Below are 60,948 nucleotides of genomic sequence, written 5' to 3'. Positions count from 1 at the left end.
ATCCAGGTTGGATATTCTAATGCTTTTAGTTCTGCTGCATTCTGACATGAACTGCTTCTTCTTATGACAGCGCTTCATCTTTTTACTCTGGTTGTGCACACAGTGGATTTTACACTGACAACACTGGGATATGTTAAACAGCATTTTTCCAAGTGACAGATTTAAGGAAATTAATTAGCAGGAGAAAGCTTCTTGCAATAGTGAGAAGAACAAGCTCCGCGGCTGGAAATAGAAAGGTAACTGTGGACATCAATGAGACAATTCCTGCTACAGCCTAAAATAACTGGACTTTATTCCATGATTTTCTCAATCCGGAGTCGATTTTGATGTTTTCATCGGATGTGCAATTTGATTTAATTGCTCAAGAGGAATAAACGCCACAATTTATTCAATCTATCAATGAACCTATTATTCTAAAATACGCTTTAACAATGGACAAATCGTGATTCTGATTATAATTCAACTGGAACATTTCTAAAACCTCTATTCATATCTACTTATCATAGTGGACTTGTTAATCGGAATTTTCCTTTTTGAATAAATCATTGAGCTTATTTTTTTTATTTGATCGAAATGGTCTGTTCATCTTTTCAGTCGTGCGTACCAGGTTATATGAGCTGCGCCGATTTACATGGGTAAATCACTGTTCTGAAACCATTCAGTATGTTTTCACGTTGCTGTCCTCCCCAATATCTCGCGCTCTGCAGCAGGCTGGAGGATTCGATTTAGTGCAATGAAGTGCAATGAAGTAAAAATACTTTGAACTTGAATATTGATTAAAACAAATCTGTTTAAATCTTAAATCTATTCCCCGGACAACTTTTTGATTGAAATGAACAAATTGGAACATTTTGCCTGTTATCTCTAACGTGAAGGCGTGCGCGTTATTTGTTTATATACAAGATCCTAATTACGGAAAAGGAAGAAAGAACATCAACAGGTACAATGCAAAACAGAGAAATGGATTTGATACAATGTCTTTTGGTCGTCCTTTTATGTTGGACTGGGGCTGAGGCTGTGATCAATTTGAAATATTGGATAAACGAGGAGCAGAAACCAGGTTCAGTCATTGGAAATGTGACAAAGGACGCACAACTGCAAGGATTTCAGATTGCACCTCAACCTCCGTACTTGCGTGTGATCTCCAATTCGGAGCCGCGATGGGTGGAACTCAGTCCGGCTGGAATCCTTACGACCCAACAAAAAATCGACAGGGATGTAGTTTGCCGACAAAACCCCAAGTGCATTATCTCTCTGGAAGTGATGTCGAAGTCGAACTCGATGGAAATCTGTGTCATAAAAGTTGAAATTAAGGATTTGAATGACAATGCACCTAGATTTCCAACAAACCACATTGACATCGAGATTTCAGAGAATGCCTCTCCAGATACAAGGTTTCCCCTAGAGGGGGCAAGCGATCCGGACTCTGGCATCTTCGGTGTGCAATCATATTCCATCACCCCGAATGAGCTTTTCGACTTGGATGTAAAGACTAGAGGGGATGGGTCCAAGATTGCTGAGCTTGTGGTGCTAAAATATTTAGACAGGGAGACGCAGTCTCACTACACATATCAAATCAGTGCGGAAGATGGGGGAGACCCTCCTAAAATTGGCGCTGTTCAGTTAAACATCAGAGTAATAGATTCGAATGACAACAATCCCGTTTTTGATGAGTCTGTCTATACTGTTAATGTGATGGAGAATTCTCCCATCAATACAGTAGTTATAGACTTAAACGCAACGGATCCCGACGAGGGCACTAATGGCGAGGTTGTGTACTCATTCAACAGTTACGTCACAGACAAAACGAAGGATGCGTTCAAAATTGATCCCAGAACCGGCGTTATCACCGTAAATGGTGTCCTGGACTATGAATCCATGCACATATATGAGATTGACGTTCAGGCCAAAGATTTAGGTCCCAATTCAATACCAGCGCATTGCAAAGTCACAGTGAACGTCATGGACTCTAATGATAATCCACCTGTCATTAGCTTATTGTCGGTGAACACTGAGATGGTGGAAGTAAGTGAAAACGCACCTCGTGGATACGTGATAGCTTTGGTGAGGGTTTCAGACAAGGACTCGGGCGCCAACGGCAAAGTGCAGTGTAGGCTTCAGGGCAACGTACCTTTTAGGCTGCAAGAATACGAGAGCTTCTCAACTATACTTGTTGAAGGTAGACTGGACAGAGAGCAAAGAGACACGTACAATCTCACAATTCAAGCAGAGGATAGCGGTATTCCACCTTTACGAGCCACAAAGTCTTTTGTCGTTAGAGTAACTGATGAAAACGACAACCCCCCTCATTTCCTAAAACCCCACTACCAAGAAATGGTCCTGGAGAACAACCTGCCTGGTTCATGTTTGCTGGCAGTATCAGCTGTAGATCCGGACCTGGGCATGAACGGAACCGTGTCGTACACAATAGTTCCAAGTGAAATAAAACACATGGACGTTAACACCTATGTCAGCATTAATCCATCAGGTCGTATCTATTCCATGAGATCTTTTGACCATGAATACACAAGGACATTTGATTTCAAAGTGTTGGCCAGAGACAATGGGAATCCATCTTTATCAAGTAATGCAACAGTGCGTATTGTTGTACTGGATGTCAATGATAATACACCTATTATGACAACCCCCCCTCTGGTAAATGGCACAGCCGAAGTGTCCATTCCAAGAAACGCTGGAGTAGGTTACATGGTGACACAAGTTAAAGCCGACGACTACGACGAGGGAGAAAATGGAAGGCTAACATATTCCATCTCAGAAGGAGACAGGGCTTTCTTTGAAATCGACCAGGTGAATGGCGAAGTTAGATCAACGAGAATGTTCGGGGAGAACGCAAAATCCACCTACGAGATCACAGTTGTGGCACGAGACCATGGGAAGCCTTCGCTATCAGCATCAGCATACATTGTGGTCTACCTGTCACCAGACTTGAACGCACAGGAGTCTATCGGACCTGTAAACCTGTCTCTGATCTTCATCATTGCCTTGGGTTCAATTGCTGCTATCCTGTTTGTCACCATGATCTTTGTTGCTGTAAAGTGCAAAAGGGATAACAAGGAAATCCGAACATACAACTGCAGGTACTGACAACATTATATATAATTTCTTATTTAATGTCAAATCTTTCCTTCTATACATTACAACATCATTCCACCTAATGGTGTTTGCTGTGTGTGTGTGTGTGTGTGTGTCTGTGTGTGCCTAGGATGGTATTAGTGTGATGGTTTAATGGTTCCACGGTAGAAGGCCTAATGCACGACAATATACGCCCAAAAGTAAATTGGCTTTAAGGACTGTAGGCACAACATAAAGACATGTAAGACATGCAACGGGGTTCATAGAAACATACAGCTGTTTATTTAGGCTATTATGAAAAAAATTATATCAGAGAGGTTATGAAGAAGAACAATTCAAAAGATAGATTTTAGTGTTTGGGTGTGAATGTGACTTTGGTGATCTAACCAAATTGAAATTGTATCAGTGGTGCCTTGGCTTATTGATTTACATAGTCAATCTCTCCTGGTAAACAATTGGTTCATAAATATGGGAGTGGAATTGCCAGGTTCAATTTGTGGGTGTGTCGCAGGCCAATTAATAACCCACTTGTCCTAATCAATCATAAACGTTACCCACAAATATTGTGCCACCCACCATCGCCCAAGCTCCTTTTCATAAAATTAATGATGATTTGATTCTTGATAAAGCAGATAGATGTAAGATCATTTACCAAATCACTTAACTGTAACATTTCGTTTCTCTCGTAAGATAATGAAGCTAATTACGACAAGCAGCTCATTATCTTTGAATAATTCAAAGTGATCCGCTTTTGACCTCTAACTCATGAACCGTTGGGCTGATGACAAGCCTGGCCAAGGACATTATTTGCTTGATCTTTCATATTGAAAAGGCAGTTTTCTTCATAAATCTGTAGCATCAGCTCCCACTCTGATTTCCCTGTGCTACATTACCTCTTCAAATTTACATATAGATTGCATTTGTGAATTTAACCTGGAGCCATTATCATATTTTCTTCTGAATGTAATTTTGTTGATGTGAAGTTGATTTAGGCCAATCATGCAAAGACTAGGATTTCCCCAAGCTTGTAAAAGCATGGGAAGTGGGCCATATTTTACAAAGAATATTATAGGCCAAATGGAATGCAATATTAATCTAGATAAATCTTAAATCTTAAATATCTTAAAGTCATACATGTCCAAGATTACTTTGTTGGTCAGAGCTTATCTGAAAAAAACAATACAACGTCTGTATTTCCACAGGTGTTTAGGCCCAACGTTATATGTGACACGGCACCTTTAAGGCATCCTTCTGGCTTTATCATAAAGAGACGTCATCTTGCGAGTAGACCACATGGGAGTTTGGCTTGGTGGCATTAAAAGTAAAACAGAAAATTCACAATTTTCAAAATCAGCAATTTATTCTGTATCCCACATACCCATCTCTTTGAAAGTCCTATGTGGGAATGAGTTTTCCGTCTGGCTCTTAATCAGTATTGATGTGCTGTTCTTCTGAATAGCTACAGTACCGCGAATCTGAGCTGTGTTTTATCTGCACTTCATTGCCTGTCCTCTGTCAGTCGGAAGATGTTTCCAGACAGGTTTTCAATTTGGGCCAGGACCAGTGTGGACAATGACAGTCACTTTTTTTTTTTTTTTTTTCTTACAACCTCCCTTTTCTCCCATTCTGAATCTAGGGAGAAAAACAGCTTTCAGATGGCCTGGAAAAGATTACAGTCCAGTGCTGTTTTCATACATTTTCTTTGATAATAAGAAGACATACAATGACAAAACCGTGTTAGTGTGTTCTACATATACAGGACGTCAACGTTTCTTTGTAAAACATTTTTTTTAGAACCTGTTTTTTTTGCACTTACAATATAAAGGTCTAATATATCTTCCCACTCAGGCTAAATATAGTCTTTCTAAAGGGGTTTCTATGCAAATGTTTGAACATGTTAAAAACCCAGTAGACTAGACCATGGTCAGATGGGATTCATGGCTTGAGAGCACAAGCTGCTTAATATACAGCTTCCATTTATACATTTGCAAAATGAAGAATGGACATTGGCATATTTCGATAAAGAATCTCTGGCTTTCTCATTTTTGCTGATTAGCGTCCAAATGCTTTTCTCAAGTTAGCACCAGGCACAGATAATTTCTAAATGAATCTGAATCTACAACTCTCCTGCACTCCATATTGCCAGTGGGGCTTGGTAATGAAAAAAGGGAATTAGTGTGGGCTGCGCTTTGACTGCATATTCTGGTGGTGCTCTTTGATATCATGTGTTCTTGTGTGTGCGCGCTTCTGTGGTTTTGGCATGTTTGCATTGTGTGTGATTGTTTGTGACATGGTGACTTGCAAAGCATGCAAATGCAAACAAATGAGCTTGGACGGCTCCATTGGTGGCCGGGAGAGGAAGAGCAGCAGAGTGTGAACTTCCTCTCTTGGACACGGCCAATGAGCGCACGTCTGGCATCTCGGCGGTCAGTGCCCTGGCATGGCGGGCATGGCGGACCCTGGCTGAATGGGTGGGCGAGAGGGGAAGGTAGAACACTGCTTTATTGAGTCTGTTCAGTTTCTTCTACCTGCGCAGGGTGGCGGAGTACTCCTACGGCAACCAGAAGAAGTCCAGCAAGAAGAAGAAGCTGAGCAAGAACGACATCCGTCTGGTGCCGCGCGACGTGGAGGAGACGGACAAGATGAACGTGGTGAGTTGCTCGTCTCTCACCTCCTCGCTCAACTACTTCGACTACCACCAGCAGAGCCTGCCGCTGGGCTGCAGGCGCTCCGAGAGCACCTTCCTCAACGTGGAGAACCAGAACTCGCGCAATGCCGCCCCCAACCACGGCTATCAGCACGCCTTCACCGGCCAGGGCCCCCAGCAACCCGACCTCATCATCAACGGCATGCCACTGCCAGAGGTGAGACCCTCTCCGCTCAACTCCGATCTGCTGTGTCCATCTACAACCTGCGCTGCCACTGCCTGGCAAAGGGGGGGGGGGGTCATCCTGAGAGTGACAACAAGTATTTGGGGGGGGGGGGGAGTTGGTGGGGGAGGGGGGAGCAAAGGAGGATCCTTGGGGACATGGGGAGGCAGGTACTGGAAGGGCATAGCTGACTTTCTGGAGTCCGGTTTCGTGATTGGGTGCAGAAGGTCAATTATCAAAGTAGTGAGTATGCCATTTTTTTGTTTATCTGTTGTACCTGATCCGAGGTGATGGGAGAAATGTCCTCATACATATTAAATCACAGGGTTTGACATTTTTGGTGCCAGTTACAAGGTCGAACATTATGGAGCGTTTCAGATAATACTAGGCCAGGTATCAACAGAGTAACGGTTCATTTTCTATTCATTTGAAGCCAGGCCTATTTGAAGTGCCATGTGTGGCCTGGTATAGGGCCATGAGAGAGGATTCCATCCAGACATTTCAAGGGACAGGCGACACAGGGACTGACCTGTGACTGAGCGAGCTGTGCCAAGCTGAATTTGGAGGCCTGACAAAATGGATTATTTGGCTTCCCCTACCTCACTTGTTTTTTGTGTGCTGAGCTATTGCAAAAGAACAGGAGTCTGAACACCTGCCAGATGCATTGACCCAGCTAATCAGCTCCACCACATGTCATTTCAGGTGCTAGCAGAAAGAATAATCATTGTTTAAATGCTCTGTCTACCAGAGGACCGGTCGGCTTAACGTCGTGTTCAGAGCAAGGCAGAGGTTGCTGTGTGTAACTCTGTACAACTATGTCACACTATATTGAGCCCCCATGCATACTGTTTATCATATTGACGTTCAGTGCATGGATGGAGATGGCAAAGGTCTCACCCGAAAGACTATTCAAGCTGACAGTGTAAACCTACCAGCTGATCTTTAGTTTATAGATCTGGGGCTCTATGAACTGGTCTGTTGAAGTCCTTGGACAGCTTCTCTCCCTGACCCACTTCTGCTGTCTGCCTAGTCCCACAGGGCGAGGGTTTTCACAGCCATGCTTATTCCTGAAGACAGCTGCAAACAAAGCCTCTCCACATACATGCATGCACACAACCGCGTACACACACACACACACACACACACACCCACACACACACACACACACACATATAATTGATGATTCCAATCTCCAGTTGACAGTCACTGTGAGAAGTAAAGGAAAAAAAAATCCAAAAACAAAACAAAAAACATGGGAATGGTATTGATCTATTGATTGGCTGATCCAGGGAGATCTGGGCACCTATAGATCCCGAGAGGTCGATAAGACCCACTTACAGCCATGCTGATTTACAGACACTGTCTGGATTAGATGGGAGAGAGAGAGAGGTAAAGAGAGACAAAGAGGGAGGTAGGGAAAAAAATAGAAAAATTATTGAAGGGTGCACTGAGTTCATGCACTGAGAATTTTTTTTCATGTACCTGAAGGTAAACATGCAGGTCACGACCCTCACTATAAGGGAAACAGAGGGAAGAATGGAGAATCCAGCTGCACAGAGGAATTGCCTAGTGTTGTAGGAGCTGTAGCAACGGCCTGTGTCTGAAGTTTAAGCATCCAATAAAAGCACCTGTGCTGCAGGATTAGAGAGCCTTTATTTGTTTCGCTTAATGAAAAAGAGGAGAGGGAGACAAACAGCACAGCGGACTGATTTTGATGATTTCATATGCAAAGCTTGGAGGTGTCTGATAGGGCTGTATTAGAGCAGTGTGCTAGATAGAGAAGGATGAAGAGAGGGAGGGGGGGGAGGGAGAGAAGGAGGAGGAGAGGGAGAGAGTCTTAATGCCAGGTGTCTGGGCCCCACCACGTTTTCTCATTTTCTCAGAGCCGCTTGATTGGCCTGATAAAGGCAGCGGCTACTTAACATGCAAGCTCCATCGCACTCTGCGTTCCACATGACGTTGACAAACATCTCTTTGACCACAGGCCGTGCATATTTTTTTCTGGATCGAAAAAAAGTGCTGAAGGCCGTTCAATTGGACCGAGGGAAAGAGAGCAAGTGAGGTAGACAATAAGAGAGGCAGAAATGGAGAGTTTTATACCGGGAGTGTTTGTGTGTGTGCATCCACCCGTCCCCAAGCAAAGGAAGGCAAGCTCAAGATAGCCTTTTTTATGACATTTACAAAAAGCTAGTAGCTCCATTGTAAGACACTGCTGTTGAATAAGATGTTGTCATTGTAATGTTTTTGCCATTTATGTGCAGGACAAACAAATGCCTCTGCTGTGAAATGACAGATAATAGCTTTGTCACGGTGAGCAAGCCAGGACTTGAAAACCACTTGACTCCACAAGTCTATCCATCTCCCAGAAGGTCTGCTTAGAACACACCGGCTGCTGCACTATTGTGATTAGAGATGCTGCTCTGCCCCCCCCCCCCCCCCCCCCCCCAAATACTTGTTGTCACTCTCAGGATGACCTTGCAATCATCTGTGATTTAGCCTTCCTACTTGTTTTTTTTCTGCCATAATCTCCATATTTGTTCACAAGCAAAACCGTGATTGCAGGCTTCGTCTCATGGAGACGGAAGTTTTATGGAGACCAGTTGACTTTGAGCTTAGAGGTCTGCAGTGTGAGAAGGCTAAGAATACCGAGATGACCCTGTAGTTCCATTATTGCATCACACCACACACACACCAGAGCTACACACCAGGCGCGCCAGAAACCAAGCAGATACCCAACTTGCTTTGTAGCGGGTGAGAGCAAAATACACATTACAGTAGAGAAACAGCAGACTGGAGCAGAGTTGCTCATGACAACACTGACATGTGTCCCAAAGGGTACAATAGCAGTGTGTACAGTATCCCCCTCCTGAGACAACTCAACACTATAACAGGTTTCCCTCAGAACACTGTCCGTTGTTCTGCAAAGCTTCCACAGAGAACTGTTTTGTTGACCTGCTTGTGTTGGGCAGGAGGAACATAGTTGACTGGAGAATAGAACAGTTTTACATGGCTTAATTATGGTAGATCAGTTGGTGGGAGAAGACAATTATACAGTAAAGGAATGGCCTCTGGCTAGCTTGTGTTTTTGAATTGGTAATGTGTACTGTGTCTCTCTGCACCTGTGACATCAGATAATGAACGTAGCAAGATAATACGTTTTATGGATATTGATTCCTTTGACATTAGCCTTGTGGGGAAAAAGATATTGCAGATTTATTTTATCGAGTTTAATTATGGTGCTAAATGAAACGGAAAAAGGGAGGTGTTCTTTGCACTCCTCATGTTAAGTATTACATCTCTTTGAGGTGGGAAGTCTACAAAAGAGCCTTATTCCTCAGCCCTCTCCAATTTTGACAAGTTCAGTTCGATGTTAATTGAAGTAATCCTCTCCCAGATGCATTCATTCTGCTACCTAAAAGATGGCAACAGAAATGCAACTGTAAGCATATGGTTGCATGCCATGCAGTTGCCTTCCTGGGTTTTGTACAAAGTAGAGAAGGCACTCAGAGCTTGGCTTTGTTAATGAATCTCAGTCTGACTGAATTTCCAGCACCGCCCGAGTGACTCGAGGAACTCCACAAACAAAAACAAAGGTGGCCACAGCAATATGCTAATTGTGCTGTTTTCCCAGTTAGTGGTTCAGACATTTTAATGTTGCTTGGTTGGAAACCGACAGGGAGCGGTCCCAGCTTGCCTGCAAATCCCCCGCTATCACTTCACATCAGGACAATATGCAGCAAATGCATTCAATTGTGTCATATTGAGCATGCAAAATAGATGTCATGCTGTCGCCACGTACTACACATCTGCTTGGCCTGCCAATCACTTTTCTTCTCTCCCTTTCGCTTTTAAAAATAGTATGTATCTATATTTGGCATGGCCCTGAAACATTGACATTTTAATGAAGAGAATCCAATCTGAGTCTTAAATACATGCACATGAAGTTAAAGTGTTTTCTGTTTTCAGCTATTTGTTCTCAGATCTGGTACTTTTGATGTTTTGTCTCACCAATTTGGGTTGTAATTTCTCGAAGCAGTCATTATTGTTTTGAGCTAGTGTTCTTCACATCCCGTGACCCATTGGCTTTCATGAGAGTGATGGATCTGGTTGAGTGGTATTATACAAACTCAAGTAGCTTCGGTAGCCTGTGATCTTGATGTCTTTTGTTGTGTTCTGACAATCTAAGCCCTTCGTTTCCCCATCACATTTTAGTTTTCCAGAGTCTGTCTTCTTTAATCTGGTCGCTTTCCTTTTAAGCCACTGAGATATTTGGCACATGTGATGAGCACTATGTGGAGAATGAGATTTTTGACTCCCATTTAAACAGACAGCCTTTTTGTATTTCTCTAAATTTCATCAGACTAATCCAATTAATCACCCTAAATCCCAGACAAGATAAAGTAAAGGTCACAGCATGCCGTCTCAAACGTCAAGGCTTTCTGCAAAGACTCCATTGAGCTCAGGAGAGTGCTATTCAAACACTTTCAGTAAGAGGTGTCCTCTCCCTATCATGACAAGGAAGAGAAGAGTTGTTTGGGGAAGAGGGGGAAACCCAGATCTCTCACACATAGAGGCTGCTGATTCGTGGAGGCCTGAACGTTTTATCTGCTGAAAGAGTTGCGGGTGTACTACACTGGCTTTAATGTGTTCTCTTCTGAGTTTAGTGAGAGAGCTGCATCTTATCTTCGACCCTTTCCGATGCACGCTGATTGAGTCCTGGCAGAGGAGCCTGGGAATTATCAAGAAAGGTTGTGTTTGTATGCCAGAGACTTTAAAGCGTGCTGAGCCTCAAGTGTTTCTTTTTTGTCAAAACAAATAAAGTGTCAGTCACGCTGACAGATGAGGAACACAGTGACATTCATGCACACAGTGGCGTTGTTATGGTGTGTAGTTTTACCGTCGCTCTCATGATGAACCACTGTGAGGGAGGGGCCACTGTCTGATATACTGACGTTGTCCTATTCGACGTGTCTACACAGGGTTTACAAGGAATGGCAGCCATGCCCTTGGTTGGGTTTATATAGCCTTGACCTGCCATCACTGGGCGTTCTTTTCTATGTGGGGGAGGTACTGTAAATATGTCAAACCAACCTGAGGCAGCCAACCAGGACTCTTGAAGCCTCTGGACTGTTGCCCTCTTGTTGAGATCAGAGCGTGCAGGCAACAGCTGAGGTGTCAAATCAGACATGAGTGACAGGGCCTGACATACACATGTCACTGTAGTCCCGGCCTAACCATATCTGATGAAAGAGGGCTATGCACGTCAGGAAGAGAGAAAGAGGGAAAGAGACCATTCATTTTCTACAAGTAATTCAGCATGTTCTCTTATTGCTCTACCTCCTAAACAACATTTTCGGTTCAGAGTCAGTACCTCCACAAAGATGTGCATTTCAGTTGATGAAGTGTAAATAGCTACTCACCCAAAAATGTTGCATGCACATGCTGTGCCCTAAAGCTATGGGAGTCCAAATAGCAAACATCAGATGGTTGCAGAGTTTAGAATATCAGCACTTCCTTGCTTTGATTTGATTGAATCGTGATAGTGAAGTTTTTGAAATTCAAGCAAATAAATTGCTTTAGTATATTTAAAGGTTGTTCTCATACCAAAAGAACAATACAATTGCTATAATTACTTTCCTACAGTGTCTTGTTCAACATGTGATCTTTAGTGGTATGATCTTAATCAGATTTTTGCCCAAAATACCCCAAATTAAAAGAAAATCAGATGATACACATATTATTTCCCACATCCTTAGCTGTGTTCCACACCAGAGAAACACAGTAATTTGAGTTTGTCATGATTAGAGGAGAATGTAACACAACCTAATAAATCCCAGGCAATTTCAATATATTTCCTCAACAAATAGTAATCATAATCTAGCATCATGTTGAACGCATCCAGTGTCCATCTTGGACATGTGAGTTTCTAATGGTGTTGGGCCTGTCCTGGCATTTTCAACACAAACAAGGAGAGTAGAGGCCACCAGAATAAATGGAATGAAGGAAATTGACATGGTGATGTTTATCGCCAGGGAAGGAGAACATCATTATGCACCTTGTTAAGCCCTTCTAGCAACGTTGGTTTGGACATAATTACCCATTTAAATGAGTTTCCTGCAGCACTGTTTTTATTTCTCAAATTAAACCCTATGACACAAATATGCCACACTCCATTTTCCTTCACTGCCGGTCTTGGGCTATCTCGAGTATCTCCTTAGGCAGGTCTCAGGGCAGCATGTTGAGGAAACATACCTTTGAGCTATTAAATGTCTAGTATCCGTCTGTACTTTAACTCAGTATATACTGCTGCAGTCAGTATTCTAAAGATGGCCCTGGATGGATCATAACTATCAAAAATGACATTCCTGTTGAAATCCTTTAAATGAATGAACACGGTAGACAAGCTTTGCCCCACTGTAAGAGCATGAATGCATCTTAATCTCATTTTAATCTTTCGTAAGATCTAAAATGTTGTGCATTTGGCTCATGAGAATTCCCGCGGCTGTCTGTTGCTTGGTATGATGGAAATCCACCGTACTGGTTTAGCCCAATCCCGTCTCATTTAAGAGAAGCACAGGATCAAGTGCTTTGTAAAGCATTTCACAGTTTTGTATACACAATTCATGTGTAGGATTTCTTTGTTGGGAGAGGAAACAAGATGGCAGGCCTAATAAAGGTGAACAGGTCTGGTTGAAGCCCAAATGGAAGTGAAAGCTGCAGGAGAGGGAGAAAATAACTTCATTAAATGATTTTTGTCTCTCCTAAGCTCATCTCTCATTAACACAGATTTGGCTGCTAGCGTTTAAAAACGCCTGCAGTTAAATTAATAGGAGACAAAAGGTCGGCCTACATTCTTAAACATGAGCCGCGCCTCTTGTTATTGCCTGGAGGAAAGGTTACTGTATATTCGGACTGTAGGACACATTCAGAATATGTTATTCTATAGTATACACTCAGTCCAAGATACAGACTTTTTTTCCCCGTATATACCTGTATTTTAGAATAATAATCAAGTTTAATCGGTAGTAAGTAAGTAAGTGTACACAACCAAGGATTTTACTATGGTGGGCATACAGTAAACATATACAAGTATAAGGTGTTGTTTACCATTCAGAGCTGTTTCATCATGGGACTGAAGATAGTAGACTCCCCTCCAGTATGTTTGCGCCCCTCGGCCGAATACTATCAAGTGACAAGGGACTTTTAGGCTCTTTAGGGAAATTAAGATAATTCTTTTCATATCCAATGTGTGAGGAACAACCAAACCAAGCTATTTCCAATCGTGAGAAAGAGCATGAAAAAAAAGTAATTATGACTTAATATAATGACCATCATTATTTGAGTGCACAAAAATTCATTTTGTCGAAATGTGTAGAGTGGAAAGGTATTAATTAAAATTCATGGATAACGATATAACTTGTATATATTTTTGCACAGTCCTCTGTTGCCTTGCCAGTTAAGAAATATTTATATACTCTCACTACTCTTTCTAAGGGGGGTTCTCAATAATAACCTCAATAATAGATGGTGATACTGTGTTGTTAGAGTGATTGAGAAGTGGGGGAGAGATACAGTGGAATGTCACAATGCTCATTGTGAGAAGCAGGGTCATTGTGAGAAGCAGGGTCATTGTGAGAAGCAGGGTCATTGTGAGAAGCAGGGTCAGTGGAAAGATGGTCTTTCCAGGCACCTAACTCCAACACTAGGGAAGAGTGACCTTTCCAAGTGTCCTGCTTTTTGCCTAAAACAAGAGGAAGTAGAAGGATGTTAGTTAGCATCTTCACTATCAGATTAAATGTCAACTTCTGCATAATTGGTGGAAAGAACTGCAGAGAAAGATTGGAGAAATATAAATGTCCTATTTAGCCACTGCAGTGCAGAGGTATATGTCACTGTAGCCATGCAATTTCAGTCATGTTTGATCACACGTTATTGCCACTTTACCTGCCTTCAATATAGGAACAAGAAATGTGCATCATTTAATTTGGGAATAATATAATAATCCAGTTATCTATTTAATTCTATACAGGGACAATACATATTTTTGAGATTAGTGTATTATAGTGGTGTAACTGACTTTTTGTTTCTGTCTTTTGAGGAATGCAGAACATATTTAATTTCATTTATTTGCGTAGCATACAATACACTGTAGCTGTATGATGACAGCGGAGCCGGTTTGTAGCCTAGCTACAGCGATAGCTGCAGGCTCAGAGGCAGGCAGGCTAAGGCTAAAGAAACAGCAGGCTAGCGTAATTGCGCATTGTTCATCCACAGAACAGGAGGCAATGCATGTAATGAGTTGTAGCACTCTCTCCCGACCTGCCTAATGGGTTATGACTAGCCATAGGCCTCTCAGAGGGGCCCCCGTCCCCCTCGGAGTCTCTGCCCGCGCCATCAATACCACGACCATCGTCTCAGACCTCATCTGTCTTTCTCATCTTACTTTTTTCTCTTCCCTTAACCTCTGTCGTTCTCTCTCTCCCTCTCGGTGTCTCTCTCTCTCTCCCTCCTCCACCCTTTCTTTTTGTCACTCTGTCTAAGGAGATGGTGGGGAGCCTTAATGTGTCACATTGTTACAATGCCTGGTTCTCTTTCTTATTCATGATGTCGAGGCTCTGAGCAGTGATTCTGATGCACAATGCTATAGTACGTATTCAGAATATCCCACTGGCTGTGCAGGATTGTTTGATGGGATACTACAGCGTTAGCGAGCGAAACACACTGACAAATGCACGTTTCCGTGGGGAAATGCTGATGTTACGAGTAAGGGATTTGTTTTTAGAAATCGGTTTACTTTTTTCTTCTTCAATGTCTGTTTAGCATTTTGATTATCTAGTTCTGAAAGCAATTCAAGTGGGCCTTGTTTTGCTCCGAATTGTTTTCCTTGGATTAGGGCTTTGGAGAGAGGCCCCTATGACATATTGTTTACGCCCATACAGTATCTTGTTTACTGGGAGACAGGGAAACTGTTTCCTGGGTTGAGTTATATCAGGTCAAGTTAGAAAGACAAGAATGTGTGCCTCTGAATAGATTAAATACACACTTTCAACTGAGCAGGGCAGCTGAAAGGGGCAATAATGATAATGGCTATGGTTGTCTAGCTCTGGAATTCATAACTACATCGCTTTTATCACCTCGCTCATGTCGTCAGACAGCAACGCTCCGCATCCCAGCCAGTGTCGGTGCAACACAATAGGATGTCAGTCTTTGGGTTTCCTGTCACGTACACCGTTTGACATCCCGCTGCACAAGTGACCGAGTTAATGAATGAAAGCGCTCTGGCTCCGACGTGCTTAGCTGTTGCGAGCGCAGTGGGTTTCAACAAGAGCCCTCAACTTCCCTTGCTCCCCTCTGCCCCACCAGCTGTTCTTAGACTGGCCTTAGAGGGAGCTAGAGTGCAAGGGAGAGCGCCCCTAGTGGTGCCATGGGAGACTACAGCTTGTTTCTGTACTGTAATGATGGGGGTTTAATGTCCCTCCAGGGAGCATGGTGGCAGGGTCACCATGGAGTTGTGCTCGCTCGCTCTGATCCTACCCAAGTGCTGAGGGATCATTATATTAAACCGGGCTGACAGGGCTGTTAATAGTACACACACATACACACACCCACACCCAAGCGCACACACCCACGCAGTCGCACAGATGCACATGTACACGCACACACACACAGTCTGGAATATTTCGAAGGAAGGTTAATGTTTTACTCAAACACCCAAACTTCATCCTAATTAAAACAATGTCACTTTCTCACATATATCATGTGAATGTAGTTTTTTTGAGAGCATCACTGGTGCTATCCAGGGATGTTAATATAGCTTCATGTTGCATGAGTAATGTTATTGCACTGTTGGGGTACTTTGTCCTTTGTCCTTTGTCTAGGAATGGGAATGGAGATGGTTGCACTGGGATCGATTTGAACCCTCCATTGCACACTCCATACTGTTTGTAATTTCCTTTAAAAAAATAAAACCCCCCAAAAATATTCCTAGAACATCTTGAATCTAGTTTCAGTGGTGTTTAGTGGCCCCTTGCCTACAATAGCCCTTAAAAAACCATTGCCTGACCAGTGTGTTTGCTTGTGAGCTTTTCTTTCTGTTATTCCTAACAGAAAAGAGTCTATTCCTAAAGAAAACCAGACACAACACTATTGGGGGAAGGGCTACAGAGGGGAGTGACTTTTCATTTACTTGCTCCTCGGTAATGATTATTGTAGCCACTAAGCCCCAGATTTGGCCTTGTTTTGCTGTGAGTAGTAGCAACGACAACAGGGACAGGACAGCCTCGCCCTGGCTGACAGTGTTGTTTGGAGCTAAGCTGGGAGGCTAGTGGTGCCAGGTGAAGAGAATGGAAGACAATGGCTGGGCAGTCACAGGAGAGCAGCTGGGCATGGGCAGAGAAAAGGAACAGGGGGGGATTTGGATGGGCAGGGACCGGGCTTGGCGGGTGTGGTACCTGAGGGTTTTGGGTTGTCAACGGAGCGGGATTTTTTTAATTTATCAGAGCCCACTCAAATTGGTCTGTTTTGGTGGGACACGCCAAGCCTAGTGACTAGGGTCAGAGCCAGCCTGCATGAGCAACTGCAGAAAGATGACTTTTGGTTTAATTTGGAGGACCAGCCATAATCCAGACTAAGTCTCTTAAAGCTGTAGTCCCCCCCCCCCCCCCCCGGAGGATTATGGGAGCGTCTTTAAAAGGATAAGGGGCTGCTTATCAGTGCCTCCCTCAACACTTCTTAGCAAACATGGGGGTGGAGGGCTCCCAGTCACCCAGTACTGACGCGTATTTATGTGTTTGTGCCACGGAGATTGCTGATCAAACAAGTGAGATCAATGAAAATCCCAATTGACCATTCTAAACCTCTAAAGTCATGAAGGCAAATGGATTATAACAACCTCCAACGTACCCCACTAACTGTGGACTGTATGTAAATCTGGACTAAATATAGGACCATAAGGGGATGTCCAGCTGTTCTTTATAAGCTGAATGCTTCTAGCCTTTATAATCACCTTCACATGCATACCGAGTAACTCCATTTGACACTATTGCCCCAGCACTTATTAAAGGAAACCGTGCATTTAAACCCAAATGGGAATGCATAAATGCTTCAATGTCAGAGGCATGAGGATCAAAGCCAAGGTCTGAAATTAGCACATTTCCTCAAGTTTATCTTGTTAATAAATGCACAGCCTCCACAAAAATACACCCACTGTTTTGTTTTGCAAACAATTATCTTAGTCCTTTCAGGAAATGTATTGATATGAAAAAAAAGATATATATTATTTTATTTTGTCAGAATGAGAACTTGGAAGATTGGCTTGAAACACTTCTTCTATTTTAAAGTGCCAATGCAAATGGAGGTGTGTTTTTTTAGCTGATTTACATTTACATTTAGTCATTTACAATGACTAAAGGCAACCTTCGGATTACTAGCCCGATTCCCTCACCACTCAGCCACCTGACATCCCAGATTAATAAACACTTGTTTCTTGAACTACCATGCTGTGATGTAGCTAACACACGGCACATGCCAAAATCAGTAAATAGAAAACGTGTTTAGATGAGATGTTCAGAGATAAGAGGAGAGTGAAGGGGGACACCAATTTAAACTTGTTTGTCTCACTAGTGCTAATGAAGTATTGTTTTGGAGGCCTGACTGGCTGTCAGAGTTGCAAAGGGAATAGGCACCAATATACCACTAGCCATCGTACGTGTTGCTTGAGATGCTATATTTGAGTGCGAAGCTGCTTTGTATCTCATTGGTGTGTGGAGAGGGCGCAGTGAGGCTGCCCTGCAGGGATCATCCTGAGGATCCTTGGTGAGAGATTTTGGAGTCCAGGGAGAGGGGTGTAGAGCAGAGGGAGGAGATGGAAATAGAAGTGCTTCTGAGTCTGCATACTTGTTTACCTGGTGACACCATTTCAGCCTTAGCTCATTAACCCTGCACCTGGGCTGGGAAGCTCCATCTCTCTCCATGTCTCTCTTTTTCTACTGATGTTAAGTCAAGGTGATACTAAAACACAACACAAACAGTACAGGGCATAGGACAGCTGGAAGGTAGAATGCAAGTCTATTTCACCTATTTCTATTTCAAGTATTCACCACTTTTCTCCAGCTCCTTAGCTTGAAGCCTTTCAACTGAAATCTTTTATTAGATGTTGGAACACAGGCAACATGATAAAGTAAAAGGTCGGTCTCAGCGATCCCCAGATGCCAGGTCCCTTGCTCTCACAACATCTTCTCTCCCCTATCTCTATGCAGACAAGCCTACAAATTGTTTGGCTTGACCTTTGCTACAGTAGCACTAATTATTACCATCAAATAGGCCCTGGAAACCACACTGCTAATTATATTGGATTTATTTGAAGGGACGGCCATGCCATTTCTCTCTGGCCTGTCAGCGCTGCTGTCAATGTGGGTGATCGAAGCCCAGACTAGGTTCATTTGGGTAATTAAGTAATAGCAATTTGTGTTACAATAATTGCACTGCTGTAATATCAACAAGGAGCATTACCATCAGTTCATATGGACCTAAATTAGCCCCCCTCATGCAAACAGTACCCTATGCAAATGATTGGCCCTAGACTGTCGAATAAAGAGTGATCAAGAGCCAGAAATGTTGTGTAACACGTGTAGTGACCCTATTACCCTGCTGTTTTTAGTTTCCACCTCCAACACCATGCATTGGTGTTTTAGAAAGGAAGTTAAAAGGAGCATTTTCAAAGATTTCTGATTGCCCATTAAAGTAGGACCTGCGACCTCAGGTGTCACATCTTTTGTATTACATAAAGAGCAGGGACGATAGGAAGCGATATTTCTCAAAGCTCCAACATGAATGAGCAGGGGCAGAGGGAGCGGGCTTTTGGCTGGCGTGCTACTCATGTAATGAGCCTAAGAGGGGCCCAATTATTCCAGTTGCGATCAAAAAGAGCCCAAGATTACTTCTCTTCCCCTTTTTTCTTTGACATTTCCCACAGTAACATCTTTTGAGGGGGATAAAGAACAGAAGCGGAGAAAAGAGAAGCTGCCAGTGAACAGTATTTTGCAAGTGCTCGAGAGTCTTTGAACAGTTGCATGGTGTTAGCGGCCATAGCCATGGTAGTACAGCGTTCCCTTGTTTGACGTTGTTTAGATCTTCTTGAAACAAAACCCCCTCTCCCTGTCCACGGTAGATGATCTCCTTTAGCGGGCCTGTCACCTGGCCAGGACAGAGTAGAGGCCTTCCAGTGACTGCCACCTTTAGCTGTGGTAGAGCGATGGCTGCACACAATAAGCAAATTATTCAGGGTTATGGAAAATCGCAGGAAGGCAGAGATATAGTTCTTTACTGGCGCTCATTTCCGAGATTGCTCCTTTCCTTCCACAACTTAACAGTGGAAGTCGACTTCCAGGCTGCACAAAGAAAAGAAGAAGTTATTCTATTGTGTGCAGATTTCGCACGCTTTTCATTTCATTAATTCCCCAGATTACAAGTAAAACGCATATTATATGTCTCTGGGTAAATAAAAGGATCGCTCTGCCGTAGGATATCAAACTACATCAGCCTGCGAGGAATTAGATTGGCTGTTAATCACAAAGCCATGAATATGGAAAAATGAATAACATTATTCACTGCTGCGCTGAGACAAAGACTAACTCCCCCAATCTACATCAAAACAGATAAACATCCACCCCTAAGATACGTTCTCCACTGATAACCATGCTGTGTATGTCGAAGACTCCCTCCTTCTCTCAGTTGCTTTCAGACAGCTCAGATAAGCAACAACAATTACGACATGTTGTTTACGGCAGCATAACAAACGGATTTCAGGTCTTCATTTCAAATCAAATCAAATCAAATTTATTTGTATAGCCCTTTTTACACGCAAGCATGTCACAGAGGGCTTCACATATGCCCATAGAACTGCCCCTCAACCAACCTAAACCTCAAGAAGTCAAGGTGAGGAGAGGGGTTTCGTCGGGTGTCTTATTCATTTCAAAGCGACTGCAGGGACTTCATTATGTCTAGGCAGAGCAGTCAGACAGCAGCAGGCATGAGTGAAGACAGTACAGGACGTGTTGAGGCCGCGGTGGGCTGTGTCCTCTGTCCCCTTTGGAACCAGCAGCGGTGGGAGAGAGGGGGTCAAGGGGAGGCCTGCCGTCTGTTGTTGTTTTCAACGGCCCTGGATTTCCTGTCTGTCCTTCCTCATGTCCCTCTCTCTCTCTCTCTCTCTCTCTCTCTCTCTCTCTCTCTCTCTCTCTCTCTCTCTCTCTCTCTCTCTCTCTCTCTCTCTCTCTCTCTCTCTCTCTCTCTCTCTCTCTCTCTCTCTCTCTCTCTCTCTCTCTCTCTCTCTCTCCCTCTCTGAGTCAAAAAAACTGTTTTCCCCCCAAAGACGGCCCTAATATAAATTAAATTAAATGAAGTCGGAGCTAATCCCTGTGTGTTTCAGCTGCTGGAATCCCCCTGCCCGCCCCCCCCCTCCCCCCTCCCCCGGTGTACCAGCGGGTCAAGCCCGCCGCATCTGGCCCCCTCTTTGCCGGGCACGCTCTCAAGCTGCTTCTCTTCTGCTCTCTGACGGAGTCGACAGCAGGCCCCACTCTGCCCGACTCCCCCACTGAGACTGCTGCATGTGTGTGTGTGTGTCCACCTCCCTGCAAGCCCATTGTACGGCTTGTAGATTGTTTAATTGTGCATTTACAGTATAAACAGACCAGCACCGTGGTCTTCTTGTCATGTTGTCACTATTAACAGCCATCATTGTCACGCTTACGTCTGTAAACACTGCAAGTGCTGAAACAACACAAATGTGTTTATCACATGAGATAACTAGACAGTGTGCAACTAATAATAATGCTGAAGAGGCTGGCTGACCGGTAGAGATGATATTTGGTGTGTTATGCCCTGTTGGTTGTCTGTTGTGGCCCTGCCCCCCCCCCCCCACACACACACACACACACACACACACACTCCACCCCATCCTGCAGATGTGACGTGCTCGGAGCTAATGCGCTCTCGTCAATCCCGCTGCTGACAGATGCCTAGAAAGGCCATCCTGAAAATGAGCACCAGATGTGCATCACATGTAACCACCGGCAAACAGGATCAACAAGCTAACTAGCGCTCCATTACTGGATCCCTGATTGGAGTAGCCTTGTTGTGGTTGGAGACCAGGATTTATGCCCATCTGGCCTAAGCTCTTATGTCTGATGACCCTCACAGCATCACACCCTACACATCTACCACTGCTCTGAGGCCTGCCTCTTATCCACCAGACAGAGGTCTGGTAACTGGTTTAATGCAGACATTGTGTGCAGATATTGTGTGTGTGTACCTGTGTGTTTGTGCTTTGGGTCTTAGAACTAGCACACGTGCCCTAGCAGGGTTCCATCAGCCCTCTGGCCAGACCGAGCTCAGTGTAAACATCGTTTGTTTGAGTGAGTGGCCTGGTTTGCAGGATTAATGAGTACTGATGAAGTTCCACCTGTATTCAGGGTGCTGCCTTCCTGTTTGCCTGAGTGTCTCGGCCTGGTCTGGAGGCGGTGACTCATGCCTTTACCGAGTGTCAGATTAAGGCATGTCAATAACGAGACCGACTCAATCCATCTCAGAGTGAGTGCATCCGCTCACAGAGCCTCCCAGTCTGTAATGAGCTGCCGCAAATCTCCATCCAACAAAAATGTCTGGAAAGATGCCTTGTCATGGTGATGGAGCTGGGAGAGAGAGAAAGAGAGAGAGAGAGCGCACGAGAGGGAGAAAGAAAGAGATGGGAAGATGGAGAGGGGGCGGCTGCGGTAGAAAGCTTGTCTGCCGCCCGCCAGCCATTTGGGGAAAACACAGGCCAAAGGTACCATCTCATGACTCCACTACTCCATATTGTGTCACACAGTTGAAATACACCCACAACTAGGCAGGAAGTCCTGAATTTACAGCTTACTAGTAAACAAACTTGGACTCAAGCAAGTGTTGTGTCCTGTCAGTATCTTTTTTTCAAGAACAATAATGTGCAAACCACTAAGGTCAATTTACTTCAACAACAGACTGACTGAGTTGTTCTCTGTAACTGAAATGAATGAATTACACTGTACACACAGAGTAGCAGTAGACGTATACTTGATTTCTGAGACTTAAGACTGTGGAAGAGATGCTTTAATTTGTTCCATGCAAGGTTTTGCTTTACTGACGGGGAACATTCAACAAATATTTGGGAACTATTAGATTAAATAACAGTGGCCCCTCCTCTGTTGAACAGTGTTTAAAAGATATGCCAAAATTGAGAACATTCAAAAAGTGCTTCCTGTTAATTCACTTGGAAGGCTAAAATGGCTGCTACAATAACAGTTCCTGTTTGTCATGCTTATTGCCTGAAGGACTGAAAGCCTAGCAAATCTGTGTGGATTAAATACTCCGTATTTCTTTTGACAAAGCCTGTGCAGAGATGTGCTACCCACATTTCTCAGGTGACGCCAAGCGGACGCTGCCGGAGTTTAGGAGGAAGGGTGTGAAAAGTTTTCATCCTGACATCCAAATTAAGGAAAACCCCCCGGGACTCGCCGGAGGGGAAGTTTCTACTATTGGAGTTTGATTAGGTTCTGCAAGCTTAAAGAAAAGTAAGCCGATTTATCCTTTGGAAAAAGCTATGTGATAGCCAAGTTTTTTCTCTCTCTCTCTCTCCCTCCCACTTTAAGTACTGTATGTAAAACGCTAAATCTTAATCTCATTGATTTATTTTCTCTTTTCAAAAAGACAGGGTTGATAAAAGTAAGCTTTGACACACACATGCACGCACACAGGCTTGAAACCACAGGTGTCAGATGTAACCACCTCCCCATCCTGACGTCCATGGTTTGAAGCTGTTGAGAGTGAGACATGATGGCTCCCTATTCTCAGTAGAAACATTGCCTGTGTCTAATTTCCATGTTGCCACAAAGGCAAAACGGACAACAACACAGGTGCTACTTTGCTGCTCTCATGACTGGCACGTAGCAACAGGGGTTCAGTGGGGTGGAACAGCGATTCCCTCGTACGACAACAGGCAACGCTAAAACCCAGCCTTGGCCGAATGCGCTGGAATGCAGACGTCTGCAAGGGGGGTGGGGGTGCGGGGGGTTGGGGTGGGGGGGGGGGGGCGCTATTATTTAAAATCTTTTCATCATCCTGAAAGAGAGGAAAATAGCTTTGACGTTGAAGACCTCATGAATAATGAATGCTGTTGCTATTAATGTATGTATAATTAATCACATCTCCTCTGACTGCACTCAAATGGAGTCTATAGGGCTGAGTGTGAGGAAGCCTGTCCCAGGCTATTGAGTAAGTTACAGGATAAAACACAAGGGCATGATCTGCTTCCCTATCTCTGGCTAACACAAAGGCAGAGCAGGGAAATAACTCAAAATACCCCAGCCTTTTTCCCCTCAGTTTATTAGAGCAGCCGGTGATTGTTTTCCACAGAATGGGTAAATATTTGTTTTGTTTCACACGGGAAAGAAGTGAGATGAAGAGAGAGAGAGAGTGTGAGAGAGAGAGAGAGAGAGAGAGAGAGAGAGAGAGAGAGAGAGAAAGAGAGAGAGAGAGAAAGAGAGAGAAGGGAGAGGGAGGATGAGGCTGAGGCAGGAGGTGGTGTTCTGTTGACGTACGTATCTGTTTCATTGTGTTTCCTCCTGTCTTGCCATCCGTCTAAACAATGCAAGGGCTTCACACGTGGTCAAGGCCATTCTCATGATAGTCTCGGATTTATATTCATCACTGTCTCTTTCCCATTTAAAATACAGTAGTATCTGCAGACAAACAAAGCAATGTAAAATGCTCAATCCAGTGCAGCTTTAAAAAGCCATTACAACATTTTCTCTCAGAAATCACTCATGTTCATAATAAGATTGATTCCCAATTGGGCAAATTGAGTTTGGGCTGAATTGACAAGTGATAAAGTGAAATGATGCAGAGAACGTGACAGGTTATTTGTCTTGTGCCCCCTTGTCACGATTGATTGCCTATAATTTGAGTTTGCAGGGGAGCCAGTTGATATTAAATGGTAACAACTCCTCGTATTCATCATCATGGCTCCTTTTAGCAAGCAGAAATAGAAAATGTAATCTCATCCACAAGCATGGGTGTGCCCGGGGCGCTCCTTCACCCTGTTTATCGCTGATCCCCCCCAGAGGGACCCTGCCTTTTCCAAGGGAAGAGACAAATCTATAATCTAGCAGATGGCAGAGGATCTATGGGAAATTCTATAACGGGGGAGGCGAAGTGGGGGGGGTTGGTGGAGGGTTTGGCAACCCAACAGAGGCTGAGGAGCATTTCCTCCCTCTCTGGGGTGGTAAACACCGGGGATAAATCCTCTCCCACTGTAGCAGGGGCTGTGGTGGTCTGTGTCACCATTGTCGAGGGTGCCACACAGAGCGAAGCGGAGCTACTTAGAAGTGCAGGGTGCAGACCTGGAATGCCGAAGGTGCTGTTCGAAGCAGCAGCATTGGTGGGGGTGCCGGCACAGGCGTGCAAATGGGAGCTTGTCGGGCGCTTTTTGGAGAGGGGGAAAAGGGAGACGCTCTGTCTGTCTGTGTGTGTGTGTGTGTGTGTGTATGTGTGTGTGTGTGTGTGTGTGCAGAGAGAGTGTGAAAGGCTTGAGGGTGAGCGTCTTTCTTCTCTGTTGTTGGTTGTTGGAACAGGGGGTGTAGGATGAGAGATCTGCTCAGCTCTCTCATGTCTTCTTGGTCATGCACACAGACACACACACACACACACACACACAGTGACTACATGACCAAATCAACAGAGAAACAGAATCTCCCCTGCTCTGCAGCTTCACTGCAGCATTACACAAGAAGGAATATATGCATATGTAAACAGTTGCCTCAGACATTGACCTTTTCCCAGCCAACAGAGAGTTTGCCCCTCTCCTCTGTCTCTCTTTCTCTCTCTTTCTCTCTCTTTCTCTCTCTTTCTCTCTCTTTCTCTCTCTCTCTCTCTCTCTCTCTCTCTCTCTCTCTCTCTCTCTCTCTCTCTCTCTCTCTCTCTCTCTCTCTCGTCTCTCTTTCTCTTTCCTCTTTCTCCCTCACGGCTTTCACAGTCCTGCCTTCCTAAGCCTGGCCTGACAATAGGGCTTCTGTTGTTTCTAATCACCAATGGCTTGCTCCACTGACAGCATAAAACCTCACCTGCACGTTCAGAGTCTTAGTGTCCTGGAAGAGTATATCAACAACAGTTGCAACAGAGTGTGGTGGATCATTACATGTCACAGTTCCTCCATGGACTCAGGGGACTGATGAGTAAGTCCTTACGATGAGTCAAAACTAAACCTATACACTGAAACTGTGAAGATCAAATCTGCAATCTGTTTGTAACAGAGGTTCATGTTACCGTATGTGTTTTCAGACTCTAGATGACATTTGGGCTGTTTTCCTATTTGTAAGTGGTTAGTATAGGGGAAAAGATATAGCCAAGGGCAAGCCTGTCTCCAGTCATACACTGCTGTAGCGGAGTGTGTTTGCAGGCAGCTTGATGGGATTAGAAAGCTGCATCCATGACAGAACTAAAGCGTTCCTCTTCCAGACCTCATTTTTCAGTGCTTATTTTTCAAAACACGTTTTTATCTAACCCTTTCCCATTCCATCCACATTTGAGGAAGATTTAGTCCGCGAATGAAGTAGTTTGCTCTCTAAAAAGGAATTATACAGTGAATTAACAGGCATTTTATCTAATGCTTGCAAAACAAGGACACAGTCTGATAATTAATAATTTGCTGTTAAAGTATGCTGCTTCAATTAGTCTTAATTTTTTTTTGCCGCAACCCTTCCATGTGTAAATGTGCGTTTAATTGTAATGGTTGATGCATCGCCCTTGGTAGAGATAATGCGTAAATTGCTACCACCGTCTGACATGTTTTTTCTTCTTCTTTTTTTCTATCTCCCTGACACCTGCTTAACTTCCTTGGTACTTGTGTCCCCCTCCCTTCCCCCCGCCCTGGCACCCCAAACCCCAACCCTCTCCGCACGCTCCCTGTGCCCCCATACAATGAATACACTTGCATCCAGACTACGGAACCAATTGTCACGCTGGGAGGAAGGCAAATCAAATCTCACGGCAGCAACTAGGCGAGGAGATTGCTTTTCCTCTCTGCGGCAGAGAAGTGAGGCCCAGCATCCCTCGGCTCCCTTTACGGAGGAAGTGAGAAGAGGGGCAGAGAGGGAGGTCGAGGGGGTACATCTGGGGCAGAGAGGGGCGTCCTCTTGGTCATGCTTTACCCATCTTACTCTCTTTTTTCCCCCCCATCCGCCCCTCCCTTCATCACTTTCTTCCACTTTGTCCCCCCAAAAGCCCCTCCACATCAGTCACCAGTGAGAAAAGGAGCCTCTCCACTCTCCTAGTGCCCCAGTCCTCTCCAGATGAAACGGAACAATAATTACGGGGATAGAGTGACTCTGGCCGCCAAACCGGGGCCACTCGGATCACAACAACACATTGTCCAACCTGATTAAGTAGCCATTTGTGGTTGCTGGCTGTAGTTAAGCAGCCCTCATCCTCTAGCCTGAAACTTGACCTCTGGGCAAGAAATATTGACATGTCTTCCCATTTCAAGTCAGTCAGGGGCAGGAGGTACATTTCTTTACAGGAAGCCCTTTGCTAATGCATCAGATTCGCAATCAGGTCAAGCTTTTCAGAGAGTTTCATGAATGTACATGGTTATGTCCTCTCATGGTTTGTGTTGGATTGTTTCCATTGAAACTTTGACAAAGAAGAAATACATATTTTTGGGGTTTTTTTTTGTTGCTAAAGTGTGTCAAGAACTGTTGATTGATTTCAGATTGATCATGACAATCACAGAGACCTTGACTTGGTCTAAACAGGACCAGGGATGGACAATGCATTGCAGTCTTGGCACAACAAATCGTACCAACATTACACACCAACGTGTTTTGTATTTCTAATGAGACCATACATGAATAAAAGAGCTTGCAGTCTAAACCAATTACAGTTCCGGTCCAGTCCAGTTAGAATTACACGGTTGTGTTTGTAGCCTGTAGCATTATGGACGCTTCCTTGTTACTCCCTCAATGTATGTTCATTAGCCCCTCTCTGGGTGCTATAGATAGAGCCTTTCTAATGACTGCTCACGAGAACTAAAGTGGGGCACAGGTAGAAGATAAATAAATATACACACGTGGGTACACATATAAACCTGTAAGACTAGCAAAATAATTGGCAACACCAATTACTTGAATATTAATGGAGTCAAGTCAGACAGGAACAAAGCAGTGGAGTCTCATGAGCGTGGCGGTGAACAAACACAGTGTGATCCAAATTAAGGGTCGCTAATAAAATGTTAATTAGAATGGCTTTTTACAAATTATCGTCTCCTTGATAACAACGAGTTAAAGTTTAATTAACAGTGGACCCAAAAAAGGACACCCGGGCGTTAACCTTCAGTGCGTCCAGATTGCATCACCATCTCGTGAATCTCAATCAGAGGCCTGCCCTGCCGTCACCGCTAATTACAGTATTATCTGTCTGCTGAGATAATTAGGACGCGGAGAGGTGCAACGACAAACAATGCCTTATTTGCCGGTGATTGAAGGCATTGCAATGGGCCTTGGGTACGTAGGCATGGCCGGTAAATGTGATATTTTGGATGATAATTATCTCTGTGACACACTTCCATTGTTAGACCTGCGAGTTTCGGCAAGGCGAAGCCTGACAATACTGCCGCCGAGCCTTATGATGATAGTTCCATTGTGTTGCCTTTGAAGCTTCCACAAATGGCAAGACTACGAGTGAAACAAACACAGACATGCATTTGCTAGCATTAACAAGCTGTTACATTTTTCAAAGACCGCAGCAGGGTCATGGCTATTTGCCAGAGGTAAACAACACACAGTCCCAACACACACAGCAGTGGCAGATTCAAGAACACAGGGGGTTCCACATGCATCTAGTTTATCACCCAACGCCGGCACTGTGCTTTAAATTTGACTTCTGTACAAGTTGTACAATGTTGAAAATCAAATCTGGACCCTAATACTGGCTAACAAGGAGAATGTGCACCAGGATGACTGCCATTTTTAATCTAAATGTGTTTAGTCACCCTGTGTTGCGGTTGCACACGGCTGCTAGTCCCTGAACAGCAGGGCTGTGTTGAACGTGTCCCTCATTTGATAATCAGTGACTTTGTTCCAACACCCGCATTAACTTCTTATCGTAGGGGTGACTTTTGTGTCAAGGTCTTGATAGGTAGACTTCCCCTAGGAAGTCAGGCATGGACTCCATCTTTTATCTGGCTGATTATCGCTCCAGTGGAATTTAATGGGGGGGGTGCAGCTTTTTACTCACCTGCATCTTATCAAGCCTTGTCGACAGGGTCGTATCCTGGCCTTCCTTTGGGCAGCAAAAGCCCTGAGAGACTCTCCATCTACCCCCACTGACATCTTATCTGGTGTGAGTGGAGGCTAACCAGACACAGGGGCTACCTGTTCAACGTCCCCTCACCTCTGTTACTGCCTCCCTCTCTCTAGAAATGTTAATGGGGAAAAAAAGTGAATGCCTTTGAACCATGTTTTCTAATGTGGGCCAGAGATCCATCGTATGCAGATTTTCTGAGGCTTTTCATCTGCAATTGCGAAGTTAAGATTCCCCTGGTATGCTCTTAATTTCATCTCCTTCTCCTACATTTATTTATTTAATATTTACACATTTATATCTGCTTGAAAATTGTGAAAGAGAAGAGTTTAGAGGAAAAGAAAAAAGGGAAACTTTTCTCTCTCGCTCTGTCTGCATGATGCACTGTCCTCCCTAATGACTCCATTTTGAAGACTGTGGTCTGACTGGCTGTGGAGGAGAGGATGGAGGGAGGGAGTGAAAGGCGGGGAGGGGAGAGACTGCAGCACTCTCTTCCTCTGCTCTCTCAGCCAGCCCTTCCTGATGTGTGCTTTGAAAGAGAATGGGATTCAGCCTTTGAAAGCTGAGGCTGCTCACTGGGGCCTTTTGTGTAAAATAACATTTCTATTGAAAGCCAATTACTGGTTACATTATTTTGGTTCCCTCCGTAATTAAATGCATCTCTGTTTTTCTCTCCCTCTCTTCCTCCCCCAACCCACCCCACCTTGTCTTACAGACGGAGAATTATTCCATTGACTCCAGTTATGTGAACAGCAGAGCACACCTCATTAAAAGGTAGGTCTTGATTAGACAGTCTGTCTGTTTCTTGCTCATTGTTGTTTGGTGGTATTGGCTGCACCTGCATGGCTATCGAATGTGAGCATGCTGTAAACCAAGGCTTATTATTTCTCATCCTGCACAATGAGCATGGAGGAAGAAAGTGTCTTTAGAACACAGCCTGTGACTGTGAAAAGCAGATACTCCTCCTCTAGAATACGCACATGGTCCTATTCAGAATACTAGATCACTCATGGTCTTCAAAGCATTAGTCCTCACTCACCATTAAAATTGTATCCAGCTTAGTAGTAGTAGAAAAAAATCTTGCATAGGATATGACATACATTTTAAATGGTATTAAATATGTCAAAGAGAATTACATTTTACATGGACGTGTCTTGAATGTTGGTGAACATGGTGCAAATAAAAAGTACACGAACAGTCACTAACTGATTTAGCCCCCATTTGGGCTGGGAACAAGGCTTTTCATTGTGTGCCTACGGAGTCCGGTACATTCCTAAGTCAACCTAAATGAGAATATTAGGGGTATAAGGTAGGCATCCATAATAATTCAGGTGCCTGAGGGGCATTTGTGGCTGGGCTGTATTCCAAGAGTATAATTCGGCCCTTTACCTGCAGTCATGGGACATTCCAGGCTTCCTTTGTTTGAGGCCGTCCCAGCTTTCTGAAAACCCATTATAGAAATTTTCCCCTAAAAAAGATTCCCGGTGTTTATGTAAACAAAGAGCATTCAAGTGCGGGCTCTGCAGCACAGTACAAAGAGATCCCCTCAGGAGCCTGTGGTCTTGGACAGGTGCAATTACACTGATAACATCACAGGGAGCCAGCTCTACCTCCACTGCAGCCCTCTCTCTTCTATGACGAGCTCTCACAAGAGAACTGGAGACGAGAGCTGGGAGTCGCTGTCTTGAATCTTCTTTTCTCGCCTCTCTTCTCTCCTTTGCTCTTTTTCCTTCTTTCCTTCTCTTTACTCCTGCTTATTTGTAGAGGAACACTTTCTGAACATACATGCATGGTGTACATTAAATACAATCTTCCTTTAACACTGTTTGCAAAGCAGACTATGTTCCAGTGTGGTACCAAACAAATGAAGGGAAATCATGCTTATACTCTACAGCTGTTGATGGTATTTCCCCCCAACCCCCGCTCTATTGACTGTGAGACCTAAACAAGCCACAGATGCAAGCTGTTTCTATGCTCTCAGTACTTCCTGTGGTATTCCCATTTTCTTACCAGGATTTCCTCATCATAACCTTTTTATTTAGTTGTAGTGAGTGAATGAGTGCCTGCCTCTTGTTTGAGAAACAATGACTGTTTACATCACTGCCATTGAAGTCACTGCACCCACACCAGCCCTTTAAGACACACATATTGCAGCTTCTAAGTTTAAAAATGGTCTCTTAATCCAAAAAAGCCCCAACACTTTTTAATCTTCGCCTCCTCCTCCTCTCTCATATTACCACTCTAAAGGAGCTAGGCGCTGTACTTTATGTTCTCTGCCGAGGAACAACATTGTGAAATGTTTTGTCTTCATATGCCAGCTGAACCCAGAACTTTGTTCAGGGGAAGTACCTGAATAATACCTCAAGGTTTTGTTGTCCTTTAGATAATCGAGCTGGAAAAGAAATTATCTGGAACTAAAAAGAAACAAGCTAAGAACTAAGAAAAAGGAGATTGGAGGGGAGAGTGAAGGAGAGGAGAGAGAGAATGTCTGAAAAGTTGATGTGACAGTAAATCAACATCTTTCCCCCCATGTCCTTGTGTAGCACGTCGACATTCAAGGACCTGGAGGGGAACAGTCTCAAGGACAGCGGGCATGAGGAGAGCGACCAGACTGACAGCGAACACGACGTCCAGCGAGGCCACTACGTGGACACGGCCGTCAATGATGTGCTGAACATGACCGTGCCCCCCAACATCTGCCAGCTGCCCGACCAAGGTAGGAGAAAAGGTGTGTTCATGCGACGAGACAGTTCACGTTTTAGTTTATGTTTGAAAAGAGCGATCAGGCATGTTTCTACTGTAGATAAGACCTCAGTGTCTGTGTTTATAGTATGTCTGTATGTGTGTCTGTGTTTGGTTGCATTTGTGTGTGTGTGTGTGTGTGTGTGTGTGTTTATGCCACCAGAGCATACAAGCAGTGTATCTTAGCCATTTCTAGATAAGGCCTCAGATCTTTTAGCACCTTAATGTACACCCTTTGAAGCTAATGTTAAGGGATCTCGCCTAGCCTTTGATACAGGCCTGGGTAACATTATTGACTGATAGTAGCCATGTCTGTATTCCACAGCAGCCAACTTCAGATGCGCTTGAATGGCAGCAATTAGGCTGACAAAGGTGGAAGGTGGAAATCTACATATCACGCGTCCTCTCATGCATTATTCAGACGGATCATTTAACAAGGGAATTAATGTTGATGTTTCTTTTTGAGTTGGCGTTTAAGAAGACATCCACTCTGCTGGCATGAGTCAGAGGAAGGGTCATGTTCTTTATTAGCTACTGCCTGTCACTGTACCGGGCTAGTAGGGTACAGAGTCCTTAAGGAGGAGGAGGAGGGAGGATATATGAGACGAAGCGAGGGTGAGAGACGGCGTGACAGTGACGAGAGGAAGGTGGAGAGAGGGTGCAGGGAAGGGAGAGTGCGAGACGGAGAGATCTGTGGATGGGGATAGTTGGCACAGACCTGTGTGTAACTGTATGCACCTGGGGGTGTTTATCCAGCTCAGAGGAAACACACACAGGTGTTCAGGTTGGGAGAGCAGGGGAGTCGGCGTGTGGAGTCGGCAGCCATTTCACCACCTCTCGCTCCACTAAGCATTTCTCTTCAAACAGAGAAGGTGGAGGAGTAGGAGAAAGCAAGACTTGCAATGTTTTGTTTGTCTCGGTGTAATGATCTTTAATCTCTGTCACTTGAAAGAATGAGATGCCTTCAGCACTCAAAAGGGAAGACAATTTTAGACTGTTATAAATGTGTGTCCTCAGTAGTACACCTTCCTCTTCTGTTTCGTTGAATTGGCTTTTGATACAAGAGGAGATTGTTTAGAATGTCTACGGAGGACTGAGATTGAATCGGCGCTGTAGTGTGATGGTGTCCAACCAACGTTCTTACCCTAAAGTCTTTTCCCCTCTGTTAACCCCCACTTGATTTTGGTCCCATTTTCTCAAGCTTCCCCAGTGAGTTCCTCAACACATTATCAGTTCCTTTGTCCTACATTGTTGTTTCATGCCATTATTCTCTAACTTGTGCAGGAAATAGTTTAATGAGTGAGGAGGAATGACACAAGAAAAGGAATCACACTTTCTGAAAAAATGCTTGGAAATTATTTATGAGTGGTTTTATGTATTTGTTTAATATTTTAACAAAAGCAGATTGTGAATGGTTAGGGATTGGCAGAGGAACCAATTAGGTACTTGTTATCTCAGGATCATCTGCCCCTCTAGCTGCTCTTCCAAGGCTAATTAACCCACCACAGGCATGGGTAAAAAAGAATGTCACCCATCATGATTGGCGAATATATGCTTCCTCTTCCTGGTTTAGGCAGACTATCCACATATCACAGGGTCTCTTTTGAAAGGAATTACGATGATTTGAAAAGTGAATTTAACAGAGAAACAGGTAGTGCTAGGGAGCAGGAACAGGAGGAATTATCTGCAAGGGATTCTGGGAGTGCTGCTTCGGCAGTGTCAGATGGTAATGAACAATGATTAGTGAGTTCGCAACTATTGGTCGCTGCCCGTAATTATTTCTCAACCCGAAAACTGCCAGCGCCTTTTAAAATGCATAGTGACAGGTCCTCTGGTCCAGGGATCTCATTATTGGAGACAATTAGGAAAGATGTAAAGGAAGAATATAACAAGTGGGTAGAGCCCACGGAGCCAGCTGTTTTTTCATCAGCCCGGCCTATGATTGTATCTGTTTCACCAGGACGGATGCACGCCTCTTGAATGTATAATGTGAATAAACGTTGTCGGTAAACAGAATGAGAGGCTATTTCACACTGCCATCCACTGTTTTGACCATGGCAAATAGATAAGGACGACAGTTCTGTTTGGAATTGCAATTGGATCCTTTGCGTTGTTATTGCATTCTTCCCCGAGCCCAGTTATTACACCCATCCAATAGGCCATTTTCTCTTTAGTTAAGGAGCAGTGAGCGACGGGCAAAGTGGCTTCATTTGGGCCTGTCTTCTCATTGTCTTGAGAGAGACATTGTGGCAGTGGTGCTTCTCTGCGGTAATGATGGCCTGTACATAATTATTAAATGAATTGACCAAAGACCCTTACACATACAGAATTGTAATGACATAGCAAATGGAATTGTCCTTCCATTACGATCTCAGTGGTCTAATTACACAGTTGAAGTGTATGATGGGCTGGCTAAGCTTGACCGATTCAGCACAACGCACAATTGAATCTCCTTCTCCTGGCATCATCCTTTCTCAAGAGGACATTAGCTGAAATCCCTGTTACGTATTCCTCTGCGATAATCGACCCCGTTGCCAAGAAACAAAATGGAGCTACTCGGTTTTGGATAACAAGTGTGATTGTTTTTGGTCACGAGGACCTATTCCAACATACTCATCTGGCTTAATTGACACAAAGTAAATTAACACCAACCAGCATCTTGTGTGGGTGGAGTGAATTGCGAGAAAACAAATAGGCATGTTCAGAATCTTTTGGGAAGGCCTCCAGGAATACCTCTGATCTGCCAGGGTCGTCGCCTGTTGCTGCTAAACAAGTTGGGGAACCACAATCGCCAAAGGACACAAACATCACAATTCAAAGGTTTAAGTGCTTGTCTTGTTGTGTTTTCACGTGTCAGGACTAAGGGAAGGCAGGAAACAGTTGAGTAAACATTTCTCTGCTGCCTCAAGGGACTTTTACAGTGTAAATGTTTACTATTCTCACAGCAGCATGTAAAGGTGGCGTTTGCACTGGGGATGTACCATTACCTCTGTACAAAGACCCCCCCCCCCCACACACACACACACACACACACACACATACACACGTGGGAATCCCTGTACAATAGCTCTCCACATACCAAGGCCCTATATTCTTTACACAATGAGCAGGCATGCTTCCTGTCTAAGCCTTCTTTCTGATACTATTACCAGTGTTTTGTCAATTTCCTGTTCTATTCATCCTCTCTGTCTTACTGCTATGTACGGCAATGCACTGTTTTGGCCATCTAGTTCCTAGTACCGTAGCTGCTCTTCTCTGTATCCATACAATACTGAGAGCCTGACCTTCAATCCCTTTGTCAGTGGACTAGACCAGGGATGGGTTGGAAACTCTAAACTGCATGACATATCCTAAAATCTATAATTGAATGTCTATCTTTAACTATTAATGTTCCCCATGCATCTTCCGAAACACTCAATATGGATGGTATTGCAGCGTTGTAGATGTAGGAAAGAGTGGAGAACTCCCTTCCTTTATCTTTATAGGCATGTCTGTGAAGTCGGTACCATTTTGTGCAAATGTATGACATGCTAGCTCTCACTCCAGAGAACCATTAGTGTCATGGGAGAACCAGGAGCCGGAGAACAGGCGCAGAGGGGACCTGGTGACTAAGACAAGCTAAAGCTGCTATTTTTTCCACCTCCTTTGATTGTCACAGTTCCTCCTTAATTCCTCACGGATACGGATGAGCCACGGCTTTTAAGGCTTAAGATTCATGTATTGCTAAGCACTAAAGTTATCTGCTCAAGGAGACTGTGGAATCTTGATGTCTTTTTCTTGGTGGCCATTGTTTTTGGGTTTATGAGCGAGCTGGGAGCCTTGTTCAGAAATTCGAACTGGGGGGGTTTCAATTGTTACTCCTAGCTTACAGACACAGAGGGTCCATTGCTGCTTCAATTAGCTGCTGAAGGGAACTAGGCTCTCTCATTCCTGACATATTCCATATCCTTTCCCCCTGGAGGATCTCACTCATCAATCTCTTCCCTCTCCCCGTGGGTGTGCTCCTGAAGCTAAAGCCCAGGAATGGAAGCCGCTCCCTGGGCTACAGACTACTCTCTACTCCCCTCTCTACCACCTGTAGATCCACCAGGGCCCAACTGCTCCTAATTGATTTGAAGATTTTTTTTCTTCCCTTTCATTCTTCTAGTCTCTGTTTCTCCATTGTCAGAATATCTCAACCTCTCCCTACCCCTTATAAAAAGGAAAAGAAAAACATCTAGAAGCTTCCTGTCAGTCGAGCTGATTCCTTCCCCTGTTGAATATCAGAAACAGTAAACGACCCTCACATGTTTATACTGCATACCTGCCCTGAATCTACTATGGCAGCATTTCTAGTTTGCAGTTCTCTGATCTACCATTGAAAATGCTGACAGGTGTCAGACCAAGGACAGCAGCATGAACAGGGTTGGGAGACCCTGAGAACCTGAGAGATGGGGAAAGAGATATAGAGAGGGAGAGGGAGAGAGAGGGAGTGAGAGGGAGGGAGGGAGGGAGGGAGGAATGGAGGGAGAGAGAGAGAGAGAGAGAGAGGGAGGGAGGGAGGGAGGGAGGGAGGGAGGGGGGGAGGGAGGGAGGGAGGGAGGGAGGGAGGGAGGGAGGGAGGGAGAGAGAGAGAGAGAGAGAGAGAGAGAGAGAGAGAGAGAGAGAGAGAGAGAGAGAGAGAGAGAGAGAGAGAGAGAGAGAGAGAGAGAGAGAGAGAGAGAGAGAGAGAGAGAGAGAGAGAGAGAGGGAGGGAGGTTAAGCCTAGTAAGCAGTCTAGTGAAAATGAAAAGGTAAGAGAGGAAATGATCTCTGACAAGGTAACGGTGTTATCTCTCCTGTTCTGCTTCATACCCCATGAGTGCATCAGAAGATATCCCTGCAACTATTAACATTCAACCTGAATTAAACATCAAACTCAACTTGGTGTTTCTGCCTGGAAACCTTTCACTTTGCTCTTATATTTATTGATTCGATAAATGATCAAATGGTAAATTGGGACTGCCCGTTTAGATTTTTTGACTTGCTTAGTCAAACGATAAAACCCATTTGAAACTCGAAGCCAAAGGGCCGCCAGTGAACCCATTTCAATGCAGGCTTTTAGTTTTTAATGAAATGTAGAACAAAGTTATATATTAAAAAAATATATGGATTGTGAAAATCAAGAGGACAACCAAGAGGCACAGTTTCTCTGCTATAAGGCGAGGGAATATAAAAATAAAATGTAAAATCTAATTGTGCCAACCTCATTTCTCATTTGGCACATTTATATATCTCTTAATCCAGTCATTCAGAATGACTCACTAGGGTCTCAGTCTGGCTGTGTCTGGTAATAACCACCCCCTGGTATAACCAGGGTGTAAGCAGAGACAATTCTATAACACTTCCTCTGTTCCCCTTTAGACGACTATAAAAAAATTCTGCATCCCTTAATTAGTTATTTTCCAGGTGCCTGTTGGGTTTATTATCAGCATATGCCTTAAGGAGGCCCTCTGAGTAAGTCTGTGTGCTTAGTGATTCAGTTTGGAAGAAGCCAGGCTTGGCCTCAAGGCCTTTCCTTCTCCATACCTTCTGACATTCAAGTTACACACACACACTGACACACACACACAGACACACACACTGACACACACACACAGACACACACACAGACACACACACAGACACACACACAGACAGACAAAAGAATCCCGGTCTCCAGCCCATGGCTCACATCACGGCTAGGATCTTCTAATGGCATCCCCTGATCCCTGGTTGTGCCGAGCCCCCTAGACTACACCAAACATATTTAATCAGCTCAAGAGGGGACTGCTTATCTCCCTGCACTTGTCATGGACAGCGTATTGAACATATCAGAAGGAGAAATGGGAACGGTTCATTATTTTCTAGGGCTCGCAATGAGCCTGATGTATCTCATTGCAGGTCCTCCACTGACAGCTCATTTTCTAGACAATCCTGGCATTCAGTTAGGAGCATGCCGGAGTGAGGGAAAATAGGGCCCCCAATCTCCATTGCTTATTCATGATGCTGTGGCATGCTAGGTGTGTTAATAATCTTCTCAGAAACCGAGTGAATCACAATTGTTTGTCGAACACCTAGCCAGGCTGGGCCCCAATCGACAGCAGATGGGAAAACAGGGGGATGAGGATTCTCTGGAACAGAGGGAGGAAGATTAAGGACAGGTAATGTGCTGGAGCTGATGGGGACTTAGAGAAGGAGAGAGGGAGGGATGTACGGTCTCTGCATTTGAATTGTTTGCGTGTTGGTGTGCTTGTGTGTTTATGAGAGCGGTGGGGGTGGGGGAATGTGTGCACATGGCTATTAGAAAGAGAGAGGGAGGGAGAGTGTGTTTGTGTGTCTGTGGGTGTAGTAGTAATATCAGAAGTAGAGCGCTGTCTGTGTGTGTTTAAAGGTTAATGAGGGAGGGAGAGAGAGGGCGGGGAGAGATAAAGACTGAGGGAGAGAGAGAGAAGGACTGTCGGTGGGGTAGAAACAGAGTGAAACCTGAGCAGGCGGTCCGTCGCACTGTCTCCAGTCTGCCAGGCTATTGTGGTTCTGATTGATTCTGGCCGCTGTCTGGGAGCCAATTGCAGAACGAGGACTCCCCTTTCCCCCCTACCCCAAAATGCACCCCCGTTCTCTAGGGACCCCCCTTTTGGCACCAATCCTCTCTCAACTGCAGCTGTGCTATAACAAGACTCAAGGGTAAAATAGTCTGGAGGCAGGGGAAGCTGTAGCCTCATCTATACTCTGACCGCACTTGAAATACCATCCCTGGGACCTGGAACCAGAGCCCAGCGCAGCTGACCTGACCACAGCTCCTCTTAGGACCCTTGATCGAGATCATCTCGTCAAAGCTCATTACCTTATTCACCACCCCAGACCAAATCTAGCCTACTCTGAACCGGCCCATCATGGCCTTGAGTATCTTCAGTAGCGGTGGAACTGTCCAGGACAAGGTTACTGCTGCTGGTAGGACGCCCGGCTGTAGGCTCTCTCCTCTGCGTGTGGTGGTACCGTAAGAGAGCAGGACAGCAGTGGAGTTTGCTGCCAAAGCAGGGCTTGTATTACAGAGATCCTGTGGTATCAGACACCCGCCCGCCCGCGCCACCCCCCTCCTCCCCTAGGCTGGGCATAGCTAGCTGGCAGCATGCCCACTTTGAGCTATAATCAACCCCATTAGCCATAGTACAGACTCCCATTCAAAAACACTCTCAATGTTCATAGTGGGCAAGTGTGTCCTGTAGCACGTAGTGTGTCGGATGTAAATTAGCATACAACCGTCCAAATAGTGTGCACACGCCACACGCCATGCAACCATTTATGATTATTCTCCTCATGCGCGAGCACACAAATACCATCTCGAGTGGGGGAGATTTTCTGGACATTATGGTCTTTGGCGATAGGCGTTTGTTTTATCTTCTCCCTCGCTGAAGTGAAAGATTAAGCATATACTGTGCTCTGTTAAAGGGGAAAATCAGCTGTCTTCTGACAAGTACATTGTAGCCTGCAGTTTTCTGTCCAGAATACAAAGAGACATTTATCACTGCAGCTGCTGAAAGAGAGAGAGAGATAGGGAGGGCACCCCGCCATTGCTGCAATGTGTACGTTTCTCTTTTTAACCCCCTTCACTTTCACTATCCTGCATTTCATCATTGCCTTTCGCCAGATAACATTGCAACTTATTTGGAATTTGTTGCAGTAAAGTCATGTCCTCCTCTTCCTTGGTCGTAATTTAGATGGCAACAAAAGGTTAGTACCCCTGGGCATTTGGCATTTCCATATCTTGCTCCTCCACTCATGTATATTCAGTGGCAAATGATTTATTCTTTAACATTAAATCATTGGGAAAGTAGACCTTTCCTTGCAGAAACACAGCACACAGACGAGGCTATAAAGCATGTGGAGTGACAGGCAGTATTGTATGGATTCCCTTGCTGGGGCACAGGTTGAGGAGAATCTGGCCGAACCCTCCTCCGTCCTCCGTCTCGGCCATATATCCCTCACGGATTAGTGTCTGTGTCCGCCCAGTGTCCCCTCCGTACGACCTTGGCTGGATGAGCTCACCGCATTGAAATTCACCATTTTGAACTGCGGCAATGTTGATAAAGCGAGGGAATTTCCCCTCTGTAGGTAAACGAGTGTAGGTAGCCACATAGCCACCTGGCTTGGCCAGATTATCAGCTATTGATGAAAGATTAAAGCTCCAGTGCAGCAGGGTGGATGGGAGGAGGAGAGAGGGGAAGGGGTTAGGATCAGTGAAGATCCTGCCCCCCTCCCACTGCTCCCCCCCCCCTACCTTACTAGAAGGCCTGTGTGAGTGCCACTGATAAACCAGACCTGCTGAGGCCACTGCCTCCACCCACCCCCCCCCCCCCGCCCCGCCATACCTTCATGTGCAAATGCCTTCCTTTCAAGCAGAATGCTTTCCTTCAGGTTTTTATTTTTTTTGCAACCTAGTTTTTGGATGAAAAACATCAACAAATGCCAAAGTGCATTCTGGGAATGCCAATGAAACATTTTGCATTCTGTGGTGGTTGTTGTTGTTTTTCCTTCTCTTGAATGAAGTGCATGGAATTCCATTCCTCCACTGTTAAGGCCAGCCAATTATGATATTCAGACCCCTTCTCCTCGTACTTCTTTTAAAAGGAGTATAAAAGTAATGGGAAATGTTGGCTGTTAAGTTTAATGGCAGGAAAGCCTCAAAATTGCTTTTTTTAATGATGTGCTTGTTGTCATGCACTTCCTATTAAACAATACCCAGACTGCCCTAGTAGACGGCAGATAGAGGGCCAGAGCCAGACCTTCCACTGCCCCAAACACTCACCACAGTGGGGGGCTCAGGCCTGTTGTTCTTCTGCTGGCCAATTGATAACAGCACTATAACCATGACTATAATAGATATATTGTGCCTCAGTTCAACTCATATTGCATTAGCATCACAAAGACCTAAAACAAGAAACCTAATAAACCAGAATCAGAACAGAATCAGCTGACATTGATATCCTGCGGAGCTTACAATAGACGTCTAATTTAATATCCTGCCGCACAAGATTATTAGTTAATTTAACAATGGTTTCCTTTAAGGACATGTCTGGGGCTTCTCCACTCCCTGACCCTTCCAGGACCTAACCTTGTTATGTGCGTCTGTCTGTGGCTCTAAGCCTGGCTGTGTCTATTGTGTGTGTGTGTGTGTACGTCCACATTTGCATTTGACCATGCATGCAAGCACACATGCGCATATCAGCCTAGTTCTCAGGGCACAGTCGAGTGACGGGCAGAGGGACAGGGGTTCTAGGAGGACTAGGGTTCTGGGTGAGCACCATGGTTCTCAGACACCAGTCACTTTCCCCTCCAGTTCCTCCATGCCTCCCTGCCCCTCCACATGGGGAGTTTAATGTCACACCTCAGCGTGGCAGCAGGAGTGGGCACAGGACCCAGGAAATCCAATCAAGACACCACTACCGTGCTCCCCTTGTGCCATAGTCGTGCTTCTCAAAGCAGAGATGTACTGCTTCGTTTTCTCTTTCTCTCGCTCTCTCTCACCTCAGTCTGTCTCCCTCCTCTACTCCTGTCTGCGTGTCTTAGATACCGACAGCCTGCCTGGGATTGCCTTGGTGCTGACAATCCACTCTGTAGCCTGCCTCTGGGTGGGTGGCTGTACAGAGCGAACAGAGTGGCGTGGACATGTCCTCTGACTGTGATATTAAATGTTACCTCTGCCAGGGTTCTCGGATGGGAACAATGGATAACCTAGTAGAGGATCAGACTCCCAGATGACAAAAAAATATTTTGAGGCTACGAAAGAAAAATGGGACGCCCAACACAGACCAAGAGCGCGTTTACACTTGTCTCTAATACAAGGCAGCAATAGATGTCTTTGCTTGCACAATTGCTACTTTTCATGCAGTGTGCCGGAGGTATAAATACAATGTGTGTGTGTGTGCATGCGTGTGTGTGTGTATATGAGTGTTTTCACTCCATTCCTTGGAGACCCCACCTGTCAAATTCACAGAGACTTTGTTCAAGTTCGACTGGCTGGGAGTGCTCTGGTGAACCTGTGGCCTCAGAAGCAGAGTGACCTGAGCCTGTAGCGTAACGGGCCCACTGGCTGGCTCTCTTATCAGACTCCACTGGACTGCTGGCTCTTCCCAGGAGGTCCAACCCTGCTTAAATGTTTCTGCATGCACAGCCAAACCTGCCTTGCCTGGCGCTCCGCATGCTACATTGTCCTACTTCCAGAGATTGTTAAAGTAGCAGGAAAAGGGACAAGGGTAGGGGAAAAAAAAAATTAAGGGTGGGGGCGCAGGGAAGAAAAGTAGAAGAAATAATAGGAAGAAATGGCATGAGGGAAGAGAGAATGTTGGTACTTTTTACATTGAGATGAAACAGAATATAAAACACATATAGTCCTGGCTGACACAGAGCGAACATGACTGAATGAGAAGGCATATACTATTAATTATTGAAGAGGTCTGTGTTGAAGCAGTGCTGAGTCTCACACAGGAAGCTGGGAGAGGGTGTCTGGAGATGTTAGTATGCCGGCCCAGTGAATGGGGCTTTGCTCTGAAGGACAAGATACAGTACATTGATTCGTTGAGGGCTGGCTGTGAGAAGTCCAGGTGGGTTTGTGTGTCTGTCTGCATTTCATCAGAGTAGGACACTTGGGATGAGGGGAAAAAAGAATCATAGCACTCCACAGTGAGAGTGTAATGGGTTTGTGTATTAGTCTGAGATGGAGGCTGAAAGGCATGCTCAGCCTCAAATCCATTCCCCTCAACTGACTCGAATGTTTCGTTTTATACATCACAAGTAGTTTTGCACCAAAAAATAAAACCCTACCCCCTTCAGAAGCTCCTCCTTAAATATGGCTGTCTCCCTGGAGATGGGAGAGAGCCTCGGCAGACTGCTCCTCACAGATCATTTCATCCTGAGCAGAGCTGCAGTCGAGCAGGGGGCTTTGATCCCTCAGCGCCACCCCCCCCCCCCTCCTCCCCCTCCCTGGACTCTATCCTCCATCCTTCTGTCCCCTATCCCCCATCCCCCCCACACTCCATTCCAACCCCAAAAGCACAACTCGGCCCCCATTTGCAGATGTAATTGACTGTCTGCTGCCGTCCCTGTCGCTTCTCCCAGACTCAAGGGTTTAGGAGCAAATTAGCTTGCTAGCTCGGTCAAGCTTAAACACAGAAATGCAGCATTTGTTCCAGTGTATTTAAAGATGTCCTCTGCCGGATGTATTGCAGGCAGAATGAGAAAAACGAGCATGCAATAGGATGGCAAGCAGGCTTGGGCAGGCGAGCGGGCAGCAACTAGGAGTGCCTATCGGTTGGCGTGCAGCGCGTTGGGATCGCATGCCGTTGTAGTGTGCCTGGAGCACCGCAACCAGGTTAATTTGAGGTCTGCCGTTAGGAGGGTACTTTGGTGGGTGAGCACCCACTAGACTGTGTCCTCCTTCATCTAAGGAGCCAGTCAGCTGGAAGACCACAGCAAGGACTCCCAGAAAGGGATCCTGTTCTAGCCCTCCTGTCTCTGGTACCTTGGCCTAACCCTCAGTGTGTGCATGCTTGGTTGAACAGCTGGGCTCCATTCAGTCCAACCTGATCCAGGCCCGTTTAAGGCGCTACAGTGCTCGGCCTGGCACAGTGAGGGCAAAAGGCTGCCATGTTTGTATTGCAGACACATGTGCGCGCACACACACACACACACTTCCATTCTCAACCCTGTTTAGTCCAGTTCAGGCAGGCTGAGCCCTGCTTACCTCTTCAAGTGTGTCAACCTTGGTTAGCTCCAGTTCAGATGTGTGCTGTCGTGGTGAAGGCCTGCAGCCCATATGGCTCCTGTGGCATCATGGGAAGGCCGCTGCATGAATTATTACCTCCACTGATCCAAGCGACCTATAGATCACGGCAGATCAGTCATGATCACTTGTGAAATCTGTCCCTCGGAGCGATCCGGATCTCCATATGTCATGTTTGGGGCCAAGGGTAAGGCCCCACAGAATAAAACATGGCATTTCCAGAACCTTCACCCAAGCACTGTGACCTCTGGATGCCATTGATTGTAAGAATAGAAGCGCGGGGGAAAGGTGTGGAAAGATGCCTTTCAGACAAATAGAATTAGTTATCAGTGGTGGCAGTATCCAGAAACCAGCCACCCCCCCCATCTACCCCCACTGCTTACTGTATGTCATCATGACAACCAGCTTGCCTTGTTACCACTACATCAAGCAGTCCATTGGCCGATGCCTCTTCCTTTGAACAAAACATTGCACCACGATGACAAAGTGATTTATAAAACGACACAGAAAATGCCTTTTCTCTCTCCCGCCGTAGTTACACAGCTGTTAAGCAGATGCTGTTTGTACCAATTTAGAAGCTACTGCATTGTTTGTCAACACCGGTTTGGAAATTCATTCTTTAAGCTCGACCTGCTATGGAATTCTCGAGGCAAGACCAACAGACCAGGAGCGAGGACGGGGAGGGGTGCCTATACTGAATTAGTCATGATTTAATTATGACTGCTAAAGTAGTTGATGAAAGCAACACTTACAAAAAATGTAATAAAGAACAGATAAAAAATGGGGTTGGGTGTTGTTGATCGCAGATAGAAGTGATGCTGTCAGTTTGCGTTAGCTTTCCTGGAACCGCAGCCTGGCTGGGTAGAAGCGACTAGCTGTCAGACACACTCACCAGCTCTCCACAGAGCGGATAGCAAATCACTTTCTGATAAATTGACTGGTACTAATGTTCAGAAAGGGCGGTAAGGCTGCATGAAGCCCTCTGCTTGGCCGTCCGTACACCAGCCTTAACAAGCCCGCCCAGAGAGTCTCATTTCCTTAATAATTAATATCTAGCAAGAAGAGGAAGTAAGAGTCTGGAGGATGAGATACACGAGAAAAAAAGAAGAGGTATTTTCAGTAGGATTTATTTAATTAAACTGATGGAGATGAGATAAGAGAGGAAGAGGGAAGAGGGGCGGGTTGGGGGGGAGAATGAGGACAGAAGATGGGCTGGCCAGGGAGTGGGGGGGGGGGAGGACGAGGATGAAGAGGGCGGGAAAGAGGGTGTTGGATGTGAGTGAACCAGATGCTACTGGGAGAGGGAAAGGCCTCTGCGCTGTGCGGAGAATGATGGCTTGCATGGCGCGGCTAAGGGTGCCCCTCCACTGTTTGTAAAAACAAGACCATCACACTCCATCTTGTGCTCCCGCAGGAGCCAGGGCTCCGGGCTGATTTATGGCCCACAGACGGAATTGGCGAGCAGGGATGACAGCAGTGCTTGGACTCTCCCTGGTGTGTATTGGAGAAAGTCTGTCTGGCATAGCGCAGCCTAGTCATGGGGGCTAGTCCCTATCATCTCTCTGATATCTGCCCCCTAAAAGAGACCAGACACTAAGTCCCACCCCTGTGCCTGGATCAGACTTGCTCGAGCCAATCAAATCCTCAGCAGGCCTCAAGCCCTGGGATGTGGTCTCTGATTGCAACACCAACCACACAACCACTCCGGTCCATTCGGGGGGAAAAAACCCTCTCCATCTCTTTCTTGCCCTCTGTACAGTAGCTCTCTCCCTCTCTTTCTCTACACTTCTCGCTCTCTCTTCTGTCCTTCTGCATCAGCAGCGTTGAGAGCCTGTAACCACTATTCAGATGTAATCTCTGTAATTTGGTGTGTGGCTGCTAGAATGGAAAATTAATATGGAGAGCAATTAGAAAACAGCAATTCCACTATTACAGATATGGAATGGCACCGTGAGAGCAAAACCGAGGAGTGACAACGCGGTGTTGCTGTAGCAGTGGTGCTCCGACTGCCTGGATACTTGGTGAAGTCACCCAGACATGACAGAGAGGCTGCCACCAGGACTGTGCTCAAAGGGGTCAGCAGGATAACTGCCTTGTTCATTTCGTTCTCATTTTGTACCTAGGACCGCTCATGCAGTGAAGTGAAAGAGACAAAAACAAAATGTCAGCCCTACAGTAGCTGGCTTTTGCTCTCTCGTCGTCTACAGACGATTATTTCGTCTCTCTACATAGACGAGAAAGGAAAACAATATCGAAGACAGCAGGGGATGATGACAGTCAAAAGTAAAGCCTTTGTCGCAGAGTTTGGAAATCTCCCCAAAAAACATGAATCTCTGCATGATATTGTCTAACCGTACCGTATGGCGGTATAATTATGTGGACTTATACCTGACCTTGCTGTGTAGATTTGAATTTCGACCGAGTCTAATCCAAAATGGTGGCATTAAGTGTATCCAATTATCTCTGTGTATTCTTTCTTTCACGATTAGTACTTTTTATACACACAGTCTGCTCTATATTCTTTTTAGGGCTCATCATCATGTTGTAAAGCCAAAGTGACTGAATGGTGTCATACTGAGATTCCCCACAGCCCTATGGCCGCAATTAAACCCTCCAATAGAAAACGAGAGTTAGTGTGTCCAGAATATGAGCTCCTGTCATGTTCCTTCCACATCCCCTATCCCTGCCTCCAGTAGAGATGACCCCCTGTTCTTCCCTGACTCCAGAAGAGATGACCCCCTGTTCTTCCCTGACTCCAGTAGAGATGACCCCCTGTTTTTCCCTGACTCCAGTAGAGATCACCTCCTGTTCTAGAACATTACGTTGGCCGCTTCATGGGATGACATCATGGATGTACACCTTTAGGCCCTTTCCCTTCCATTTGGAGGGGAAAGCATGTCTGTTTTGTGAGACCAGGCTAGCTGCCAGACGTGACGCAAAACTGCCTGGAGAGTTTTAGGGGAATCTTTTCCTTCAATTAACATCCCTTCCCTTTTGTGTGCTTGGGGTTTCAATCCTCATATCTGTTTCCTGTTCTTCACTTTTGCATTAAGGTCCTCTGGTACCTTAGTGTCAAGGAAATAGCCCCTTCAAGTGTACCAGATTGTTGGAATGGAGCACAGTAATAGATGGACTGGTGGTTGTGTCAGCTTCCTAAAATGACATGCTGACCTCTTGAATGCGGTGATGCATGGTTGTGACACCTTCCCCTGATTGAGAGAGTGAGACTGCACTGAGCTGGCTCTTGGTGACACGAAAAAGGAAATTAATGGTTGAATAGGTGTGATTTTCATCCGCTTGTTGAGTTGTAGAATGGTGTTACTCCAGGTAACACCGGAATAATACATGCACCGAAACATGGTCAATCCGGTCAGGAGATGCATGTGGCAATATTCATTATTCTACATTGTGCCGTGTATCAGGGCATACATATTTAAAGTGCTCCCCAAAGCCTTTTGGTATTCTTTGAACCCTGACTCAGAATTAAAGCGCAACATTTCCAATTTGTCGCTGCTGTGGGACTTTGAGTCCGCCCATTTTTTTTATTTTATTTTATTTCCTCCCCACTATTTAGCTTGATTTCTATTTCAAATCTGGAACGCTGAAAAACACAGGCGGCTTCCGCATCCCAACGGAGCTCCCTCAGTAATTAATAGGTATTAAATCCTAGATAGGAAATGTTCCCACTGATATACGGCTCTGTTTCGTACTTTAAGACTCTTCCCGGAACTGATTGGCAATCTTATTTTGTGGATGACTTTTAATAGACATTCACAACAGGGGGTGCCTCCTCTCTGCTCTGCTCTCTGCTTGTCGTGTTTCAAAGCCTCCCCAGCATTGTAAAGAGCATTTAATTGCTTCATTTAGCTAGCATTAGATTTTCCTTTTCTTTTTCTCCTAGTGATGAGAAGAAATTTCAGCTTTGTCACAGGGTCGAAGGCCTTTGGGCTGTCTTGTTTTATTTTGTTTCTTTCTGGGGGTCTTTGAGAACGACATCTGCTTGTTGTGGGGCTCCAAGCGGAGGCAGGATGTGTGAGTGCAACGTTAATGGCGCTCGTCTTTCAGAAACGATGTCATTTACCACCCGATCGGTCCCCCGGAGACCCCCTAAAGGAGAGAGGGAAAAAGGGATATTCACTGCATGTGCATGGGCCACTCGGTTAGCAGCATAAGACTTGAATAAGTCTCTTTGTGCCCTAAGACCTTTCAAGCTGAAGCGAAATGCTTGGATTCTATTTGAGGAAAGTGGTATTGATCAAGCAGATGCTGATAAATTCCTGTCCCTAGAAAGTAGGAAGCTCCCGGTATGAGAGATGAAGTTTTGAAGGGAGATTGTGGGACGCCAGGTGCTCAAGCTAGCTGCTGCCACTCTATGAATAAAGGTATAGCTCACTTCTTGTTGCCATGGCAATAGCATTGACTTTTGGTGATATAAAGCCCTTTCAAGATGTGGACTTATGTGTGTTCACAGGTTCTGGTAATTACAGACTAAATTTGAGCCACTTGAGGCACCGCCATAAAGCTTTTTTCCAGAACCATTAGCATTTTTTTCTTTTGTATTCCTTTATTTGAGATGAATGTGTGGGTGGGAATGGGTATGGACGTTGTGTGAGGTGTATGTGGTTGTCAGTTTGGATTTGTGTGTGTGTGTGTGTGTGTGTGTGTGAGTATGTGTGTGTGTGCACTATGGGAGACTGAGTACGCACAGTTAGGGTACTCACACACACACACACACACACAGACAGACACACACACACACCCACTCACACACCAAAGCTCAAGGTAATCCTCCAGCACAGCCCTCCATGAAACATTCATGATAGAATTGACATTGGTCGCCCATGGTCCTTGCCTGGTTGGTCTTAGCGCTGAAATATCCCTGACCACGAGCAAGCCCCCAATCCAGCTCTGAGATCTGCCATAGCTGGGTTAAAATGGCCCACAAGCTCAGCCAGTCAGTCATGCAGTCACCCAGTTAACCGTCAGTCTCATCAGATCACAGTTTAACGGAGACAGCTCTGGCAGGCCAGCCCCCAGAACGCCTGTCTGCCATCTTTAAATATCGATCTCCGAGCCCTGAAGCAGAGGTGCCCCTCCGAGTGCAGACAAGAGTGGAGAAAACTGATAATTAGTGATTTTAATGAGGTGATCTGTCAAGCTGGGAGAGCCAGATGTAAGCACACACACTTGGTCGATGGCAATCCCTCCCACAATCCCCTACCGTCACCTTGGGCTTGTTGTGTGGTGGAGGGTCCCTTGCCCCTAGGAGGGAAAACCGGTAGGAAGTCTTAGAAATTTGGCATTGAACATCTGTGTGTCAGTTTATTTTACAAAGCTGACTCCGACGGAGACAACTCTGAGGCACAGTGGCAGCCGGGATGCTTAACGCTAATTACTGTAACTATTTAGGCAGTAAACTGTAATCTAGAAATGGTGCTACTTATTTTGTCATTGATGCTATTGAAAATGGATGTTAAATAATCACCTTAAAGGTTATATTTCCATTCTAACACCAGGCTGCTCTGTGCATGCGCATTAGCATATGTTTTTTTATTTGATGTCTTTTGTCCTCTCCATGGGCAAGTGTGGTCTGGATAGACAAACACTGAGGTTAATTTACAAACATGAGGGCATCTAGAATGCCCTTGTTAGTTTATCAGTCCAGGTGGCCATTAATGAAATATGTATGGATTCAAAAGGCTATAAGCTTCAAGTACTGACCTGGCTTCTGAATGGGAAAGAGAGCTTATTTGAAAATCAGAGAGCACACTCTTGGATAATAGAAAAGGAAGGACCTCTTGTGCTATAACACAGTCGTCGGCTTATTTTTTTCTTGTTGTTTTAATGATACAGAAATCGTCTTGAAACCCCTTCCCTCCGACACAACAAAGGCTGAGCATACGTGATGATACAGATTCAGACAAACCTTTTTTCATAATAGTGTTTAAACATCATTATATAGTTATAACGGAGAGCCAGATGACAGAGTAGAGATGAAGCAGGCAACAATACTGCAGCTGTTCTTGAAATATCTTATTGCACTGTTTAAACCTCAGCTTTCATCAAGTCTTGCTACAGAAAAACGAATTATGTATGAGCAGGAAATTGACTTTTGATTTAACAATACATCCTTTAATTATCGCATTAGAAGTGCATTAAATATCCAACACTAGTGGCCTAGAAGTAACAAGGAGGCAGCAGCAGAGTTTTGCAGCGTGTAATGACAGGAATGCCACACATGAAAGAAGGACACAAATCCACAAAAAATCTAAACTAAGGCTTTTCAGATTACCACAAACTTTGCCCTTTTCTTCGTTTTTTTTGACGCGTTGCAGCAAGATGAAAGCCTGTGAACACACCATGGTGAAATCCATGAAAGCGAGCACAAATGAGTTAAAGCAGTGGAAAATAGTCCGCTTTAACAGACAAATCTAACGATTCCTTCTCCTCTTTCTCCTTCCCCCTACCCCTCTCTCCCTCACCTCCCACCATGCCTCCACAGATCCCAGCGAAGGCTTCCACTGCCAGGATGAGTGCCGTATCCTTGGCCACTCCGACCGCTGCTGGATGCCCCGCGTTCCGGCCCGCGCCAAGTCTCCGGAACATGGCCGCAACGTCATTGCCCTGTCCATCGAGGCCACCACCGTGGACGTGCCCCACTACGAGGACGGCACCGGAACCACTAAAAGGACTTTTGCCACCTTTGGCAAGGATGGGCCCGAGGATGTGGAGAGGGGCGAGCTAAGAGGCAAGCGGACAGCCGAATCTCAGGTGTGCAGCCCCAAGGCTAACTGCGGGGCGGTCCGCGAGGCCGGGAACGGGCGTGAGGCGGCCAGCCCCATCACCTCCCCCATGCACCTGAAGAGTCCCCTGTCCAAGACGCCGTCGGCCTACAACACGCTGAAATGCCGCGACGCCGAGCGAATCGCCAACCACAGCCTGCTGAGGCAGCCGGAGGGGAAGGACAGTGAGCCGGCCGTGAGGGAGATCAACACACTTCTACAAGATGCCCGGGAAAAGGAGTCTCCGAGCAGCAAGCGCCTGAAGGACATTGTGCTCTAACAGGCATCAGTCCCACACATACTCTCACACTCATACACACACACACAGTGTAAAAACATATATACATATGTGTGTATATATATGTATGTATATATACACACACACATATATATTTATATATATATGTATGTACTCCGCAATAGCTGTGTGTGGTCAAGTTAAGGAATTTTAGAGAGACAAAAACACGTTTCTGGCACAGTGTACACTTCCAAAGGATCAGGCCACACAAGGCCAGATGAGGAACTGGAGTGTTCTGAGCTTGCTATGTGCTCGAGAGCCAAGGCAGTTAATGTGGCTTTGTTGTAGTCGCAGTACTTTTGCTTTTTGTTCAGTTTCTTTGTGTGGGTTCCTGTAAGTAGACCAGCAGATGACTGTTGGCTGCGAGACGTGCCCGAGCGTGCTCTTTGGCCTGTTTTGCCGCAGTAGGACACCGTCGAGATTTGTTTGGACTCTTATGACGGTTCTAAGTACAGTTAGCCTTTTGAACTTTTTTGGTATCAAGTGAACTTATGTTTGCCTTCCACAGTTTGCAGCTTGTCTCAGCTGCGAACTCGCTCATTGTTCGTCTGTAGAGCGAGCTCCCACAATGCAACAGATGGCAAACGAACAGACGTGCCCGGGATTCTGTCTGAACCGTTGCCTGTATTTGCTCCTTCACCAGTTCTCTTTGCAGAGGGAGGGGGAGAGCTCCACACACCCTAGTCTCATTTCCCCCTCTGTCTGATAAGAGGATCCAGATCTGCGCCCCCCTAAGGACACCCCAGTGTCATCAGACTGTGAGGTCTTTACAGTATTTATGTTTTATCACAGATGGAGCTAAATGAACTCTGCCTATCGGCCCAGCCATTCTGAACGCTGGAAGTGGGACAGACCGATACTTCTGTTTCAGCTGAGCTGTATGAAAGAAAAAAGACTCACTGCTTTTGAAATCTCCTCTGCCCATTCTTGATTGTAGCCAGTGGAGCATAAATTAGAACTTTGTGCTCTGGTCTTGTACTTTTTCTGACTTTTGACTATGGGGCTAGGATAGAAGGGATCGTCACTCACGTCTTGCTATGTGGAACTCTGTATAGGGTTTACTATTATCATTTTTAATAACCTGTTGTTATGTGACAATCCCTTTAATGTTTTGTTTTGAGAGTAAAAAAAAGACAAATAAACATTGGTGTTCAACTGAAGCTACAGTAGCGTTTGTTACACAAACACAAAAAGAAAAAAACATATATGCCAAAATATATTTTATAAATAATTTAAAAATGTATAATGAGAATATTTAATGCTGTGTAGTTATTTTGTCAGTAAGTTATACTTGAAATTAACTTGCTTTTGTTTATTTGTTCTTTTTTTAAATTCTGATTGATTTATTTTTCATTTTCAAATGAACTTGGATTTTTTTGTTTACTGTGTTACCCCTGGCAACTGTTGACTTGCAGTCTACCTTGTTGTAAAGAGTTTCTTATTGGTCAGTTCTTGTGCCATCAAGTTTCCGTGTGGGCAAATAGAAAATGTAAAAAGACAAAAAAAAAAGCAATTTCAGCACCAACAGTAGTGTGTCAGTTCAATGAGCTTAGAGTGAGATAGCAAAAGAAACCAAAAAAGACGCAAACAAAACCTTAAAGATAACAGGTCGTTGCTTAATCTAAATATTAAACGTAAGTGAACGAGGGTTAAGCTAGGTGGTTAAGCAAACAAGGGGATTCCACCGATATCTGTGTCTAGAGAATGTCCACTGACCCTGGGTTCTGGTTAGTGTATGAGCAAGGCTTCAGTGCATAGTTATACTGTGTACCGTAACACAGGAACACAAGGCCAGGGTATACCTAACTTTAGGCTATGGGGATTCAGAGACATTCAGAGACTAGCTTTGCTCAACAGCCTTGTCATCCTGCACTTTCTGCTTTGAATTGAATTCAAGGATAAGCTTCAGTAGAGAGTGACACAATCCAGGTTCACCTTACAATTGGGATGTGGAACAAAGGCCTTTAAGGAAACATATTGCAAATCAGCAATGAGGTTTCTGTTGCTTTGCAGTTCACTATGTACAACTTGGAAAAATGTGAATGAAAAAAGGACAAATTGCATACAACGAAATAGATGGTGTAGCTGAATGTTTTTTGCTGGTCTCACCCATGGCTTTTGGCAACATGAAAATCGGAATAATCACTGAATGTATACAGCAGCTTATTATTAAACTATTAAATGTTCACCACTCCGTTTCAGTGTTTTCCGTAGTCATGACTTTCTCTTCATCTCAAAATTACCATCAAATAGTTTATAATGAAATGCACGCAAGTAGGGTGAGTGAGTGTGCATTGTTGTAAATTAATGAGCATGACGACAACCCTGCATATTGCAATTATCCGTTTTCATATTATCTTTTGTCTTGCCATAATTCATTAAAATCTATAATGTGATCTGAATATCTGCCAGAAGCCTTCCTTGAAAACCTCATGATATGACATAGAGTGATGACAATTATATTATCTATCACGATAAAATTTAAATGAACAGTTTTTGTCCTCTCAACTCATACTGTAGCTGCCATTACATTTTCCAGTCAGGCACCGATCAGCTCTCATTATAAAGTGCCTTGTCATTTCATTTTCAGGTATCTCGATGTTCTGATTATATGGAAGATGGGAACATTTAGTAGCAGCCGCTGGTGTTACGGAGGTTCAATGCTGGTGCAGTCAAGCAGTCTGGACATTCTCCAGTCACTGTGTCTGATCCTAACAGCAAACCCTTTTCATTTTCTGGAGTGGGTCAAATATGCCATTCTCGAGGCATTTGACATGTCCTCTTCGCTGCCACAAACAGAGATTGAGAGGAGCAGTGAGGCCCGCAACTGAAACTCACTTAGATGAGTGAGTAATGCTCTCTCACAGCCAAGAACATGATGTCATTATGACAGGAGAAGCCAGTCTGATGCAATAGCTATTGATTAACAGCATTGGTTGGACTGAAATCCTAGAGCTAAGAAATGAGCCAAAAAGCCAAGGCAAGACCCCCGGTCCTACATTTTCCTGACATCCTCACTCGATAGCGCTCCACTTTTCACCTCCCTCAGACATGCAGATGACTCCCTTGAGTAAGTGAGATTGGATGGATGCACAGAACCACAGAGCAGACAGTGCACCAAAGACATTCCAGAAGGATTGCTAGAGAAGAAAGAGAGAGAGGAGGGAGAACAGCAGGGGCCACCTGCAGCTGCCACACAGCTGCCCACTCTGATAAGGGGAGGAGGGAGGTTTTATTTCCGTAATTAACTTACCATTGCCTCTCCCCTCCGGTAGAGCAAACATGAAAGTTGGTCTAAATGTGCTCGATAACACAACCATTAATCTATTAGGAGGATCTGTTGTCCTCCAGCTAAGACGTCCTCTAGGGCAGAAGCTCGGCCCCACTCACACCAATGACTTATGCAGTTCTAATTATTTTTTGGAACCCTGTTTTTCCTCAACTAACATCTTTCCACCTAGGGCTAACTTGCATTTAAGGTCAAAGCATGCACTTCAAAGAGTTCCATTATAATTCTCATTAACATTGCAAACTGATAGCACAAGTAGCACAACAACACAAACACAAAAAGAAAGAAAGAATGGAAACCTGCACCCCTCATGTTTGTGCCATGTCTGCAAAACGTGTAGTTCAAGCCTTCCAAAAACGAAACTTGTCTACTTGTTCTTAATTACTTCTGATTCACGTTGGTCAGGATAAATTCTACCCCATCATGGCAAGATTTATATGAAAGGTTACCAGGACACACGTCCTATTAACATCCTATTAATGTTTCAATTATAATTTTGCAAAATGGCGAGAGGGAAATCAGAGAACAATTAAACTGATTTATTTCTGACACAGACATGCATTGAAAAAACCAGGAGGGGGGCAGGGTCTTACATTCCTCCGATTGTGTGTCCTTTTGAAATATTCTCTCCCTCTCCTTACCCCCCTCCTACTCCCTCTCCTTTCCCAACCACCCTCCCTCCCTCTCTCTCTCTCTCTCTCTCTCTCTCTCTCTCTCTCTCTCTCTCTCTCTCTCTCTCTCTCTCTCTCTGTCTCTCTTTCTCTCTCAATCAAGCCCACTGATCGCTGTTGCTGCAGCGACCTCATTCTATCAAAAGGCCTGCAGCTGCTCCTGCCTTAGGGACAGGCGTCATTGTGACCCTCTATTCCTATTCACCCTAACCTCTGGGGCACGCCCGGGAGCCCAGGTTCACTAGGGATTATCTGGCAGACAGCTAACAAAATGTCTCCTACAAGACACACATGTAGCAATGGCAAGTTACAAGGAAGCCTCAGCTGAAGTAATTTAAGTCTCATGTATTTACGTAATGCCGATACAGGGCTCTCGAAAAATCTCCGGGGAGAAAAGTGATATTGTTTTGATTGAAATAAGGGTGAAACAATGATCTAAAATGGGCTCTGGTGGGTCTATTGTGGGACTAAAGGGGGTGGGGACCTCATGTTTTACTTTAGTCAAGGGACAATGGACCTATTTAGCCCATTACAATGTTTCAGCTATTCAGCGAGTCCCAAATGCCCAAGCTGTGTCTGACCACCAGTAGACCACCATTGGACAGCAGTTGCTTTAAAGAGGTCCATTTCTTTTCCAGGTCCATAAATATCTAAAGCTAATGTTCTGCATTCTCCCAGTTCTCTCCCTAATTGCCAAACTCATTCAGTCTAAGGCATGCAAATGAGAGGCTAGGCTGGTTGACTGCAGGCGCTTCCCACAACTCCTCTTTCATTCTCCAGTCAGATCCCAGCTGGAGACCCACAAGAGAAGAGAGGCCCAGACATAAGAGGCATGCGGCAGAGAAACCAGACCCAATCCAAGAGGAAAACGAGCCATAAAAATCATCTTCCCTTTTTTTCGGTGATTCCACTTCCTTCCACCCCAGAATTTGACAGATAAAAAATGAATTAGCATATTTCCACATTGTCAAGGAGTGGGTAAATAGGAATGTTCTCTCTTGTCTTGTATTAGAATAAGTGTTGCTACCTCAAACCCATAGTTAGGGACTTGGTTGGAGGGAGGTGCATGGAGAGAGGAGGGGAGTGTCAGGAACATAATGGTCTGGGGTATAGATCCACACCTTTAGGCAAGGCCATTATCCTCACGGCGGGAGAGTAATCGGATCGACCCGGCACCAGGGCCCTTCCTCACTGCATGCAGCCACACAGCCCATCTGCATGGGTCTGGGTCTGGATGGGGGGAGGTGGAACTGGGCTGCAGTACACCACCCAGGAGTGAATCAGGCACAACGCTCACTGCTGTAAACTCAGTCATTTGAAGGTGACAAGCCCAGAGAATGGGATATTAGCTTAGCGACACTGGACGTAGGTGGAATAAGATTGAGAAAATTATGAAGTATTTTAGAGCGATGGAGCTATTTTCACCATTGGAGATTGTTCTGACTTGAGGAAACTAGAAAGCTAACACTTTCAAAGAAATCGTTTCAGATCATCAAAAGAGGTTCTACGTTGTTTGTGACTGTGAGAAGGGGGCTGGTCACTGCTTTCAGCAAGGAGACAGATTACCCTCTCCACCCCCCCAGCCACCACTACATATCTAACAGACTTGGCCACTTCCTTTTGTGGCAGGCACAATGAAACTTTGATTGGCCACTGAAATGAGAGGCTCAAACAATGGCTTGTATTCATGGTGCATTGCAGGGCCCCGGAAAGCCAGAGAACAGAGAGCCCACATTCCCCCATACAGCCAGCTGGAATTGGGAGTGATGCTAGACAGATGATATCATAACCATTAGAGATGGCCCGATAAGACTGACCTGGGAGCTGCACTCAGAGACTTCTCTGTCTGAGAGGAGGAGCAGCTATTCCACCAGCCGCTCCCACTGTCCCCTGGCCTGCCAGCTCGAGCAGCAATCAGAGGCTAACCCCGGTCCCCTCTCCCAGCCCTTAATGCCCAGGACGCGAGCTCCTCGGCTGGAGAACAGGGGCTGTTGACCTCCCATCTCTGGAGGATAAAAGCGCTGATAGCGGGGAGTAGAAATTAAAGAGTATGGCCTTTGAAAGCCTCCATTATTGTCAGCGCAAGCAGGGCAATGAATCTCCCTGGCCCTCTCCATGGACACGCATTATCAAAGGCCTGATTAGTTGACCTAAACTCCCCACCTGCCAATGATTTACTTTACCCTGGCACAGGTAAGCTCCCTGACCTGGCTGATCCTAATTGGTGGAAAAGAGGGACAAGGGGAACAAAGTCTTGCCAGGTGTTAGCAGGTGGGTAGTATGTTAGCCTGTCTTTCTAGTAGACCAGTTAGAGTTGGGGGATGGCACAAAGGATCAAAGTTCCTTCAACAAAGGACTTTTTCAGATCCAATTTAAATCCCTCCATGGATCAACTCATACATGTTCCTCACTCACTCCAGAGCAAAGCCTTATACAGGAATATACAACAGATTTGAAGTGATCGGATCAATTTTTCCAGTGCTACAGTTATTCAGAAAGATAGATTGCAGTCTAAAGTGAGGCTAGGAAATGTGCTGTGGATAGCCAAAATCATAGGATCATGTCACTTTAAATGTCAGTTTTCATAGTTATTGAGGTATACTCTGAGACGAGGGAGAAGCATTTTATGAAAAATGTAATATCTTCACAAACTTTCTGCTTTGGGCCAACTCCTTTCGGTGGCTGTTCAGAAGTTGTTTGAATTAAGAGTAGTGATTCACACAGTGATTCAAAGCTTGCTTCAAAGAACTGGACCCATTGCAACTGTCAATTAAGAGTCAATGTTTTCTGTATTTAGAAGCAGAACATCAATCTGTACCAGCTCATTATAATATTCTATTTTAGTAAACATGTTGACCATATGTCACATTTCTCTTTCTTTCAAACCTGGATGACTCATAACTTTGCAGCTTCTTTTGTTTTCTCTGTCCATGCAGTTTGTAAGGAATTATGTTGACAGAATGTATTTTCTCTGGGCACATTGTGACACATAATGCATGTGAAAGAGCCAACATATTTCACACTGATAGGCTCTGACCTTATCAATTATCACAGCCATGATGAACTGCCAGAGGCCTTGCCAGGGAACCAAGGTTAGCTCTCACAGGTAGCATGGAGGACATTGTTTCCTTTGTGTGTGGGTGAGTGGTAATGTCACCCACACAGTGAGAGGCAGTTGGATGGCTGACAATGGTTCTGGCCAGGTGCATGATGAGCGCTCAGTAACAACTGAGAAAGTGGAAAGCAGGGAGGCACTTGAACAACTGCTGTCATAAACGATCTGGGCATGATGGAAGTGGGAGGAGTGGAGGTGTGAAGAAACGTTTGGATGTACTCAGTTGGAGCATAAATTATGAAATGGTGTCGTGCACAAGGATATTAGTTTGTTTTTTAAAATGGATGGAAGTACAATATGCACTCACAGACTTCAATGTGGACAGTTTTGTAGCATTTGCACTCAAAAACATAAAGATGATTTGGAATATGGTTTAAAGACAGAAAATGTGTCAGTCAACGCTTGTTAACCACTAATTATTTGTTGTTAGTAGCAGGCAACTTTATATCGAGAAGACGTATCCATCTTCTTTTTAAAAAGTTCACTTTCTTGGCCTTATTCATCTCAACCTCGATGTTTAAGTCTTCATACTCCCTGATTATAATTGGTGAAGTTTTCTACTCACCACAGTTCACTAGCAGTGTAACTGAAAGGGGAACAATGCATTTGTGTGAGAAAGCACAAACACGACCAAGAGGTTTTTTTATTAAGATGTGGCAAGATTAAACACTAGTTGGTGGAATATCCTGTTATATGTTGTTTGTTTCCTTATTGTGTAGGTGTTGTCACCTGACACAGTTGGTTATTAGGATATAGGATACAGCTTTGTTTCTCATCTGCTGTTGGCCTCTTTAACTTGGCCAAGGGTTCACACTGACTTTAATGTCTTTAAACACATTGCAATTTGCACTACAATACACAATTTGTATCTTTTGTACCATTTGTATTTTTTGTAATATTTGTATTTTTATACTGTAAATTATGGCAACTTTATATTTTATTGTATATTTCATTTTAATTCTAAGCATTGCTAGTGTATGTACCTTAGTATAGTTAGATCTCATACTAAATGTTTAAGATTCCTATATGTTTAATGTATGCACCTTCCTGCCAAAGCAAATTCCTTGTCTGTGCAAACTTTCATGGCGATTAAAAACCCTTTCTGATTCTGATATATATCTTGTCCAAATCAATTATTTCTGTATTATTGTGGGGATGCATTTTTCTATGGTGGGGACAAGAATGACAACCTGTTGGATGGCACACAAACATATCCAGACTTGTGCTATCTGACGATGATCTAAGTTAACAAGAAATCGCTGTCCTGTAATGTAACAAAAGTGATGATAATCATATTTAACTGGAGTTATAGAACTTCTTCCTCTGGTGTGCTAGTTCCTCCCTGTAATGACTCCACAACGTAGGACAAAAGATGTAAGGGTCTGTTTCATAAAAAGAGCCTATTTACACATCAGATGAGGAACCTGATTGACAGAACGAAAGAACAATAATGCAAGCCGTTGGACTAAGAGTACCTCTGAACCACTGATTTCAATTTTCTCTCAGTATCGGAGCCAGGATGAGTGATGCAATCAACGCTGGAACCCCAATCAAATGGTATTTTTTTGCATTTGCCCTCCAGCAAGAGCAATTAGAGTGAGCGATCAATTAAAAGGCTAACAAAGGGGCTGCAGATGTGTGTGACGGAGCTGCATCTGCCAGGCAGACATCCGTCAGCTCACAGAGAGGCCTTGTTCTGCAGAGGGTCACTCCAAGCCCACAGGGTCTGACCCCACTTGAGAAGGGTTCAATAGAAGATGAGGTAACGATATGTTGAAATGGATTTCAAATTGTGCATTGTTGTTTGGTGGAATAGTGTTATTTACTGTGGAGAGATAAGGGTCATTCAGTGCACGCTTTGGCAATACGAAACAACATTCCACTCGTACACAAATCTTTGCACACATATGCATGCGTATATGTATATATACGCATGCATATACGCAATAAATAACATATACAATTCAGCCACAGTAGTATTCAGACACACATGCATGTTATTAATTCATTCAAGTCATTGAAAATGCATGGACAAATACATAGAGGAGTCCACACACACTTCTGCTCATAATTCAACATAAATACATTTTGAAATGCTAATATGGAGCAGTGTCATGAGAAGTTCAACACTCAATCCATCTGAAATGGATGGGGTGAGGTAGCCATACTACCCCCAGCTCTGAACTTGTTGACATTTTAGACGTGTGGAGTGCGTGCCTCTTGATTTTTTCATGTTAATTAAGTCTCCCAACAAAAGTGCGGGGCACGCCCGGAGCTTTGAGGACAGGTGTGTACAGCCCCCAGTGCAGCAGGTGGAGGAAATTGGATTTGGTTTCTCTTGAGCTTAAGTTTGGATGATTGCCCCAGACAGATCACTCCACGGCATGAAAAAGATATGAAGAAAGAAAAGGTCTACTATTAGTGTCTGATGACTGAATCTTCAAAGGTTTCTACTGGGCGTGTGGTAGCCCAGGTATTCTAGTGGGGAAGAACATGCAGCTGAGCCCCACTGCTGTAGCTGAGCCTGACGTTGACAGCCCTGGGGGAAAACTGCCTTTGTTTGATGTGGTCACATGAAGAATAAGTGGCATGGTGTGCAGTTTTCTCTGGGCTCCTCAGCTGAGGAGATACTGGTGGTCCGGATGATGCCTCCAACACAGAGGAAGGGAGAAAGCTGAGATATAGTGTAGATACACAGACCCACAGCCTCTACCTCCATCTGAGCAGGGCTGTCTACGATCTAAAAGGATCCCTGCCAATGAATTTGCACCTCCCTTCCCAAAACAAGCTGTTTTTTGGTGGAACAGCATGCCGCCATTAGGAGGGACCCTTGAGGAATTCCATGCGGCCTTTCATCATCTGCAGTTGCTCTGTATAGTCGTGTGGAGTGTAGGATGCTGGGAGAGCGGTGCAGGGGACTGGAGGAAGGACGACTGCTCCCCCTCTGAGTGGCTGCAGAGTAAAGATGGAGGACGTGCGTGGAGGCTCATTGAAGAGGATGTGTGTGTGTTTGCTCTCTCTGATTGAGGGGAAATGTCACAGCGAGTTTCCTTACCGATGTAAGGTGCCTCGTTCCCCTTTAGAAATCTTATGAATCAAGGCTTTTTCATCAACAATTTAATACATTTTAATACATTCTACAGAGAGGACATATATCTTTCATAGAGCAGAGACTGCAGAGGCGCTGTATGAAGCAAAGCACAGAGCAATGATCTATGATGTCTTAGTACTGCTACAAGAAAGGTAAACCAAATTATTCATAATGTTGGTGAGCAGCACAATGTCTAAACAGAGACCTTTAAAACATTTGTGCTGTATTTGTTTCAACTGGTCCAACTGAAATCAATTGAGACACAACTTCAATAAGAAAGCCTATTTCAAGCAAAGACAGAATAAAACTCACAAATAATACTTTTGTTATTAACTTCAATCAAAAAGGTGCAACAAAGATACTGATATAAAGGACAAACAAAATGAAGGGATCAAAATCAGTTGAAACAAGGCAATAGAAACAGTTGTATAGTATAGTGTATTATAGTTGTATGTTTTTACTTTTTAGTAATGTGATGTGCAAAATATAATATAATTTGTAGTTCTAAACTACAGAATAGTATTTAATATTTTCAGTGACTTTTGAAATATAAATGAATAAATATATCGGTCCATAGCATCCAATTATGACTTCCTCCGCAGCATGTTAGTTTGCTGATTACTGTGTAATCCAATGCAGAAGGCACACTTGTCTGCTACAGCCAGGAAACACAAAGGCCTGACCCATTGGTTCGGGCGCAGACAAAATCCTTTCCCTTCTCTGTCACTTTGTCAGAAAAGGCACAAAGCCCCTTTCTTCTCATACAGATGCACGCCTCAACTTTTTCGGTAATGTCTTCAGTTGATACCTTTTCTGTCCACCTGCACAGAGCCAGCCCTAGTTGTAGCACTCC

At 44.7% G+C, this 60,948-nt stretch overlaps 1 protein-coding gene across 7 annotated transcripts; it reads left to right on the top strand.

Annotated features, from left to right (window-relative positions):
• Positions 1 to 804: 804 nt before the first annotated feature.
• pcdh19 (protocadherin 19) lies at positions 805 to 52,325 on the top strand. 7 transcript variants are annotated; one of them, XM_062476162.1, is made up of 5 exons: positions 805 to 3,098; positions 5,630 to 5,744; positions 29,044 to 29,102; positions 30,872 to 31,044; positions 49,352 to 52,325. In XM_062476162.1, exons 1-5 carry the CDS (start codon positions 946 to 948, stop codon positions 49,909 to 49,911), a joined length of 3,060 nt encoding a protein of 1,019 aa, XP_062332146.1. In that variant the 5' UTR covers positions 805 to 945; the 3' UTR covers positions 49,912 to 52,325. The 7 variants fall into 7 exon arrangements, with proteins under 7 accessions (XP_062332146.1, XP_062332144.1, XP_062332143.1 ...); XM_062476160.1 differs by having other exon boundaries at positions 5,630 to 5,957; XM_062476159.1 differs by having other exon boundaries at positions 5,630 to 5,957; positions 30,872 to 31,056.
• The last annotated feature ends 8,623 nt before the right edge of the window (positions 52,326 to 60,948 follow it).

Source organism: Osmerus eperlanus, chromosome 13 (assembly GCF_963692335.1).
Source record: "Osmerus eperlanus chromosome 13, fOsmEpe2.1, whole genome shotgun sequence".
Taxonomy (NCBI): domain Eukaryota; kingdom Metazoa; phylum Chordata; class Actinopteri; order Osmeriformes; family Osmeridae; genus Osmerus; species Osmerus eperlanus.
Note: the sequence above shows the minus strand (reverse complement) of the source record. Positions and strands in the feature narration are given on the sequence as shown.

Excerpts from the sequence above, each read along its gene's own strand:
- pcdh19 (XM_062476157.1), top strand. The coding sequence starts at position 946 with ATGCAAAACAGAGAAATGGATTTGATACAATGTCTTTTGGTCGTCCTT. Across the intron at positions 29,103-30,871 it reads AGAGCACACCTCATTAAAAG|CACGTCGACATTCAAGGACC; the intron begins GTAGGTCTTGAT and ends GTCCTTGTGTAG. Across the intron at positions 31,057-49,351 it reads CGACCAAGGTAGGAGAAAAG|ATCCCAGCGAAGGCTTCCAC; the intron begins GTGTGTTCATGC and ends ATGCCTCCACAG.